Source organism: Oncorhynchus kisutch, linkage group LG5, assembly GCF_002021735.2.
Source record: "Oncorhynchus kisutch isolate 150728-3 linkage group LG5, Okis_V2, whole genome shotgun sequence".
Lineage (NCBI taxonomy): Eukaryota > Metazoa > Chordata > Actinopteri > Salmoniformes > Salmonidae > Oncorhynchus > Oncorhynchus kisutch.
Window position 1 is genome coordinate 68,164,689 of NC_034178.2, and position 71,047 is coordinate 68,235,735.

A 71,047-nucleotide genomic window follows, 5' to 3' on the forward strand; every position below is an offset into this window, starting at 1 on the left:
CATGCTTATCTAAAATGGTGAGGAAGTTGCTTTTAAAGAATGACCAGGCATCCTCAACTGACGGGATGAGGTCAATGTCCTTCCAGGATACCCGGGCCAGGTCGATTAGAAAGGCCTGCTCACAGAAGTGTTTTAGGGAGCGTTTGACAGTGATGAGAGGTGGTCGTTTGACTGCGGCTCCGTAGCGGATACAGGCAATGAGGCAGTGATCGCTGAGATCCTGGTTGAAGACAGCGGAGGTGTATTTGGAGGGCCAGTTGGTCAGGATGACGTCTATGAGGGTGCCCTTGTTTACAGAGTTAGGGTTGTACCTGATGGGTTCCTTGATGATTTGTGTGAGATTGAGGGCATCTAGCTTAGATTGTAGGACTGGCGGGGTGTTAAGCATATCCCAGTTTAGGTCACCTAACAGAACAAACTCTGAAGCTAGATGGGGGGCGATCAATTCACAAATGGTGTCCAGGGCACAGCTGGGAGCTGAGGGGGGTCGGTAGCAGGCGGCAACCGTGAGAGACTTATTTCTGGAGAGAGTAATTTTCAAAATTAGTAGTTCGAACTGTTTGGGTATGGACCTGGAAAGTATGACATTACTTTGTAGGCTATCTCTGCAGTAAACTGCAACTCCTCCCCCTTTGGCAGTTCTATCTTGACGGAAGATGTTATAGTTGGGTATGGAAATCTCTGAATTTTTGGTGGCCTTCCTGAGCCAGGATTCAGACACAGCAAGGACATCCGGGTTAGCAGAGTGTGCTAAAGCAGTGAGTAAGACAAACTTAGGGAGGAGGCTTCTGATGTTGACATGCATGAAACCAAGGCTTTTTCGATCACAGAAGTCAACAAATGAGGGTGCCTGAGGACATGCAGGGCCTGGGTTTACCTCCACATCACCCGCGGAACAGAGAAGGAGTAGTATGAGGGTGCGGCTAAAGGCTATCAAAACTGGTCGCCTAGAGCGTTGGGGACAGAGAATAAGAGGAGCAGGTTTCTGGGCATGGTAGAATATATTCAGGGCATAATGCGCAGACAGGGGTATGGTGGGGTGCGGGTACAGCGGAGGTAAGCCCAGGCACTGGGTGATGATGAGAGAGGTTGTATCTCTGGACATGCTGGTAGTAATGGGTGAGGTCACCGCATGTGTGTGAGGTGGGACAAAGGAGTTATCAGGGGCATGAAGAGTGGAACTAGGGGCTCCATTGTGAACTAAAACAATGATAACTAACCTGAACAACAGTATACAAGGCATATTGACATTTGAGAGAAACATACAGCGAGGCATGCAGTAATCACAGGTGTTGAATTGGGAAAGCTAGCTAAAACAGTAGGTGAGACAACAGCTAATCAGCTAGCACAACAACAGCAGGTAAAATGGCGTAGACTAGGCAACGGGGCCAACAGATAAAACAAACAAGCAGAATGGAGTACCGTGATTAATGGACAGTCCAGCGTGCATCAGCTATGTAGCCAAGAGATCAGTGTCCAGGGGGCAGCGGTGGATGGGGCAGGGAAGCTGGACTGGCGAGTGTTATCCAGGTTAAAAAAAACTAACAATAACTAAATAGCTTGTAGCTAGTTAGCTGGTTAGCTTCTGGAGGTTCTTGAGTGTGTTCTAAAAATAAAAAAATTATAGCGATTCCGTATCACATTGGGTGAGGCAGGTTTCCGGAAGGTATAAACAAATTAAAAGTCAAAAGAGAGAAAGTAAATATGGGTCCGGTGAGCGTTTGGGACGCGGCGATTCAGGTGGTTAGCAGGCCTGTGCTAACAAGCTAACAGTTTGTAGGCCCGGGCTAGACAAGGTAGCAGTTAGCGGACCGGAGCTGGACAAGCTAGCAGTTAGCAGGCCGAATTAGCAAGCAGGGAGATAGTGAGGGCTAGAGGGTTAGCCTTTGGGGGACGTCGCGATGGGGTGAGTCTGTTTATTCCTCTTCATGCGATGACATCGATAGACCGGTCGTGGGCCCGGGTATTGTAGCTCAGGAGTATGCTACGGTGGTAGCACAGGTGCTACGGCCGGGCTAGCTTCAAGCTAAGTGGGTGGAAACGCTAGCCAGGAGTAATCTGGGGTTGCGGTTTAGCTAGATAGCTAGTTGCTGAAAAATCCAGCTGAAAGATGTTCCGTTTGCGGTGGGAATCCGGGGATGAATCCGGTGATGAAAAATAAATAGGTCCGTTATGCTCTGGTTAGCTGGCTAGCTTCAGTTGAGGGGTCCCGAAGTAAATATAAATACTTTAGGAATTTAGGAAAAAATAGCTACATTGGGTGAGTCGGGTTGCAGGAGAGTATTTGGAAGCTTAGGGTTTAGCAAAATGTTTTCAAAGAGATATGTGGAGAAAATATGTAAAAAAACGAAAAAGAAACGATAAATACAGGGACACGACAGGACGACTTACTGCTACGCCATCTTGGAACGCAATGACAGAGGTCAAACGTTTTCTAAAAAAGTATATACAATTACAGTAGGCCTCAAGCACATCAATGTATATCTGTGACTCACAGAAAGCTACTGTTCTACCAAGACCACTCTTTCTCAGCTGTAAGACAATCTCTGTGCTGTGTCTTTGTTAGCATAGTGGAGGTAACTGAGGTATGAAGGAAATCCAAACCCTTGTTGTTGAACATCAAACACATTCCCTCTCTCTGGCCTTCTACAATGTCCTGAGAAGCTGGTGCATTATCCTTGTCATATACTGCAAACTGAGAAAAGAAGGTGTCACTAGCCTGAGGGACCTTGGCTTGGTCAGGGGGGGGGGGGGGGGGGGGGGGGGGGGGGGTGCTTTATTCCCGTCAAAATATTTCTGAGTCATCTCAGTCATGGCTTATTTTTTGCTTTGTCAAGAGGATGACTTTCAGGACATTCTGACAATGAGATGAACCTCCATCATGTCTGGTTCTCATTCATAAAGTTGACAGTACCACCCCCTTGTGGCAGGAAATTGTCATTACCATAGACGCAGTGCAAATATTCCACATTTTGTTACATTACAGCCTTATTCTAAAATGTATTAAATGAACAAATGTCCTCAATCTACACACAATACCCTATAATGACAAAGCAAAAACAGGTTTTTAGAAATGTTCAAAATAAAAAAACAAACCTTATTCACATAAGTGTTCAGACCCTTTGCTATGAAACTTGAACTTGAGCTCAGGTGCATCCTCTTTCCATTAATCATCCTTTATGTTTCTACAACTTGATTGGAGTCCACCTGTGGTAAATTCAATTGATTGGATATGATTTGGAAAGGCACACACCTGTCTATATATGGACCCACAGTTATCAGTGCACGTCAGAGCAATCACCAAGCCATGACGTTGAAGGAATTGTCCGTAGAGCACAGAGACAGGATTGTGTCGAGGCACAGATCTGGGGAAGGGTTCCAAAACATTTCTGCAGCATTGAAGGTCCCCAAGAACACAGTGGTCTCTATCATTCTTAAATGGAAGAAGTTTGAACCACCAAGAATCTTCCTAGAGCTGGCCGCCCAGCCAAGCTGAGCAATCAGGGGAGAAGGGCCTAGGTCAGGGAGGTTACCAAGAATCAGATGGTCACTCTGACAGAGCTCCAGAGTTCCTCTGTGGAGATGGTTGTCCTTCTGGAAGGTTCTCCCATCTCTGCAGCACTCCACCAATCAGGCCTTTATGGTAGAATTGCCAGACGGAGGTATTGCTTGCCTGAGGTAGAGTACCTCATGATAAGCTGTAGGCCACACTATCTACCAAGAAAGTTTTAATCTATATTTTTCGTAGCTATCTATTTCCCACAACAAACTGATGCTGGCACTAAAGCCACACTCAACGAGCTGTATACAACCATAAGCAAACTTGAAAATGGTTTTCCAGAAGCGCCGCTCCTAGTGGCCGGGGACTTTCATGCATATAAACTTAAATCCGTGTTACCTCATTTCTACCAGCATGTTACATGTGCAACCAGAGGGGGAAAAAAACTCTAGAGCACCTTTACTCTACACACAGAGACGCATACAAAGCTCTCCCTCGTCCTCCATTTGGCAAATCTGACCATAATTCTATCCTCCTGATTCCTGCTTACAAGCAAAAACTAAATAAGGACGTACCAGTGACTCGCTCAATACGGAAGTGGTCAGGAAACGCAGATGTTGCGCTACAGTACTGTTTTGCAAGCACAGACTGGAAAATGTTCTGGGATTCAGGAGTATACCAACTCAGTCACTGGCTTCATCAATAAGTGGATTGGTCAGTCGTCCCCACGTACATATCCCAACCAGAAGCCATGGATTACCGGCAACATCTGCACAGCGCTAAAGGCTAGACCTGCTGCTTTCAGGGAACTGGACAGTAATCCTGACACTTATATGAAATCACGCTATGCCCTCAGACGGGCTATATGCTTTTCATGCTTGCTTCAAGGCAAGCAACACTGAAGCATGCACGAGAGGACTAGCTGTTCTGGACGACTATGATCACTCTCTCCGTAGCCGATATGAGCAAGACCTTTTAAACAGGTCCACATTCACAAGGATTACCAGGACGTGTAGTTAGAGCATGCGTGGAACAACTAGCAATTGTTTTCACTGACATTTTCAACCTCTCCCTGACCGAGTCTGTAATATCTACATGTTTTAAGCAGACCACCATAGTCCCTGTGCCCAAGAAAGCAAAGGTAACCTGCCTAAATGACTACTGCCCCGTAGTCGGTAGCCATGAAGTGCTTTGAAAGGCTGGTCATGGCTCACATCAAAACCATCATCCCGGAAACCCTAGACCATTCCAATTCGCATACCGCCCCAACAGATCCACAGATGATGCAATCTCTATTGCACTCCACAATGCCCTTTCTCACCTGGACAAAAGGAACACCTATGTGAGTGCTGTTCATTGACAACAAGCTCAGTGTTCAACACCATAGTGCCCACAAAGCTCATCACTAATCTAAGGACCCAGGGACTAAACACCTCCCTCTGCAACTGGATCCTGGACTTCCTGACGTGCTGCCTCCAGGTGCTAAGGGTATGCAACAACACCTCTGCTTAGTCCCTTCCTGTACTCCCTGTTCACCCACGACTGCGTAGCCAAGCACCACTCCAACACCACAACAGTGGTAGGCCTGATCACCAACAACGATAAGATGGCCTATAGGGAGGTCAGAGACCTGGCAGTGTGGTGCCAGGACAACAACTTCTCCCTCCAACATAATTCAAGACAAAGGAGCTGATCGTGGACTACAGGAAAAGGAGGGCCGAACGCGCCCCCTTCACATCAACACGGCTGTAGTGGAGGCAGTTGTGCGTTTCAAGTGTCCACATCACCAAGACAGTCATGAGGAGGGCACGACAACACCTTTTTTCCCCCCAGGAGACTGAAAAGATTTGGCATGGGTCCCCAGATCCTCAAAAGTTCTACAGCTGGACCATCGAGAGCATCCTGACCGGTTGCATCACCGCCTGGTATGGCAACTGCTCGGCATCCGACCGTAAGACGCTACACAGGGTAGTGCGTGCAGCCCAGCCCAGTACATCACTGGAGTCAAGCTTCCTGCCATCCAGGACCTCTATACCAGTGGTGGAAAAAGTACTCAAAATGTAAAGATACTTGGGAGGATAAAAATTTACGGAAAATTCCTAGAGAAAATTGGTTGTCTGCTTTCCAGCAGACACTGGGAGACACATTCACCTTTCAGCAGGACAATTACCTAAAACACAAGGCCAAATCTACACTGGAGTTGCTTACCAAGAAGACATTGAATGTTCCCGAGTGGCCTAGTTACAGTTTTGACTTAAATTGGCTTGAAAATCTATGGTATGACTTGAAAATGGCTGTCTAGCTATGATCAACAACCAACTTGACAGAACTTCAAGAATTTTAGAAATAATAATGTACAAATATTGTTCAGTCCATGTGGGGGACTCTGGGATTTGAGGGTTTTTGTAACTGCTGTTTCTAGAGCCTTAAATTACAACAGCTGTTGTTTACGAAGCAACTGATGAATAAAATTAGATTCTATTTGATCCTATGGTTCTAAGATAAACTTAGCCTTAAGATACTTTTGAGAAACCGGACCCTGGTCATTACCAGAATAACTAAAACAGTTATGCATTTGTAATCTATCTGTGTAGGCTACTTATTCATGTTTAGTTCTAACCCTTCCCATTGTATCTTTAGCTTTGGCTCCTAACCTTTTATCTTTCTCTTGACCAGGAAATCGGTGATGTGGAGAACTGGGCTCGTAGCATTGAGATGGATATGAGAACCATCGCCACAGCTCTGGAGTACGTACACAAGGGGCAGCTCACATCAGCCTCTTCATAGACACTCTGAACCTAAACCCAGAACTGATGGATTGCTGCTAGCGTTGGTAGATGAACACTCTCACTGTGAAAGAGGGGGTGGATTCACAGCGGATACCACAATTCTGGACCCAAAATCCCGATAAGCCATCTATCTCAAAGGACGATACGTGGGTTCAGACATGACTACGGCTTTAAGGCTCTTTCCAGTGTTCATGAGTGACACATTGTGTTACAGTAGGTATGTCTATGGACAAATAAACCTTATTGATCAGAGCATTTATGTCCCATCGGCAATGTTGTTTTGTTAACAGCTCTTGTATTGTTATAGGTCTATACCACATATAATAACCTTGTGGTGGAAATATCTTCCTGTCCACCTACTATGTGTAATAATGGGCCATAACCTCACATCTGGTCCATGTGAATGTAGCAACACTCCTAATAATAAGGATTTAGCCGTTCACACAAACATTATTTTGCCAGTGAGTTGATCAGTGTGGGAGAACGAGGCAAAGCATATCTAACAAATCAATTTTTTAACGATCTTCTCCTGCGAAGATGAATAGGTCAGATTGTGGTGCTAGTCTCTCTAAATTTATTACATTTCCCTATTCCCATGGAGGATGAACAGGACAGCTAGCTGACACGGAACTCAAACCGGCTGTGTGCATGCGCCATTGTGCATAAATGTATTTTGTCCCCCCACGCCAAACGTGATCACGACACGCAGGGTTAAAATATCAAAACAAACTCTGAACCAATTATATTAATTTGGGGACAGGTCAAAAAGCATTAAACATTTATGGCAATTTAGCTAGCTAGCTTGCACTTGCTAGCTAATTTGTCCTATTTAGCTAGCTTGCTGTTGCTAGCTAATTTATCCTGGGTTTCTAATCATTGAGTTGTTATTTTACCTGAAATGCACAAGGTCCTCAACTCCACTAATTAAGCCACACATTAAATGGTCAACTGAATCGTTTCTAGTCATCTCTCCTTCTTCCAGACTTTTTCTTCTCTTGACTTTATATTGCGATTGGCAACTTTCATAAATTAGGTGCATTACCGCCACTGGCCTCGTTCGTCTTTCAGTCACCCACGTGGGTATAACCAATGAGATGGCACGTGGGTACCTGCTTCTATAAACCAATGAGGAGATGGAAGAAGCAGGCCTTGCAGTTCGATCTGCATCAGAAATATAACTGACTTCTATTTTAGCCCTTGGCAACAGACGTGTGGGTGAAATAATTGAATAATATAAATATCAAAATGTATTTTGCGACACTGGAACAAAAGAGGCCTGTTTGTGTAAAAGTAGCGTGGGTAAATTGGATTTATTGGCTTGTAATTACAAGAGCAAGTCTCCTGTTTTAGAAAGAGACTGACTAGTTACTGCCTTCTCCCTGTCTGACTAAAACTACCTACCCTGGTTGTTTCAGAATTCCTGAATGAATATTCATCACTGAGTAAGATGGAAGAGGCAGGACTTGAGGAGCCCTGCACACTATTAACCCAATATTAAATGGATTGTGGCAGCAGGGCAGATCATGCAATAGTCATGTACTCCTTACTCTGCTTATCTTAATCGGCATGCGATCATAATCGAAGTAAGCATATGCCGATTTAAACATCTGGTTTTCTACGCCATCTTTCAAATGATTACGACATGTAAAGAAACTTAATTAGATTTCCAGCGGTGTGTTTGACCTGCACATGTGCCTGAACCAGCAGCACACATTTCCTTTGAATACACAAGTATCCATCTTAGAAATATAGTTTTCTCATACAAACTTTATAGGTCTGAACTCCGTCTCTAATAGGCTCCTCAAAAAATAACAGGGTTGTTGTGCGAGAGCATTTTATTTTGATTGGCGATTTTTCTGCATTCATCAAAGTCCCATCAGGTAGCCTGATTTCAGATGTGTCCATGTTAACAGGATTTTTTGGGGGAGGGGGAATCGTCTTCTTGTAAAAGCATGTAAACATTTTGAAATCAAATGATTATATTAATTGGACTATGTGCACAGAACCGTATTCATTCATGTCAGTCTGGGTTAGCAAGGCTAGCTACCTCTACCCTGTGTAATAAATGTGACGGTAACATCTCAACAGTCTCTTGCTCCTTGAAAACCTTTTGGATCATGTATGTTCCTCTTCAGTTAATAATTCTCATCTACTGTATGTCTTGTAGCCTGATGTTGTCTGTTTATGCTATCGTGCCAACTCATTGTTATGTCTTAACACATTGACGGCAATGGAGTTGGTAAACCCACAAACAGATCTGGGGGACTAGGCCATATGTCTTGTCCACAAGAGGAAAAATACTTGTCTGTTAACTTTTATGTTTTATTGTGATGCTTCTCTTTTCTTGAATGAAGACATCAAGTGGCGGACAAACTCTGACATTTGTATTATTGTTGGGTTGTGGAATCCAGCTAATCCAGCTACAGAACAACGTAAAGCAACGATAGAAAGATACCAGCTAATCCAGCTACAGAACAACGTAAAGCAACGATAGAAAGATACCAGTTAATCCAGCTACAGAACAACGTAAAGCAACGATAGAAAGATACCAGTTAATCCAGCTACAGAACAACGTAAAGCAACGATAGAAAGATACCAGCTAATCCAGCTACAGAACAACGTAAAGCAACGATAGAAAGATACCAGTTAATCCAGCTACAGAACAACGTAATGTTGCGTCACAAGGCATTGGAGCTCAATCACATTCTTGTTTGGTAACCACTCTCTTTCATAAATTCTGACATGACGTTTGTGTTGTTGCAATGGACAAATTGATCTAAAATACAACAAGAATCTCAACTTTAGGTGATGAGCCCAACTAACTTTTACCAGAATTTTGTCACACAACACAATGCCACAGATGTCTCAAGTTTCAGGGAGCATGCAATTGGCATGCTGACTGCAGGAATGTCCACCAGAGCTGTTTCCAGATAATCTAATGTTAATTTCTAAACCCTAAGCCGCCTCAAATGCTGTACGTTCAACCGGCCTCACAACCACAGACCACGTATATGGCGTCGCGTGTACAAGCGGTTTGCTGATGTCAATGTTGTGAACAGAGTGGTGGGGTTATGGTATGGGCAGGCGTAAGCTACGGACAACGAACACAATTGCATTTTATCGATGACAATTTGAATGCAGAGATATCCTGAGGCCCATTGTCGTGCCATTCATCTGCCACCATCAGCTCATGTTTCAGCCTGATAATGCACAGCCCCATGCCGCAAGGATCTGTACCAAATTCCTGGAAGCTGAACATATCCCAGTTCTTCCATGGCCTGCATACTCACCAGACATGTCAACCATTGAGCATGTGTGGGATGCTCTGGATCGACGTGTACGACAGCGTGTTCTAGTTTCCGCCAATATCCAGCAACTTCGCACAGCCATTGAAGAGGAGTGGGACGACATTCCACAAGCCACAATCAACAGCTAAATGTAGGTCACACCAGATACTGACTGGTTTTCTGATCCACGCCCCTTCTTTTTTTTTAAGGTATCTGCAGATGCATATCTGTATTCCTAGTCATGTGAAATCCATAGGTTAGGGCCTAATTTATTTATTTCAATTGACTGATTTCCTTGTATGAACTCCAAGTAAAATCTTTGAAATTGCTGGATGTGCGTTTTATATTTTAGTTCAGGATATATAATGGTGTGTAAAGACAGTATATGAATAGAAAAGGTGTGTACAGCACTAGTTATATAGGATGAGCCATGACTAGAATACAGTAAATGCATATGAAGTTGGTAAAACATTATGAAAGTGACCCGTGTTCAATGACTATGTACATGGGGCAGCAGTCTGGTGCAGGGTAGAGTACGGGGTTGTAGCCGATTTAGAACAGTGACTTAAGGCTAGTAGTGACTATTTAACAGTCTGATGGCCTGGAGTTAGAAGCAGTCTCTCATTCACAGCCTTGATGCACCTGTACTGTCTCCGCTTTCTAGATGGTAGCGGGGTGAACAGGCCGTGGCTCGGATGGCTGAGGTCCTTGATGATCTTCTAGATGGTAGCGGGGTGAACAGGCCGTGGCTCGGGTGGCGGAGGTCCTTGATGATCTTCTAGATGGTAGCGGGGTGAACAGGCCGTGGCTCGGGTGGCTGAGGTCCTTGATGATCTTCTAGATGGTAGCGGGGTGAACAGGCCGTGGCTCGGATGGCTGAGGTCCTTGATGATCTTCTTGGCCTTCCTGTGACACCGGGTGTTGTAGATGTCCTGGAGAACAGGCAGTGTTCCCTCTGGGATGCGTTGGGCTGACCGGGCCCTCGGTGATGCGTTGGGCTGACCGGGCCCTCGGGGATGCGTTGGGCTGACCGGGCCCTCGGGGATGCGTTGGGCTGACCGGGCCCTCGGGGATGCGTTGGGCTGACCGGGCCCTCGGTGATGCGTTGGGCTGACCGGGCCCTCGGTGATGCGTTGGGCTGACCGGGCCCTCGGTGATGCTTTGGGCTGACCGCACCCCCCTCTGGAGAGCAATGCGGTTGTGGACGGTTCTGTTGCCGTACCAGGCGGTGATACAGCCTGACAGGATGCTCTCAATTGTGCTATGTTACATACTGACAGCTACATAATGAAAGTCTAGTGGTAGATGTACATTTTCCATGGATTGGTCTTGACATCAACTAATCATTTTTTTTGTTTTTAAATCACATAAATGTATGTCCAGAATTTAGTGGTCCCTGAATGTATTACAGTTACTGGGCCCATTCCTCCTCCCCACCTACCTTTATTCCCAACACACACACAGTCCATGTACACACACATACACACACACACACACACACACACACAGTCCATGTACACACACCTACACACAGTCCATGTACACACACATACACACACACAGTCCATGTACACACACATACACACACACACACAGTCCATGTACACACACACACACACACAGTCCATGTACACACACACACACACACTGTCCATGTACACACACATACACAGTCCATGTACACACACATACACACGGTCCATATACACACACACAGTCCATGTACACACACACACAGTCCATGTACACACACATACACACAGTCCATGTTTACACACAGTTTGCAGATTGTCTTATAGGATAAACTACAGGGATAAAGCTCTTTCTCTGCCAGTAACACAGAGTGACACAACACAGGCTCCAGGGACCAAACTGTTACTGTCAGAGACGGAGAGAGAGAAGAGGAGGTAGACCTGAGCCGACAGTAAACCACTGATAACAGGTAGGTTGGCATTTTCATTTCAGGGATAAGGTAGGTTGGCAGTTTATTTCTAACATAATCATCAGATAATTAAAACTGAATTACATTGAATGCATTTTTGAAGTGATTCATGTAAATTGCTAATCAATCTTTCAAACTTTAAAGTAATTGTTAGATATGTACAAGGTGACATAGCTGGTTCTGGTGCATGACGTGTCCATTGTAATATATGATTATTTATTATTGAGTTATTTACATAAATGTTAAGCTCTAAATGGACCCAGGCTTTCTAAGTGTTTGCACTGATTTGCAAATGTTATTATCCAGAGGGGAAGTGAGTAAATAAGGACAGTTTCATATGCTCAGCTTTGTCATGTGGCTCGGCGATATGGCCTAAAAGTTCTTATCTCCATTTGTTGTTGTTGTTGTTATGCCATCTCTAAATAAGCTTTGTTTGTACAATTAAACAATCAGCAATAATCTAATGAATTCAGGGTTTGTAAAATGTATACATAGGCTAAATATAAGCCTTCCACAACCATAAGACCTACTAACAATTACAAATAGTTTTAAACTTTTTTTTTGTTTTTTTGCAATAATCACAGATCTGACTTTCAAGACTGTTTATGAAAATAACCTATTTGTTACAAACACAGCCAGAACCATGCATAATGCACATACGCTAATAATGACTAACTTCTTAAAGCAGGCGTTTATATAGAAAAGGTCTCCTAAACAATCATCTCAAGCACAAGCCCACGTGCTAGTGAGTAGCCAGCTCATCTTTATTTCCCGACTTGGATCTATCTGCTAGCTAACAAGGGAGAATAGTTGAATTGTTATGAACACACCCTTCTGTCTGTCTCCAACTAAAATGCTGCTAGCAGTACGTGGTACCTCAATGCCGCGAGCAACAAACTTAGCATTACTTTTCCAGAATCAATGTTCATTGATACTCTCGTTTTAGTAGTGTCTGCTCTGCTCTCAATCTGAGGAGTTGAGATATAAAAAGGGTATCGGTAGAAAGATTGACAGTACAATAATGTCTCACTGTGTCTTGTTGTCCATATGACCGATTTCTGTTGGACCAAACCTCAAATGCAAATAGCGAGTTGAAACCATTTGTCAGAGAGGAAGATGTCATCTCTCATCGGGGAGGGGCTTGGTGTGAGTGGCATGGGGCGGGGCCTGGTGTGTGTGGCTTGGTGTGAGTAGCAGGGGTAGGGGCTTGGTGTGAGTAGCAGGGGTAGGGGCTTGGTGTGAGTAGCAGGGGTAGGGGGTTGGTGTGAGTAGCAGGGGTAGGGGGTTGGTGTGAGTAGCAGGGGTAGGGGGTTGGTGTGAGTAGCAGGGGTAGGGGGTTGGTGTGAGTAGCAGGGGTAGGGGCTTGGTGTGAGTAGCAGGGGTAGGGGCTTGGTGTGAGTAGCAGGGGTAGGGGCTTGGTGTGAGTAGCAGGGGTAGGGGCTTGGTGTGAGTAGCAGGGGTAGGGGCTTGGTGTGAGTAGCAGGGGTAGGGGCTTGGTGTGAGTAGCAGGGGTAGGGGCTTGGTGTGAGTAGCAGGGGTAGGGGCTTGGTGTGAGTAGCAGGGGTAGGGGCTTGGTGTGAGTAGCAGGGGTAGGGGCTTGGTGTGTGTGGCATTGGGAGGGGCTTGGTGTGTGTGGCAGGGGGCGGGGCCTGGTGTGTGTGGCTTGGTGTGAGTAGCAGGGGTAGGGGCTTGGTGTGAGTAGCAGGGGTAGGGGCTTGGTGTGAGTAGCAGGGGTAGGGGCTTGGTGTGAGTGGCAGGGGTAGGGGCTTGGTGTGAGTGGCAGGGGTAGGGGCTTGGTGTGAGTGGCAGGGGTAGGGGCTTGGTGTGAGTAGCAGGGGTAGGGGCTTGGGGGGGGAGGAGGTGAAGGTGCTCACAGGAGATGAGACCAAAAAGACCATGCAATTACATTACTGATAAATACTTTGAGGGAAGAAATGTACCTGCTAATATTGTGATATGGGGCGGCAGGGTAGCCTAGTGGTTAGAGCATTGGACTAGTAACCGAAAGGTTGCAAGTTCAAATCCCCGAGCTGACAAGGTACAAATCTGTCGTTCTGCCCCTGAACAGGCAGTTAACGCACAGTAGGCCGTCATTGAAAATAAGAATTTGTTCTTTGTATCTCACTGTCCCCTCGCCATCACACTAGTTACTGTCCCCTCGCCATCACACTAGTTACTGTCCCCTCGCCATCAGAGATGTGATGATTGAAATCGGTCTGCCTATGTGATGTACATTTAATGAGTGATTTTATGTCTAACATACTGTAGTTACAGGTGTCCCAGGCAATATCCCCTCCTACAGGTGTTCTTATTGGTGTGTTTGTGTGACTGTCTGTACCCCCGAAATCCTCCTTGGTCCGCCGTGCACCTTGCTTACATACAGTATGTCCCTTTCTTCCGTGTGATCCCAGGATGTCCCAATCTATTCCACCCAAGGCTTAATAAGTCTGCCGGGAGGCTAATAGGTTTTGAGAGGCTTAAATAGCTTGAAGAGAGGCAATGGGTTTTTGCTACAAAACAATCAAAACCCTGCCTTAAACCCCTATCCTCGTTCCAGTGCCTCTTTGTTTCATAAGATCTATAAGAGCCTTATCCCAAGACTACTCGTGTGCTCTGAAGAAAACAACTGCCCATATTATGCATATCATTCTTTAAATACCTCACTGGAAAGCCCAAAAACACGTGTTTTAAGATGTCAGATTCAACTGATCCTTGTCAAAATAGGCCATCTGGTAAAGTGTATTCCAGATTCCACTGAGTTGTTATTTTGGGGGCTTTCACTGGATGTTTGGGTTTTAGTCCATTTTCTTTGAAGGATAAAATTATGAAAATGTTCCAATGATTTACAATGATTTGTAAAGTCTTCTGTTGTCATGATGAAAAATAAAACTTTAGCCAAGTGTCAGTTCACTGATAACATTTGAGATAATGTCTGAGTTCCCCAGGTTTGTTTGCCTTTTTTTGGATTCTCCATGATGTTCTCCCGTTTGTGTCCCAAATTGCACCCTATTCCCTTTATAGTGCACTAGTTTTAACCAGAGTCATATGGCCCCTGGTCAACAGTAGCGCACTATATAGGGTGCCATTTGGGACACAAACAAGGTCCGGGGGAGGGTCGCCGCAACGTCATGGAGAATCCAAAAAAGGCAAACAAACATGTATCTGGCAATAACCACTTTAGTGAATATTTACATAAATAAGCACAGAGATATAGGAGCTGATCGGCATACAATGTTACAAGAGGACATGTAGACTACAGTGACAGGATTGACTGAACGACTTGCTCAGGTAGCGTTGACAACATTTTGTAATGTGTGTTATTTTCTAACACTTCCTGCAGGGATTAATTTTTCTACACCTCCATAAAATCCTCTCCCAGACCTCATCATGGATATTGATTCTGTGTACCAGTATTTAGGGTAAGATTTAATCATTCCATTTAACTCCTAGGATGTTCTTTTGGAAATAAGCCTATGTAAACCCGCATGAAAACACCCACTCACTTTTCAATCAATGTCATAAGAATGTCAAAGTATCTGTATGAAATTCTATCAATGTCATATTTCAACATAACTGATGGTGAACATCCATTTATTTTATTATTTTGCATTTGCAAAAAAACAGCCTTCTACGTACAGTTTTCTGTCTAATTTCAACCTAGATTTCAAGCACAAACCAACGATTCAGGGACTTCAAGGTTTGGTTGGCTTCAAGTGGATTTCATCTTTGTTGACAACTCAATCAAATACCAACCAAACATAGATGTTGATTGGATGTTAATGTAAGGTCTTTGCCCGGTGTGATGCTAAAGAAAAACATGACATCGGGCAAAATTTTTTATCAACATCATATTTCACCCTACAACCTCTCACTGTGCTCTCCTCTTCCCCAGTAGGGATAATCTATGGCTGTATGGCATTTCTACCTTCGTGGTTCTGTGGACGCTAGGCTGGCTGTACAGAGACAGTCTGGAGATAGAGGATATCAAGGAGAAGTATGTGTTTGTGACGGGCTGTGACTCTGGCTTCGGGAACTTGCTCTGTAAGAGGCTAGACCGACGGGGGTTCAGGGTGATAGCTGGGTGTCTCACAGACAAAGGGGCTGATGATCTGAACAGGGCGACTGGGCCGTACCTGAAGACGGTTCTCCTAGACGTGACGAGCACCTCCAGTATACAGAAAGCTATGGAGTACACCAAGCAGGAGGTTGGAGATAACGGTGAGAAACCATCTGGAGTGGGGTTTATGTTACTCACTGCTAGGGCCAGGAGTTTTTTCCAACTATATTCCTGACTAGTAACTCTGTTTCCTAGCTGTAACCTATCCTGGTCTGGTCAGAGAGGCCTGTTTCCTAGCTGTAACCTATCCAGGTCTGGTCAGAGAGGCCTGTTTCCTAGCTGTAACCTATCCAGGTCTGGTCAGAGAGGCCTGTTTCCTAGCTGTAACCTATCCAGGTCTGGTCAGAGAGGCCTGTTTCCTAGCTGTAACCTATCCTGGTCTGGTCAGAGAGGCCTGTTTCCTAGCTGTAACCTATCCTGGTCTGGTCAGAGAGGCCTGTTTCCTAGCTGTAACCTATCCTGGTCTGGTCAGAGAGGCCTGTTTCCTAGCTGTAACCTATCCTGGTCTGGTCAGAGAGGCCTGTTTCCTAGCTGTAACCTATCCTGGTCTGGTCAGAGAGGCCTGTTTCCTAGCTGTAACCTATCCTGGTCTGGTCAGAGAGGCCCTAGCTGTAACCTATCCTGGTCTGGTCAGAGAGGCCCTAGCTGTAACCTATCCTGGTCTGGTCAGAGAGGCCTGTTTCCTAGCTGTAACCTATCCAGGTCTGGTCAGAGAGGCCCTAGCTGTAACCTATCCAGGTCTGGTCAGAGAGGCCTGTTTCCTAGCTGTAACCTATCCTGGTCTGGTCAGAGAGGCCTGTTTCCTAGCTGTAACCTATCCTGGTCTGGTCAGAGAGGCCCTAGCTGTAACCTATCCAGGTCTGGTCAGAGAGGCCTGTTTCCTAGCTGTAACCTATCCTGGTCTGGTCAGAGAGGCCTGTTTCCTAGCTGTAACCTATCCTGGTCTGGTCAGAGAGGCCTGTTTCCTAGCTGTAACCTATCCTGGTCTGGTCAGAGAGGCCTGTTTCCTAGCTGTAACCTATCCTGGTCTGGTCAGAGAGGCCCTAGCTGTAACCTATCCTGGTCTGGTCAGAGAGGCCTGTTTCCTAGCTGTAACCTATCCAGGTCTGGTCAGAGAGGCCCTAGCTGTAACCTATCCAGGTCTGGTCAGAGAGGCCTGTTTCCTAGCTGTAACCTATCCTGGTCTGGTCAGAGAGGCCTGTTTCCTAGCTGTAACCTATCCTGGTCTGGTCAGAGAGGCCCTAGCTGTAACCTATCCAGGTCTGGTCAGAGAGGCCTGTTTCCTAGCTGTAACCTATCCTGGTCTGGTCAGAGAGGCCTGTTTCCTAGCTGTAACCTATCCTGGTCTGGTCAGAGAGGCCTGTTTCCTAGCTGTAACCTATCCTGGTCTGGTCAGAGAGGCCTGTTTCCTAGCTGTAACCTATCCTGGTCTGGTCAGAGAGGCCTGTTTCCTAGCTGTAACCTATCCTGGTCTGGTCAGAGAGGCCTGTTTCCTAGCTGTAACCATGACTCAAACAGCAGTTGTGTCAAATAAAACAGATGCATGTGACTTGAAATACACAGTGAATCCAAAGCTGAAAACATTTCTGACTAAATAATAACGATATCTTCATATTTCTCTCTCTCGTCCTCCCCCTCTCCCAGGACTGTGGGGTATCGTGAACAACGCGGGGCGGTCCCTGCCCATGGGTCCCACAGAGTGGATGAGGATGGAGGACTATACCAGTACCCTGAAGGTCAACATGACGGGGGTGATAGAGATGACCCTCACCTTCCTGCCCCTCATCAAACAGGCCCATGGGAGGATTGTCAACGTGGCCTCAGTGCTGGGTAGGGTGGCGGCTAACGGTGGGGGATACTGCATCTCTAAGTTCGCTGTGGAGTCCTTCTCAGACTGCCTCAGGTAGGCTACTATAGTTTGTTTGGATCTTTGTAAGCCCACAATGCAGGCTAATTATTCCAGGTACTATCACAACAACATATAGTAGTCATCACGAAGCTCAATTCAACCAAACCCGTATTGTGGTATATACCTGTCATAGATTCTTATAGTCTGCTTTAATCTACTGTATTTCACTGGCCTACAATATTCAATAATACAAAATTATACAATGTTAAAGAGCAACATAGTGTTTTTAGAGAATGTATGCCAACCAAGCATTGATGTCTACATTTTCCAAAGGAGGGATATCCACTACTTTGGGATCAAGGTGTGCATCATTGAACCAGGTTTCTTTAAGACAGCGGTTACCAGTCTGGATCCCATTGAGAGAGAGCTGCATCGCCTGTGGAACCAGCTCACACCTGAAGTAAAGGCCAGCTACGGAGACAAATACCTGGATAAGTGTAAGCAGCAGTAGAAGTGGTAGTGGTGGTAGTAGCAGCAGCAGTAGTAGTAGTAGTGGTGGTAGTAGTAGTAGCAGTAGTGGTGGTGGTAGTAGTAGTAGCAGTAGTAGTAGTGGTGGTAGTAGTAGTAGCAGCAGCAGTAGTAGTAGTAGCAGCAGCAGTAGTAGTAGCAGTAGTAGTAGTAGCAGTAGAAGTGGTAGTGGTGGTAGTAGCAGCAGTAGAAGTGGTAGTGGTGGTAGTAGCAGCAGTAGAAGTGGCGGTAGTAGTAGTAGAAGTGGTAGTGGTGGTAGTAGCAGCAGTAGAAGTGGCGGTAGTAGTAGTAGTAGTAGTGGTGCTAGTAGCAGCAGTAGAAGTGGTAGTAGCAGCAGTAGAAGTGGTGGTAGTAGCAGTAGAAGTGGTGGTAGTAGAAGTGGTAGTGGTGGTAGTAGCAGCAGTAGAAGTGGTGGTAGTAGTAGTAGTGGTGCTAGTAGCAGCAGTAGAAGTGGTAGTAGCAGCAGTAGAAGTGGTGGTAGTAGCAGTAGAAGTGGTGGTGGTAGTAGCAGCAGTAGAAGTGGTGGTAGTAGTAGTAGAAGTGGTAGTGGTGGTAGTAGCAGCAGTAGAAGTGGTAGTAGCAGCAGTAGAAGTGGTGGTAGTAGTAGTAGAAGTGGTAGTGGTGGTAGTAGCAGCAGTAGAAGTGGTGGTAGTAGCAGTAGAAGTGGTAGTGGTGGTAGTAGCAGTAGTAGTGGTGGTAGTAGCAGTAGAAGTGGTGGTAGTAGCAGTAGAAGTGGTAGTGGTGGTAGTAGCAGTGGTAGTGGTGGTAGTAGCAGTGGTAGTGGTGGTAGTAGCAGTGGTAGTGGTGGTAGTAGCAGTAGAAGTGGTGGTAGTAGCAGTAGAAGTGGTAGTGGTGGTAGTAGCAGTAGTGGTGGTAGTAGCAGTAGAAGTGGTGGTAGTAGCAGCAGTAGAAGTGGTGGTAGCAGTAGAAGTGATAGTGGTGGTAGTAGAAGTGGTAGTAGCAGTAGAAGTGGTGGTAGTAGCAGTAGAAGTGGTAGTGGTGGTAGTAGCAGTAGAAGTGGTTGTGGTGGTGGTAGTAGCAGTAGAAGTGGTGGTGGTGGTAGTAGCAGTAGAAGTGGTATTGGTGGTAGTAGCAGTAGAAGTGGTAGAAGTGGTAGTGGTGGTAGTAGCAGTAGAAGTGGTAGTGGTGGTAGTAGCAGTAGAAGTGGTAGTAGTAGTAGCAGTAGAAGGTCATCTGTCGGATGAGACGTTGGAATAAACCACGGTCCTGTCCTTCACACACAGGGTTAAAACCAGGGGTTGGAACCGGTTCAGGGAACAGAACCCCATTTTGGGGGGAGGAACCAAATCAGAACTGGGGACGAAAGTTCTCTATACTGTTATGGAACAGAACAATTATTTAAAAGCATGGGAACCAGTTAATGTTCTTTGATAATAATAAAAAAAAATTGGGGGGGGGGTTATATTTGAAAGTAATGTCAAGCTAAATGTAAAAAAAAATGTTTAAAGATTTCAGGAGGTTTAAAAAAAAAAGAACAGAAAATAACAATAGAAACGGGTCCAGAACTTTATTTTACTGGTCGGAACAGTGGAATGGCATGAACAAAAATTATAGTTCTGTTCAGAACGAAACGATTGGAAAATAATTTGTTCTCTAGTCTTGTTTAAGTGTCAATGGAATTTTCTGCGAAATCTCATTAGTAGAAAATCCCATCGACATTTGTTTCAAGACTATACGTAGTATTACCATCCTGGCTATCATGCTACATCCAGCTTATCATCCAATTGGTTTCTGGCTTCAACTCCTCTTCACTTTTCTTTTCTCCTCTGCTCTCCTCTCTCCTCTGTAGTCCTCCCATTGGCCATACAAATTCCTAACAGTTTTAACAATATCCTCTTCCTCCCCCAACCGATCCAGACATCCAGATACAAAGGTTGATCATGAATGCATCTTGTGACTCTGACCTGAGTAAAGTGACTAACTGCATGGAGCATGCCTTGATGTCTTCCTACCCCCGAACCCGCTACAGTGCCGGCTGGGACGCCAAGTTTGGATGGATCCCTCTCTCTTACATGCCATCCTGTGTCATCGATATTGGGCTGAAACTGGTGATGCCACGTCCTGCTAAGAGTGTGTAGAGTTGCATTTAAAATAGTTAATACGATACAATACATAATGCAATACAATCCTATACTAAACAATAAAAAAAACAGTATATTGTTTTGAGTTTAAACATACAGAATGTAGAGTAGTCTACACAATTTTACCTGAAACTTAATTCAATGCATTTCTTTCCAGGCCTACTGTCTGTGTTTTGAAGCTAGATTATATCCTAGAGTTATGAAAGAAAACAACATGGAATATTTGAATAGTTATCTTTGGGAACCTACTGTGCCTTTTTTTTGTCACCATTATTTATGTTGCTTAATTTCAAGCAATATTTAAAGTTTTACAGGCAAAAGCTTTATTACCTAGAACAAGCAGTTTGAACAAGGCTGAAAGAACTGATGTCTATTATATGAACACAAATAATAAAATGAGACCAATTCATGATTTTTAAAGCTCATCGTCTCATTGTCAGCCTGTTAGGATTTCTCCCTACTGTGAGTAGGTCAAAGTATTTCAAAACACAGCCTATAGGAACCATATCGGGGCGGCAGGGTAGCCTAGTGGTTAGAGCGTTGGACTAGTAACCGGAAGGTTGCAAGTTCAAACCCCCGAGCTGACAAGGTACAAATCTGTCGTTCTGCCCCTGAACAGGCAGTTAACCCACTGTTCCTAGGCCGTCATTGAAAATAAGAATTAGTTCTTAACTGACTTGCCTAGTTAAATAAAGGTAAAAAAATATATATAATAATATTGGTCTGTTGATTTCACCAAACAGTTCATCGTACAGTATGTCTGCTCTGCTCTGTAGCCTCTGCTTAAATCGGTTCATTATAAACAAAGTGACATGTTGGTTAATGGTTACATGATGCAGATACTTGAGTATTTGAATACATTATATATTTGGCATCAAACCTTGTGTTTGTCATCTGCCAGAATATGCCATGTCTTCAAGCTTGATTGTACAGTACTTTCCCATTGGTCGCTGTGCTGACTGAACTGGAGTGTGTACCTCGTACATTTTTCAATCACCCACATGGGAGCAGTATGTCCTACAAACCAATTAGTAGATGGGAGAGGCAGGACTTGCAGCTCAACAAGCATCTAAAATAGAACCACAGTTAATGGATATACTTACAAGATACCCGTCGCTCCGCCCTAACAATGGGAGTCGTATCTGCATGCTGTCCACACTGTCTAGCTGCCTATCATTTCTCTGGATTGGTGCATACATCTCCTTATTGTATTCATCATTTGAATATTCGGTGAGGGTTGGGGCGGCAGGGTAGGTTAGAGCGTTGGACTAGTAACTGTAAGGTTGCAAGTTCAAAACCCCCGAAATGACAAGGTACAAATCTGTTGTTCTGCCCCTGAACAGGCAGTTAACCCACTATTCCTAGGCCGTCATTGAAAATAAGAATTAGTTCTTAACTGACTTGCCTAGTTAAATAAAGGTCAAATAAAAAAAATTACAATTTAAACGACAACTGCCTGTCTTCAATGGAGAGAGAGACTAGAAGTCTTATATTAGTAAACTTTTTTATTTAACCTTTATTTAACCAAACTCGTAACAACTTAAACATTACGAAACTTCTATTGGCTTAAAACAACCTCCAGTAGCAAATATATATATTTTTGAATGACCAAATTTGACACACATTGACCTCCATACAAAAAGTCCTTGCCTTAGTGGGCGAAACAACGAAATAACGCCACCTGCTGGATGGAGACATATTTCCCGCCGAATTGCGCCACTCTTCCTCAGTGACAGAACAAGTTGTACTTTAGCGTCTGTCAATACGAACCACGTTGAAGCTCGCTAGCAGTTTGGATGAAATGAGTGAATAACATGTACGTGTAAATTAGTAATGGGAAGTTCGGCTCTTTTTAATAACTCAGATCTGTTCGACTCCTTCAGTAAAAATAACGAATATTCTGATTGACTAATTTCGTTCATTTGAGTCAGTAATGTCAAAAGCATGCAGACTTGTATGTTTTTGGTTCTACAAAGCTGCGTCCATAATTTATTATTGCAACATGCGATCAATTACCAGTTCTAAACATGTATTTTTCTTCTCTATGATATTATTGCTGTCTGCAGTGCAACTTGATCTATTGTACGGATGTTTTTGTCGGAGCAGGTCTCTGGAGCCATGAGCCAGAGAGCGTATTAAATCCTGCTGTATAGTCACTGCGGTCAGCAGGTCAGACGAACGACAAAATGAACGAGTCACTCAGGAAAAAAATTATTCATCACTCTCGATTTAGTAAAATGAGTCGTTCAAAAATACAAAATCTTTCGCGAACAGCACAGCACGCAACGCGGTTTGGTCCACAGGTGCAGAGCGCTTGATTTCCCCGTTTTGACTACCTGTTTAAGAGCGTAGTCAAAACTACAAATGTCTGAGTATTCTATGCAAAACAAATAACACATTTAGCTCTATCAGTTACATTATCTACATGACCTAATAATCCTCAGTTTACAATTGGCTCATTCATCCCCCTCCTCTCCCCTGTAACTATTCCCCAGGTCGTTGCTGTAAATGACAACGTGTTCTCAGTCAACTTACCTGGTAAAATAACGAATAAATAAAAAACAAAACAAATGATCAGCATTTGCCGATGTAACGTTACTGTTGGCGGATAATGTGTTCACTTTACAAGCTACCGGTAGAAACGTTGTACAGTTGGCTTAACAGTGGTAAGTAGACCTAATGCACTTTTTCTACAATCAACGTAGGCCTACCTAGCGAAGTTAGCTAACGTTTTCTCCCTTTCAACATTGATTTTAGTAGCATTTAAGAATTGCTGCAGACATACATGATAGGCTACATTGACTGATGGACCACGTCTAATTTGCTTGATAGTTAGCTAGCTAATAATAGATCACGTTAACAAGATAACTTTCAGGGTATAAACTAGATGGCTATATCCAGATATTGTTTGATTTGCTTTCCATATACTGTAGTGGTGATGACCGTAGTCCAACTGACAACTTTACCAGGAGGACTTACCAATGTCAAGCTCTTTCTGAAAGCCTAATATCCGATGAAGCAAGATGAATTACACATATTGTTTGCTTAGCGTTACATGCCAAATGGAAAAAATGATCAGTTGAAGTTTACATATCATGAAAAGCATGCAGTTATTTGCTGTATAACTCAGATGATAGAGCTAAATGAGGAATAATCTGAAATATCTAGTTCTGACTATGTTCTTCAATGTGATAATATTAAAACCAAATAGTTCTAAACATTTATTTAACAATCCTTTGAAAAGGGCACTGTAGTTGTTGTCAATGGTTTTAGCGGGAGCTGGGGGTTTCCTTGCTCCCCAGCAGCCAAGTTGACCTGCTATAAATACACACTCCGTCGTCATCGGCGCAGTTTTCCTCTTGTGCGCTTTCTTGTTTCGAACGTGAAAAGATTGAGAGATTGCTCCCTAGATACCTGTAGTCGGTTGACCAAAACGGACTTATCAGACTAAGGGTAAATAGTGGAGAAAGTAACGGGAATACTATCGAAAAGGTATCCGAAGGAAGTTATTTATCCTTAAATGCCTTTATTTTTGTAACGTTAGTGTAACCATGCACTGTTTGAAAATATTACGTGTGACCAACACAGCAGCTGTTGAAACTTTGAAAGACACGACTAAAATAGTTTTTAAAAAGGTTTGTTATAACGGTTTATTACCGTGTTGTCGTCGTAATGTTAAAGTTCAACCGGCACAATATTTCAACACAAGCTCAACAGATCAGCACCGCATCGGAACAACCTCTGACATGGACCACGTGCTTTCCAAACTGTGAGTTTGTGTTTTTTATTGTTCCAGTTCAGACAGTTAATTTGTTATGTATTGATTGGCAGATATTAATTTACTGTTTGTTTACGTGAATCACATTTAGGCCTATGTTATTGTATATTCAAAACAATGCTGGTCTCCATTCTCCTCAATCATCCATTACTCTTTATAAATAGCCAATCAAGTTGTGTATGTCTGTGTTGTTTAAAGCTGACAATTTCCCTCTTCACTGTATGTATATGTAGGAGCAGTGGGAAGGGTCTCTTCTCGGAGGTAGAAGATATGCTCTTCTACATCATCACAGAGGGTCAGAAACAAGTCCCCGTCTCACACTTTATCTCTGTGAGTAAGTACACACATCCGTTAACCTATACAGAAAAGAAGAGTAGGTTGTAAATTAAATACCTTACTCTGTCACAACCCTCCTTGACAACAAACTCTCTCTTGATGTAGACATACAGCCACAAACACCAAAGCACATTCTTGTTCTCTCGCCCCCTCTGTCTCGCTCCCTCCCTCCCACACACACAAAAACACTGAAGAACAGACATTTATTTGCAAATAAAGATACAAAATCTGTCATAAGAGATGATCTATGAGACTTGATGTAATTCTGCTCTCACTCAAACTTCGTCTTTCCACCATTTGAGCTATACTTACTCCAGGTATGCTGAGTGCAAGGGTTATTGGAGACTTGGGGCCACCAAACTGCCACCGTGGCAGTGCCAACTCTCTTTACTTTGAGGAAGTAGGGTAATTATGTGCTAGAGAGGACGTAGGGTCCTTATGAGGAATGGAAGTAGGGTAATTATGAGGAAGGGAGGAAGTAGGGTAATTAAGTGCTAGAGAGGAAGTAGGGTCCTTATGTGGAATGGAGGAAATAGGGTAATTAGGAGGAAGTAGGGTAATTATGAGGAAGGGAGGGAATAGGGTAATTATGAGGAAGGGAGGAAGTAGGGTAATTAGGAGGAATATGGTAATTATGAGGAAGGGGGGAGTGGGGTAGTTATGAGGAATATGGTAATTATGAGGAAGGGAGAAGGTAGGGTAATTACGAGGAATATGGTAATTATGAGGACGGGAGGAGGTAGGGTAATTATGAGGACGGGAGGAGATAGGGTAATTATGAGGACGGGAGGAGGTAGGGTAATTATGAGGACGGGAGGAGGTAGGGTAATTATGAGGACGGGAGGAGGTAGGGTAATTATGAGGACGGGAGGAGGTAGGGTAATTATGAGGACGGGAGGAGGTAGGGTAATTATGAGGACGGGAGGAGGTAGGGTAATTATGAGGACGGGAGGAGGTAGGGTAATTATGAGGACGGGAGGAGGTAGGGTAATTATGAGGACGGGAGGAGGTAGGGTAATTATGAGGACGGGAGGAGGTAGGGTTATTATGAGGACGGGAGGAGGTAGGGTAATTATGAGGACGGGAGGGGGTAGGGTAATTATGAGGACGGGAGGAGGTAGGGTAATTATGAGGACGGGAGGAGGTAGGGTAATTATGAGGACGGGAAGAGGTAGGGTAATTATGAGGACGGGAGGAGGTAGGGTAATTATGAGGACGGGAGGAGGTAGGGTAATTATGAGGACGGGAGGATGGTAGGGTAATTATGAGGACGGGAGGAGGTAGGGTAATTATGAGGACGGGAGGAGGTAGGGTAATTATGAGGACGGGAGGAGGTAGGGTAATTATGAGGACGGGAGGAGGTAGGGTAATTATGAGGACGGGAGGAGGTAGGGTAATTATGAGGACGGGAGGAGGTAGGGTAATTATGAGGACGGGAGGAGGTAGGGTAATTATGAGGACGGGAGGAGGTAGGGTAATTATGAGGACGGGAGGAGGTAGGGTAATTATGAGGACGGGAGGAGGTAGGGTAATTATGAGGACGGGAGGAGGTAGGGTAATTATGAGGACGGGAGGAGGTAGGGTAATTATGAGGACGGGAGGAGGTAGGGTAATTATGAGGACGGGAGGAGGTAGGGTAATTCTGAGGAATATGGTAATTATGAGGAAGGAAAAACAAGACAAGTGAGGCGTACATCGAGTACATCCCTTGTGCAAGCTGACATGGTGTTCATTGCAAATGGAATTGCAGTGTTTGACATAGACAGTGCAACTATCAGGAGAAACATATTATTCTTCATAGCATACTTTCCCAATGTAGATGTCAAGACAGGCCAATGTACTGTAGTCCCCTATAGTAGGTTATAGATATTCATATCCATATGAATTTTCTGAATAGATAACAAATAGCTGTTAAAAAAATTATACATCCCGCTGATTTAACCTAGTTAAATAAAGGTTAAATAAATAAATAAAAACAATTGAGTGAATCGACTCTTGAAACAATAAGGTGTATCGTGGAACATGGCTATTTCATTATGTTATTTAAATTAAATAGTGTCCATGTCTCCAAGCCTGATGAAGGAAGGAATGTGTCTGGTGAAGATCACAACACATCAGTCTAAAGATTTCCCTGCAGAGACCAGAGAGACTAGAAATAGGTTGTAAAGATTACCCTGCAGAGACTAGAAATAGGTTGTAAAGTTTACCCTGCAGAGACCAGAGAGACTAGATTAGGTTGTAAAGTGTACCCTGCAGAGACTAGACAGACTGGAATATATTGTAAAGATTACCCTGCAGAGACTAGACAGACTGGAATATATTGTAAAGATTACCCTGCAGAGACTAGACAGACTAGAATATATTGTAAAGATGACCCTGCAGAGACTAGACAGAATGGAATAGATTGTAAAGATTACCCTGCAGGAACTAGACAGACTAGATTAGGTTGTGAAGACTACCCTGCAGAGACTAGATTAGGTTGTAAAGATTACCCTGCTGAGACTAGACAGACTAGATTAAGTTGTAAAGATTACCCTGCAGAGACTAGACAGACTAGATTAGGTTGTAAAGATTACCCTGCTGAGACTAGACAGACTAGATTAGGTTGTAAAGATTACCCTGCAGAGACCAGACAGACTAGATTAGGTTGTAAAGATTACCCTGCTGAGACTAGACAGACTAGATTAAATTGTAAAGATTACCCTGCAGAGACCAGACAGACTGGATTAGGTTGTAAACACTACCCGGCAGAGACTAGATTAGGTTGTAAAGTTACCCGGCAGAGACTAGATTAATTTGTAAAGATTACCCTGCAGAGATTAGGTTGTAAAGATTACCCTGCAGAGACTAGATTAGGTTGTAAAGATTACCCGGCAGAGACTCAATTAGGTTGTAAAGTTACCCGGCAGAAACTAGATTAGGTTGTAAAGTTACCCGGGAGAGACTAGATTAGGTTGTAAAGTTACCCAGGAGAGACTAGATTAGGTTGTAAAGATTACCCTGCAGAGATTAGATTAGGTTGTAAAGTTACCCGGCAGAGACTAAATTAGGTTGTAAAGTTACCCGTCAGAAACTAGATTAGGTTGTAAAGTTACACGGCAGAGACTAGTTGTAAAGATTACCCTGCAGAGACAAGACAGACTAGATTAGGTTGTAAAGATTACCGTGCAGAGACTAGACAGACTAGATTAGGTTGTAAAGATTACTCTGCAGAGACAAGACAGACTAGATTAGGTTGTAAAGATTACCGTGCAGAGACTAGACAGACTAGATTAGGTTGTAAAGATTACCCTGCAGAGACTAGACAGACTAGATTAGGTTGTAAAGATTACCCTGCAGAGACTAGAATAGGTTGTAAAGATTACCCTGCAGAGACTAGACAGACTAGATTAGGTTGTAAAGATTACTCTGCAGAGACTAGACAGACTAGATTAGGTTGTAAAGATTACTCTGCAGAGACTAGACAGACTAGATTAGGTTGTATCATCATTCAACTATAACATGGGGGTTTTGTATTTCAACATGTGATGAAATTATCCCCCTAAAAACAAACTTGTTAAATGAAAGAATCAATTGTAGAAGATGTCAATGATAGTCAAAGCTCTGATCTGATCTGTGTTTTATATTGCACCAGCACTACTGCACTGTTTCAATCAAAACCCTTGCAACAAGTGACTCAAAGCGTACCCAAACCAGCTTCAGTCCAGCTTGGACAAAAAATGGATATCAGTTACTCAACATGCAACAAGTGACTCAAAGCGTACCCAAACCAGCTTCAGTCCAGCTTGGACAAAAAATGGATATCAGTTACTCAACTTGCAACAAGTGACTCAAAGCTTACCCAAAACCAGCTTCAGTCCAGCTTGGACAAAGAAGGGTATCAGTTACTCAACATGCAACAAGTGACTCAAAGCGTACCCAAACCAGCTTCAGTCCAGCTTGGACAAAGAAGGGTATCAGTTACTCAACATGCAACAAGTGACTCAAAGCGTACCCAAACCAGCTTCAGTCCAGCTTGGACAAAGAAGGGTATCAGTTACTCAACTTGCAACAAGTGACTCAAAGCGTACCCAAACCAGCTTCAGTCCAGCTTGGACAAAAAATGGATATCAGTTACTCAACTTGCAACAAGATTTGTGTATGTCAGTGGGCCTCAAGATGAGTTAAAGTTAGTTCATATAAATTTAGTTCACATCCAAGTTCCTCACAACAGTATTAATAACTGTGTGAGATGTGGACTCGACATGACCAGGCAGAATGATATACAGAACACTGTAAATTACACTGCAGTATAGCTTTGCAGTATGGCTTCGCTGACAACATCATTCCTTTCTCCCCAACCAAATCTTTGTGTTGTTAATTTATTCATCTATTTTATCGTCTTTTGTTTACTTGAACCGCTTCATTGTATTGTTTTTTTTACTGTAACATGTCTTGTGACTTTATATGCACTTTAAATAAAGTTTGATTTGATTTGATTAGGCCCTCAAGAGGACTGGTCTTATTGTATCCGACCCGCGACTGAAGGACTGTATGGATAAACTGCAACACTCCGTATCGGAATCCTGTCATGACGTCATGATGGACCGGGAACTCTTCCACAAGTGAGTCGCCCAGCTTGTCTCCTTGTTGGATTTAGACGTTCCCACATTGCTCCATACCCCTCCCTCTTGTCCCTAACCCCTCGATGTTTGCAGATCTGAAGGGTCTGGATAGGTACAAGCAGTGCATTGTTGGAGCTTCCACCATATTGCTTACAGCTGGTCTGCATAAACCGAGGGTAGGTCCAAGGGTGGGGGGGATTTGGGACCTGCTTCTAGAGCCACCTCTACCTGTCTCCACCTCTCTCCACCCCCTTCTACCTCTATCCACCCCCTTCTACCCCTCTCAATCCCCTTCTACCCCTCTATATACCTCTCTCTACCCCTCTCGCCCCCTTCTACCTCTCTTTACCCCTCTCTACCCCTCTCTAGCCCTCAACCCCTCTACACCCCTCTCTACAGTTCTACCCCTGTCCACGTCTCCTTACCTCTCTCTACCTCTCTACCCCTCCACCTCACTCTACCCCTCTCTACCCCTCTCCACCTCTCTAGCCCTCTGTGCCTCTGTCACACAGTCATCACATTTCCATCTCCTCTTACTGCCAGGTGCCATGGTAGAGTGAGTCTATTAATACCCTGACCCCTTCAGCATTCCACATTATTAACCCAAAGTTTGTTGTAGGCTTACTCACTCACTCACTCACTCACTCACTCACTCTGAATTGAATTAAGTGCTTTATTGGAATGGAAAACATATGTTAACATTGCCAAAACAAGTGAAGTAGATAATAAACAAAAGTTTTTTTTAAATTAACAGTAAACATCACAGAAGAATAAAGACATTTGAAATGTCATATTATGTCTATATACAGTGTTGTAACGATGTGCAAATAGTTGGGAAGGGAAAACAGAAAGTGAAAATAAGCATAAATATGGGTTGTATTTACAGTGGTGTTTGTTCTTCACTGGTTTCCCTTTTCTTGTGGCAACAGGTCACAAATCTTGCTGCTGTGATGTCACACTGTGGTATTTCACCCAGTAGATATGGGAGTTTATCAAAATTTGGTTTCTTTTCGAATTCTTTGTGGGTCTGTGTAATCTGAGGGAAATATGTGTCTCTAATATGGTCATAAATTGGACAGGAGGTTAGGAAGTGCAGCTCAGTTTCCACCTCATTTTGTGGGCAGTGAGCACATAGCCTGTCTTCTCTTGAGAGCCAGGTCTGCCTACGGCGGCATTTCTCAATAGCAAGGCTATGATCACTGAGTCTGTACATAGTCTAAGTTTTCCTTATGTTTGGGTCAGTCACAGTGGTCAGGTATTATGCCACTGTGTACTCAAATAGCATTCTAGTTTCCTCTTTTTTTGTTAATTACTTGACACATTGGAAATAATTATCTTTTTGTTTTCTCATGATTTGATTGGGTCTAATTGTGTTGCTGTCCTGGGGCTCGGTGGGGTCTGTTTGTCTTTGTGAACAGAGCCCCAGGACCAGCTTGCTTAGGGGACTCTTCTCCAGGTTCATCTCTCTGTAGGTGATGGCTTTGTTATGGAAGGTTTGCAAATTGCTTCCTTTTAGGTGGTTGTAGACTTGAACGGCTCTTCGCATGTATTATTTGGTGTTTTACGTTGTACTCACTTGCTCACTCACTCAAACACACATGGCTCCTCTCTCTGGCATTTACTCTTCAAGTCATTTTAAGAGTTAGCTAGAGGCAAAAGTATATGTGCTCTCAGTCCACTGAGGGCTGAGGGGCCGTGGGCTGAGGGGCCGTGGGCTGAGGGGCCGTGGGCTGAGGGGCCGTGGGCTGAGGGACCGTGGGCTGAGGGACCGTGGGCTGAGGGACCGTGGGCTGAGGGACCGTGGGCTGAGGGACCGTGGGCTGAGGGACCGTGGGCTGAGGGACCGTGGGCTGAGGGACCGTGGGCTGAGGGACCGTGGGCTGAGGGACCGTGGGCTGAGGGACCGTGGGCTGAGGGACCGTGGGCTGAGGGACCGTGGGCTGAGGGACCGTGGGCTGAGGGACCGTGGGCTGAGGGACCGTGGGCTGAGGGACCGTGGGCTGAGGGACCGTGGGCTGAGGGACCGTGGGCTGAGGGACCGTGGGCTGAGGGACCGTGGGCTGAGGGACCGTGGGCTGAGGGACCGTGGGCTGAGGGACCGTGGGCTGAGGGACCGTGGGCTGAGGGACCGTGGGCTGAGGGACCGTGGGCTGAGGGACCGTGGGCTGAGGGACCGTGGGCTGAGGGACCGTGGGCTGAGGGACCGTGGGCTGAGGGACCGTGGGCTGAGGGACCGTGGGCTGAGGGACCGTGGGCTGAGGGACCGTGGGCTGAGGGACCGTGGGCTGAGGGACCGTGGGCTGAGGGACCGTGGGCTGAGGGACCGTGGGCTGAGGGACCGTGGGCTGAGGGACCGTGGGCTGAGGGACCGTGGGCTGAGGGACCGTGGGCTGAGGGACCGTGGGCTGAGGGACCGTGGGCTGAGGGACCGTGGGCTGAGGGACCGTGGGCTGAGGGACCGTGGGCTGAGGGACCGTGGGCTGAGGGACCGTGGGCTGAGGGACCGTGGGCTGAGGGACCGTGGGCTGAGGGACCGTGGGCTGAGGGACCGTGGGCTGAGGGACCGTGGGCTGAGGGACCGTGGGCTGAGGGTGGATACGGGTAGTCTTGTGTGGGCTAAAGAGCAGAGTTTGACTCAGATTTATAGGTGCCAGCTGCCTTGGTCCTTGGGCCTACACACACACACACACACACACACACACAAAGTACATTTTGATTGGAATTAAATGTAACCCTTAATCAGTTGACCTGTGACAGCTTTGTGTATCAGCTATGGCAATGCATGTCCTTTCATTACAATTCAGTTAAAGAGTGAATGATTGACATCTAGAGTGGACTTTGACAGTCCAGGCATCTTGATCTCGTGGGGAAAACCAGTGTTCCTTATATCTGCCAGTTAGTCGACACTCTTAGAAAAAAAGGTTTCCAAAAAGGTTCTTTGTCTGTCCCCATAGGAGAAAGCTTTTCGGTTCCATGTAGAACCCGTTTTGGTTCCAGGTAGAACCATTTTTGGTTCCAGGTAGAACCCTCAGTGGAAAGGGTTATACATGGAACTCAAAAGGGTTCTACCTAGAACCAAAAAGCATTCTTCAAAGGGTTATGCTATGGGGACAACCAAATAACCCTTTTAGTTCTAGATAGCGCCTTTTTTCTTAGTGTACACATACAGTGGCAAGAAGAAGGATGTGAACCCTTTGGAATTACCTGGATTTCTGCATAAATTGGTCATAACATTTGATCTGATCTTCATCTAAATCACAACAATAGACAAAAACCGTGTGCTTAAACTAATAACACACAAATTATTGTATTTTTCTTGTCCGTGTTGAATACAGAATTTAAACATTCACAGTGTAGGTTGAGAAAAGTATGTGAACCCCTAAGCTTTTGGAGAAGTCATTAGCCAATTGGAGTCAGGAGTCAACTAACCTGGAGTCCAATCAATGAGATGAGATTGGAGATGTTGGTTAGAGCTGCCCTGCCCTATAAAAAACACTCACAAAATGTGCTATTTGCTGCAGAGTTTGCTATTCACAAGAAGCATTGGCTGATGTGAACCTCCAACTAAAGAGATCTCAAAAGACCTTGACTTGCATAAAGCTGGAAAGGGTTACAAAATCATCTCTAAAAGCCTTGATGTTCATCAGTCCACTGTAAGACAAATTGTCTATAATTGGAGAAAGTTCAGCACTGTTGCTACTCTCCCTAGGAGTGGCCGTCCTGCAAAGATGACTGCAAGAGCACAGCGCAGAATGCTCAATGAGGTTAAGAAGAATCCTAGAGTGTCAGCTAAAGACTTACAGAAATCTCTGGAACATGCTAACATCTCTGTTGACGGGTCTACTTGTGTAAAACACAAAACAAGAATGGGGTTCATGGGAGGACACCACGGAAGAAGCCACTGTTGTCCCTTTCATAGCGCTACTGGCAAAATATTATGTGGACAGATTAAACTAAAGTTGAGTTGTTTGGAAGGAACATACAACACTATGTGTGGAGACAAAAAGGCACAGCACACCAACATCAAAACCTCATCCCAACTGTGAAGCAGGGTGCAGGGAGCATCATGGTTTGGGGCTGCTTTGCTGCCTCAGGGCCTGGACAGCTTGCTATCATCGACAGAGAAATGAATTCTCAGGAGAATGAAGGGCTATCTGTCCGCCAATTGAAGCTCAACAGAAGTTGGGTGATGCAACAGGACAACGACCCAAAACACAGAAGTAAATCAACAACAGAATGGCTTCAACAGAAGAAAATACACCTTCTGGAGTGGCCCAGTCAGAGTCCTGACCTTCTGGAGTGGCCCAGTCAGAGTCCTGACCTTCTGGAGTGGCCCAGTCAGAGTCCTGACCTTCTGGAGTGGCCCAGTCAGAGTCCTGACCTTCTGGAGTGGCCCAGTCAGAGTCCTGACCTCAACCCGATTTGAGATGCTGTGGCATGACCTCAAGAGAGCAGTTCACACCAGACATCCCAAGAATATTGCTGAACTGAAACAGTTTTGTAAAGAGGAAAGCCCCCAAATTCCTCCTGACTGTTGTACAGGTCTGATCCGCATCTACAGAAAATGTTTGTTTGAAGCTATTGCTGCCAAAGGAGGGTCAACCAGTTGTTAAATCCAAGGATTCACATACTTTTCCCACCCTGCACTGTGAATGTCTACACGGTGTGTTCAATAAAGACATGAAAAACATATAATTTCTGTGTGTTATTAGTTTTAAGCAGACTGTGTTTGTCTATTGTTGTGACTTAGATGAAGATCACATCAAATTTTATGACCAATTTATGCAGAAATCCAGGTAATTCCAAAGGGTTCACATACTTTTTCTTGCCCCTAATCATATGTGTTTGTTTTTAAGTGCAACATAGGTTGGGGTAGGAAATAATATAGGGAGCATCGAGCGGCAGGTAGCCTAGCAGTTAGAGCGTTGGGCTAGAAACGAAAAGGTTGCTGGTTCAAATACCCGAGCTGACAATCTGTCAAGGTGCCCTTGAGCAAAGCACTTAACCCTTATTTGCTCTTGGGGCGCAGTGCTATGGCTGACCCTGTAAAACAACACATTTCACTGCACCTATCCGGTGTATGTGACAGTAAAACATATTTAAAAAATGTGTCAGGCTGTTAATAGGATACATAAGGAGTATCATTAGCCATGTGTGTCACAAAGAATGGAGTTTATATTCTCACATAGCTCCGCTGAACCCTAATTTCCACAACAATTCAAACCACTTATCAGCACCAAGTCTAGTAGGCAAACAACAACAGAGGAGAAGGTCAGACGTCATAATACAGTCATGAGCAGCAGTCCATCCACTGTGTCACCACTTCAAAGCAAACATCTGGGAAAAGTTCAAAGTTCATCTCATTCACAGAACTAGTTTTCTAGAATGCTCTAGAACTTGTTCAATGACCGGGTTTCTGTATTGATGATCTAATATTGTATTGTTTGTTGTACCAACCCTCAGGTGTGTAGGTGGGAACATAGTGCTTCTGATCCAGGCCTTCAGAAAGAAGTTCATCATCCCTGAGTTTGAATCCTTCGTTTCAAAAATAGATCAAATCTACGACACCGTTCAGAAAAACCACAACGGACATGTAAGGAGATTTGTTTCCACTTTTCATATGTGTCACTCTTCTCCATCTGTCTCTTACTAGCTCTCTTTTTTGTCGTCTGTCCTCTTACTCTGTCTTTTACTCTGATATGCTTTCCGTTAACATGTGTCTGTTGTAGAGGTTGACTAATTATGATTTTTCAACGCCTATACCAATACCAATTATTGGAGGACCAAAACAAGCCGATACCGATTTAATTTTTGTATTTTTATTTTATTTTTGTATTTTTTTTACAAGTATTTATTTGTAATAATGACAATTACAACAATACTGAATGAACACTTTTATTTTAACTTTATATAATACATCGATAAAATCAATTTAGCCTCGAATAAATAATGAAACATGTTCAATTTGGTTTAAATAATGCAAAAACAAAGTGTTGGAGAAGAAAGTAAAAGCGCAATATGTGCTATGTAAGAAAGCTAACGTTTAAGTTCCTTGCTCAGAACATGAGAACATATGAAAGCTGGTGGTTCCTTTTAACATGAGCCTTCAATATTCCCAGTTAAGAAGTTTTAGGTTGTAGTTATTATAGGAATTATAGGACTATTTATCTCTTTATCTCCTTTGACTATTGGATGTTCTTATAGGCACTTTAGTATTGCCAGTGTAACAGTATAGCTTCCGTCCCTCTCCTCACCCCTACGTGGGCTCGAACCAGGAACACATCGACAACAGCCACCCTCGAAGCATCGTTACCCATCGCTCCACAACAGCTGCGGCCCTTGCAGAGCAAGGGGAACAACTACTTCAAGGTCTCAGAGCGAGTAACGTCACCGATTGAAACGCTATTAGTGCGCACCCCGCTAACTAGCTAGCCATTTCACATCGGTTACACCATCCGAATCTTGGGAGTTGATAGGCTTGAAGTCATAAACAGCTGCTGGCAAATGCAAAAAAGTGCTGTTTGAATGAATGCTTACGAGCCTGCTGCTGCCTACCATCGCTCAGTCAGACTGCTCTATCAAATCATAGACTTAATTCTAACATAATAACACAGAAATACGAGCCTTAGGTCATTAATATGGTAGAATCCGGAAACTATAATTTTGAAAATAAAACGTTTATTCGTTCAGTGAAATACGGAACTGTTCCGTATTTTATCTAACGGGTGGCATCCATCAGTCTAAATATTCCTGTTACATTGCACAACCTTCAATGTTATGTCATAATTACGTAATATTCTGGCAAATTAGTTTGCAACGAGCCAGGCGGCCCAAACTGTTGCATATACCCTGACTCTGCGTGCAATGAACACAAGAGAAGTGACACAATTTCACCTGGTTAATATTGCCTGCTAACCTGGATTTCTTTAACTCAATATGCAAGTTTAAAAATATATACTTCTGTGTTTTGATTTTAAGAAAGGCATTGATGTTTATGGTTAGGTACATTCGTGCAACGATTGTGCTTTTTTCGCAAATGTGCTTTTGTTAAATCATCCCCCGTTTGGTGAAGTTGGTCTTCACACAGTTGGCAACGAGCCAGGCGGCCCAAACTGCTGCATATACCCTGACTCTGTTGCACAGAACGCAAGAGAAGTGACACAATTACCCTAGTTAAAATAAATTCATGTTAGAAGGCAATATTAACTAAATATGCAGGTCTAAAAATATATACTTGTGTATTGATTTTAAGAAAGGCATTGATGTTTATGGTTAGGTACACATTGGAGCAACGACAGTGCTTTTTACGCGAATACGCTTGTTCAATAACCTTGTTCAATAACCGTTTGGCGAAGTAGGCTATGATTCAATGATAAATTAACAGGCATCGCATCGATTACTGTATATGCAACACAGGACAAACTAGCTAAACTAGTAATATCATCAACCATGTGTAGTTAACTAGTGATTACGTTAAGATTGATTGTTTTTTATAAGATATGTTAAATGCTAGCTAGTACCTTACCTTGGCTCCTTGCTGCACTCACATAACAGGTTGTCAGCCTGCCACGCAGTCTCCTCGTGGAGTGCAATGTAATTGGCCACGATCGGTGTCCAAAATGCTGATTACCGATTGTTATGAAAACAACTTGAAATCGGCCCTAATTTATCGGCCAATCCTGATTAATTGGTCGACCTCTAGTCTGTTGTTCTATGGCATGTACTCAAACAAAACATTTGAAGTGTGGAGTATTATCTACATGTGATATGGTTCTGATGGTCTGTACTTCCTGGTTACAGGTAGCAGTCTACATTCCTCACCTGGCCAAGTTCAGTCCTGATCTCTGGGGTGTGTCCCTGTGTACAGTGGATGGACAGAGGTAGGTACAACCTCCCTGTGTACAGTGGATGAACAGAGGTAAGTACAACCTCCCTGTGTACAGTGGATGAACAGAGGTAGGTACAACCTCCCTGTGTACAGTGGACGGACAGAGGTAGGTACAACCTCCCTGTGTACAGTGGACGGGCAGAGGTGGGTACAACCTCCCTGTGTGTCTATATATCTGGATGATTGATAACTGAATGTGAAATAGTGACTCGTACTACTGACACCTTTTCATCTGGTCCTCTCTCTTTCTTCATCTGGTCCTCTCTCTTTCTTCATCTGGTCCTCTCTCTCTCTCTCTCTCTCTGTCTCTTTCTTTCTTCCTCTGTTTCTCTGGTCCTGTTTCTCTGGTCCTCTCTGTCTTTCTTCCTTTATTTCCTCTTTACTAAAGGCCTTTTCCCTCTGTCTCTCCCTCCTCTCCCCCCAGACACTCAGTAGGGGACACTAAGCAGCCCTTCTGTCTCCAGTCGTGTGTGAAGCCACTGGAGTATGCTGTGGCCATCCACGAGGCTGGGACAGAGAAGGTACACCGCTATGTGGGGATGGAGCCCAGCGGACTCAAATTCAACAAGCTCTACCTGGATGAGGAAGGTGGGTAAGGAAACCCTTGCTCCTGTTGCTGTACATTACTGTCTTGCGGGTGTTTTGTTAGTTTGCTGGACAAATATGATTTGATTTCAGTACCAGTTAAGACCACGTGAGTTCAGGTTGATAGGATCTTCTACTTTCCACCAAGTCGAAGTGATGTCAGCTCTCGAAGAAAGACTTAGTCTCCAAATAGTAAAGCATCATTCTACTTCTGTGACCTTACTGTATTCTCTCTTAACTCTGATAATAACTTGTGTTTTGTGTGCCTAGACAAACCCCACAACCCCATGGTGAATGCTGGAGCCATTGTGATTAGCTCTCTTATCAAGGTAACTAGACAGACAGTCTACAGACCACCCTATACATGGTGTGAGTGTATCCTGTAACTAGACAGACAGTCTACAGACCACCCTATACATGGTGTGAGTGTATCCTGTAACTAGACACAGTCTACAGACCACCCTATACATGGTGTGAGTGTATCCTGTCTGACTTTAAATATTCCCTTAAAACATCCACTCTCAATGATGCATCAGTGATATTTGTCACTGTCATTATTTGCTGAATCCACTCAGTGTTTGACAAGCAAATCAGCACAACAAACCAAGATCCAGGGCATCTGTCAATCTTTGACCCGAAGCTGACGTAGGTTTGGCTTTGTCCCGTTGAAACATGCAGCTCTAAACACACACACACGCACGGCCTATCTGGCACGTAGGGTAGATAGTAGTTACATGTAGTGTAGTGAGTAGGGTAGTCGTTAGGGTAGTGAGTAGGATAGTCAGTAGGGTAGTCGGTAGTGTAGTCGGTAGTATAGTCAGTAGGGTAGGCGGTAGTGTAGTGAGTAGGGTAGTCGGTAGGGTAGTCAGTAGGGTAGGGTAGTCGGTAGGGTAGTCGGTAGGGTAGTGAGTAGGGTAGTCGGTAGTGTAGTGAGTAGGGTAGTCAGTAGGGTAGTGAGTAGGGTAGTCAGTAGGGTAGTCGGTAGTGTAGTATAGTCAGTAGGGTAGGCGGTAGTGTAGTCGGTAGGGTAGTCAGTAGGGTAGGGTAGTCGGTAGGGTAGTCGGTAGGGTAGTGAGTAGGGTAGTCGGTAGTGTAGTGAGTAGGGTAGTCAGTAGGGTAGTCGGTAGGGTAGTCTGTAGTGTTGACCCTGGTTCTGCCAGCTTTACTGCTCTCCTGTCACCCTCACAGCGCGCTGGGGGAGGGACCCTGGGACCATCAGTTTAACCAATTAACAGAGCACTTTGGAGAGGTGGTCCGTGTGTGTTATCTCGGAGAGAGAAAGGTACATAGACAGAGCAGGCGAGTTTAACTGATATATAGTTAGATATTTCGGCGATAAAGACAGCGGGGCCCCAGGCAAAGGGGGCTCCAGGTGGAAGTTAGCCTGAAGGAATAACAGGAGGGTTTAAGTTTGGATTTCGGCCTATCTGTTCAGAATGAATCTTTAATTTAATAGATCTACTTCAATAAAACTATTACTGTGTAATGCATCTTTGTGACGCAAACAATCTTATTTATACCCCAATACTGGACATTTGGGGTCACTTGGGCCATCACGGCTATGCTCTATAATTTATAAAAAAAATGTATTCCGAACCAAATCCACCTTTAACCTCTCAATGCTGGGTCAGTGATACACTTGTTTCAGACCAGGTGCTGTTGCTTTGGAACAGGTGATATTGCAGATTTACTACAGAGATTACCTGTACTATCCTGAGACTTCATATAACCAGTGTCTTTATTAGGACACCGTCTACTGTGATAACTGCTTGTTTTTGTCACCTTGTTCAGGAGTAGACATTAGGACCTCAAGATGTGTGATCATTCATACTGTTAAAGTGTGTTGAGCCTACTGAGTCCTGAAGCCCTGTAGAACATCGCCACCCTGTGGCTGACTACTGAAAAGGTTTTCATGTGGTGGCCTGTCGTTTACACGGCTGTTCTGTCTGTCTTTCTGTATGTCACCAGCCCGGTTCAAATAAGGCAGAGAAGTTTGACTATGTAAGTAGATAGACTTAATGTGTGTCATCATTCAGTATCATTCAAACGTAGTTCAATACAATGCACACATGATACGTTACATTACAATGCATTACTATACGATATCTCTCATCCTCTCTCCTCAGATGATGGAGTTCATTAAGAAGATGGCCGGTCAAGAGTACGTGGGGTTCAGCAATGCCACGTGAGTTTTAGTTCATGTCTTCATTTTCCGAAAGCAGAGTTATTCTCTCTGTTATATTATTGATGTTGTTGTTGTTGTTGTTGACTCTCTTTGTTTCACTGTGTCTCAGGTTCCAGTCGGAAAAAGAAACAGGCGACAGAAATTTTGCAATTGGGTACTACCTCAAAGAGAAGAAGGTCAGTGGGGGACAGTGGCGATGGGAACATTTTAATTACAGTAGTTCTGGGACACACCTCCTGATAACTTTCCAGTTACTACTCAGGTCAGGAGGTTTGTGCACCAGAAATACAATGATCCCTCACTGTGTGATGGTTATGTGATATTAATGTTTGAGATATTCTGTACCTGTATGAAATATTGATCATAGGAACTGATTTCCATCTGCAGTGTTTTCCCACTGGGGCAGAAATGATTGACGCGCTGGACTTCTATTTCCAGGTAAACTACACTTCCTCGGATAAACCTTATCACACTGTGACAGTGTATGTGGTTTTGCTATTTCTGGTAATGCGTCATTATGCTGACTTGTGACTGGACGGTATAACATAAAGCACCTGCAGTGCATATGAGTCACAGACACTGGAGCGGTTTCCCAGACATAAATTAGGCTTAGTCCTCGACCGAAAAAACGTTATTTCAATGAAGATTCTCCATAGACTTCTTAGTTCAGTTCTCGGCTTAATATGTGTCTGGGAAACACGGAGCCTACATGTTTCTCTCTATATAGTAAATACATTATTTCCTTTCAGCTGTGTTCCATAGAGGTGACTTGTGAGTCTGGAAGTGTCATGGCGGCAACGCTGGCCCACGGGGGGATCTGCCCAATCACCGGCGAGCGCGTCCTGAGTGCCGAGGCTGTAAGGAACACCCTGAGTCTAATGCACTCTTGCGGCATGTACGACTTCTCTGGACAGATGGCCTTCCATGTAAGTCATACTGTAGTCATACTGTAGTCATATAGTAGTCATACAGTAGTCATATAGTACTCATACAGTAGTCATATAGTACTCATACAGTAGTCATATAGTACTCATACTGTAGTCATACAGTAGTCATACAGTAGTCATACAGTAGTTATACAGTAGTCATAGTACTCATACTGTAGTCATATAGTAGTCATATAGTAGTCATATAGTAGTTATATAGTACTCATACTGTAGTCATATAGTATTTATACAGTAGTTATATAGTAGTCATACAGTAGTCATATTGTACTCATACTGTAGTCATGCAGTAGTCATATAGTAGTTATATAGTAGTCATATAGTAGTTATACAGTAGTCAAAGTAGTTTTAAAATAGTTGTATAGAAGTCATGAAGTAGTTATACAGTAGTTGTATAGTAGTCATATAGTAGTCATACTGTAGTCATACAGTAGTCATATAGTAGTTATAAAGTAGTCATATAGTAGTCAAAGTAGTTTTAAAGTAGTTATACAGTAGTCATAAAGTAGTTATATAGTAGTCATATAGTAGTTATACAGTAGTCATATAGTAGTTATATAGTAGTCATAAAGTAGTTATGTAGTAGTTAAAGTAGTTATACAGTAGTCAAAGTAGTCAAAGTAGTTATATAGTAGTCATGAAGTAGTCATAAAGTAGTCATAAAGTAGTCATATAGTAGTCATAAAGTAGTTATATAGTAGTCATAAAGTAGTTATATAGTAGTCATATAGTAGTTATATAGTAGTCAAAGTAGTTTTAAAATAGTTATACAGTAGTCATGAAGTAGTAATATAGTAGTCATAAAGTAGTCAAAGTAGTTATATAGTAGTCATAAAGTAGTTATATAGTAGTCATAAAGTAGTTATATAGTAGTCATAAAGTAGTTATATAGTAGTCATATAGTAGTTATATAGTAGTCATAAAGTAGTTATATAGTAGTCATAAAGTAGTTATATAGTAGTCAAAGTAGTTATATAGTAGTCATAAAGTAGTTATATAGTAGTCAAAGTAGTCATATAGTAGTCATATAGTAGTCATATAGTAGTTATATAGTAGTCATAAAGTAGTCATATAGTAGTCATATAGTAGTTATAAAGTAGTTATATAGTACTCATATATTATTTATACAGTAGTTATATAGTAGTCATACAGTAGTCATATTGTACTCATACTGTAGTCATATAGTAGTTATATAGTAGTTATACAGTAGTCAAAGTAGTTTTAAAATAGTTGTATAGAAGTCATGAAGTAGTTATACAGTAGTTGTATAGTAGTCATACTGTAGTCATATAGTAGTTATAAAGTAGTCATAGTAGTCAAAGTAGTTTTAAAGTAGTTATACAGTAGTCATAAAGTAGTTATATAGTAGTCATAAAGTAGTTATATAGTAGTCATAAAGTAGTTATATAGTAGTCATATAGTAGTCCTATAGTAGTCATATAGTAGTTATAAAGTAGTCATAGTAGTCAAAGTAGTTTTAAAGTAGTTATACAGTAGTCATAAAATAGTTATATAGTAGTCATAAAGTAGTTATATAGTAGTCATATAGTAGTCATATAGTAGTCATATAGTAGTTATACAGTAGTCATATAGTAGTTATACAGTAGTCATAAAGTAGTCATATAGTAGTTATACAGTAGTCATAAAGTAGTCAAAGTAGTCAAAGTAGTTATATAGTAGTCATAAAGTAGTTATATAGTAGTCATAAAGTAGTTATATAGTAGTCATAAAGTAGTTATATAGTAGTTATATAGTAGTCATATAGTAGTTATATAGTAGTTATATAGTAGTCATATAGTAGTTATATAGTAGTTATATAGTAGTCAAAGTAGTTTTAAAATAGTTATACAGTAGTCATAAAGTAGTCATATAGTAGTTATACAGTAGTCATAAAGTAGTCAAAGTAGTCAAAGTAGTTATATAGTAGTCATAAAGTAGTTATATAGTAGTCATAAAGTAGTTATATAGTAGTCATAAAGTAGTTATATAGTAGTTATATAGTAGTCATATAGTAGTTATATAGTAGTTATATAGTAGTCATATAGTAGTTATATAGTAGTTATATAGTAGTCAAAGTAGTTTTAAAATAGTTATACAGTAGTCATAAAGTAGTTATATAGTAGTCATGAAGTAGTAATATAGTAGTCATAAAGTAGTCAAAGTAGTTATATAGTAGTCATAAAGTAGTTATATAGTAGTCATATAGTAGTTATATAGTAGTCATAAAGTAGTTATATAGTAGTCATATAGTAGTCAAAGTCATTTTAGAATAGTCATACAGTAGTCATAAAGTAGTTATATAGTAGTCATAAAGTAGTTATATAGTAGTCATAAAGTAGTTATATAGTAGTCATATAGTAGTCATATAGTAGTCATATAGTAGTTATACAGTAGTCATAAAGAAGTTATACAGTAGTCATAAAGTAGTCAAAGTAGTTATATAGTAGTCAAAGTAGTCATATAGTAGTTATATAGTAGTCATAAAGTAGTTATATACTAGTCATATAGTAGTTATACAGTAGTCATATAGTAGTTATACAGTAGTCATGAAGTAGTTGTATAGTAGTCATAAAGTAGTTATATAGTAGTCATAAAGTAGATGTATAGTAGTCAAAGTAGTTTTAAAATAGTTATGTAGTAGTCATGAAGTAGTTATAAAGTAGTTATTTCTCCCCACTGTAGTAGTTAAACAGTAGTCATATAGTAGTTAAACAGTAGTCATATAGTAGTTATATAGTAGTTATACAGTAGTTTTATAGTAGTTATACAGTCGTCATATAGGTTTTTATTTAACCAGGTTGGCCTGTTGAGAAGAAGTTCTCATTAACAACTGCGACCTGGCCAAGATAAAGCAGTGAGACACAAACAACAACACAGAGTTACACATGGAATAAACAAACGTACATTCAATAAGACAATAGAAAAGTCTATATACAGTTTGTGCAAATAAGGTAAGTTTAGGGACGTAAAGGCAATAAATAGGCCATAGTTTTGAAATAATTACAATTTAGCAATTAAACACTGGAGTGATAGATGTGCAGAAGATGAATGTGCAAGTAGAGATACTGAGGTGCAAAGGAGCAACAACAACAAAAATTACATGGGGATGAGGTAGTTGGATGGAATATTTACACATAGGCTATGTACAGGTGCAATGATCAAATCAAATGTATTTATATAGCCCTTCGTACATCAGCTGATATCTCAAAGTGCTGTACAGAAACCCAGCCTAAAACCTTAAACAGCAAGCAATGCAGGTGTAGAAGCACGGTGGCTAGGAAAAACTCCCTAGAAAGGCCAAAACCTAGGAAGGAACCTAGAGAGGAATCAGGCTATGAGGGGTGGCCAGTCCTCTTCTGGCTGTGCCGGGTGGAGATTATAACAGATCTGTAAGCTATTCTGACAGCTGATGCTTAAAGCCTAGTGAGGGAGATATGACTCTCCAGCTTCAGTGATTTTTGCAGTTCGTTCCAGTCATTTTCAGCAGAGAACTGGAAGGAAAGGCGGCCAAAGAAGAATTGGCTTTGGGGGTGACCAGTGAAATATACCTGCTGGAGTGCGTGCTATGGGTGGGTGCTGCTATGGTGACCAGTGAGCTGAGATAAGGCGGGGCTTTACCTATACAAGACTTATAGATGAAGTAGTAATATAGTAGTCAGAGTAGTTGTACAGTAGTCATATAGTAGTTAAACAGTAGTCTTATAGTAGTGATATAGTAGGGAAAGGTATACAACTACCTATGTACAGTGCATTTGAAAGTATTCAGACCCATTCACTTTTTCCACTTTTTGTTACGTTACAGCATTACTCTAAAATTGTAGATTTGTTTTCCCTCATCAATCTACGCACAATATCCCATAATGACAAAGAAAAAACAAAAATATCATGTTTACATACAGTGGGACAAAAAAGTATTTAGTCAGCCACCAATTGTGCAAGTTCTCCCACTTAAAAAAGATGAGAGAGGCCTGTAATTTTCATCATAGGTACACTTCAACTATGACAGACAAAATGAGGGGGAAAAATCCAGAAAATCACATTGTAGGATTTTTTATGAATTTATTTGCAAATTATGGTGGAAAATAGTATTTGGTCAATAACAAAAGTTTATCTCAATACTTTGTTATATACCCTTTGTTGGCAATGACAGAGGTCAAACATTTTCTGTAAGTCTTCACACACTGTTGCTGGTATTTTGGCCCATTCCTCCATGCAGATCTCCTCTAGAGCAGTGATGTTTTGGGGCTGTTGCTGGGCAACACAGACTTTCAACTCCCTCCAAAGATCTTTTTAAGTGGGAGAACTTGCACCATTGGTGGCTAACTAAATACTTTTTTGCCCCACTGTAAGTATTCAGTAGGGTTGCACAATTTGGGGTATATTCAGAGGTGGAAACTTTCCGTGGGAATTAACGGCGATATATGGGAATTAACGGAAATATAAATAAATATTGATACCATTTAAATGTAGATGTTTTTTTGCATTGGATATATTTACCATATCATATGGAGACAGAAACATAATCATAAGTAGACATAATTGCAAATGATTAAATCCTTCCAATAGACATTTTTAAAAACAATTTAGTTACAAATTTAACTTTAATTAAATGAGTTGACTCTTCACATGGGATGATTTCTCTGAACAACAAAAGCAAGGGAACATTGAATGATCCCCAATGATCCATCGCATCTCTCAAAAACATTTTCATCATACATCTGTAAAATGATAGTCTAGAAACTAAAGCTATGGTTGTCTTCTTCTCAGGCTTCTATGTCTTCTCCCTGGACCTCCTCAATGTCCACTTCTTGAACATCAGACTCTGAGGCCTCATCTTCACTGTCATTTTCCAACCTTGTTGAGGATGGCCACCAATTTTTCAATCCTTGCATTAGTCAGCCTGTTGCGTGCTTTGGTGTGTGTGTTTCCAAACAAGGACCAGTTGCGCTCTGAGGCGGCTGATGTTGGTGGGATTTGGAGGATGATGGAGGCAACAGGGTAAAGAGCCTCAGATCCACAAAGTCCCTTCCACCAGGTGGATGATGAGATATGTTGGCACGACTGCCATATTGCATCTCCATCCCAAAGCCCTTGCTTGGAAGTGTACTTCACCAGACTGCCAAGAATCTTGCCCTCATCCAGGCCAAGGTGGCGAGACATGGTAGTGATGACGCCATAGTCCTTGTTGATCTCTGCACCAGACAGGATTGCTCTTGCCAGCATACTTGGGGTCTAACATGTATGCTGCTGTGTGTATGGTCTTCAGGCTTCTTGATGTATTTCAGAACTGCAGTTTCCACGGCTTGGAGCAACAGTGAAGTGAGCAGGGCAGTACGAATTTCTTCGCTTACATCTGCAAGCAGAGTCTGAACATCAGAAAGGATGGCATTGTCTCCCTCAATCCGTGCTATGGCTATGGCAGTTTCAGGCTGCTTACCACTCTCTCTCAAAATGCATCATCCAGGAGGATCCTCTTGATCGGGCAGTCCATATATCGGCAGACTGTGATATGGCCATTTCTTGGAGAGACTCCTTCTGGAAGGTTCTCCCATCTCCACCGAGGAACTCTGGAGTTCTGTCAGAGTGACCATCGGGTTCTTGGTCACTTTCTTGCTCAGTTTGGCCAGGTGGCCAACCCTAGGACGAGTCTTGGTGGTTCCAAACTTCTTCCATTTAAGAATGATTGAGTCCACTGTGTTCTTGGGGACCTTCAATACTGCAGACATTTTTTGGTACCATTCTCCTGATCTGTGCCTGGACACAATCCTGACTCAGAGCTCTACGGACAATTCCTTCAACCTCATGGCTTGGTTTTTGCTCTGACATGCACTGTCAACTATGGGAACTTATACAGACAGGTGTGTACCTTTCCAAATCATGTCCAATCAATTGAATTTACCACAGTTGGGCTCCAATTAAGGATGATAAATGGAAACAGGATGCACCTGATCTCAAATTCTAGTCTCATAGAAAAAATGTAATCCATTTTAGAATAAGGCTGTAACGTAACTAAATGTGCGAAAAGTGAAGGGATCTGAATACTTCCTGAATACACTGTATCTGTATTAGTCATTTAGTAAACTGTTTTAAAAACCCTGTATTAATAGTCGAGTAAACCTTTTTAAACATCTATTTGCCAAATGAAGGCAACCTTTCTTTTTCTTTAGTGGGATGATTTAACGGACACTTTTCCCATACCCTGTATGGCCCCTGTATGCTTCTCTCCCAGGTGGGCTTGCCTGCTAAGTCTGGGGTGTCAGGAGCAGTTCTGTTGGTGGTTCCTAACGTCATGGGAGTGATGTGTTGGTCTCCTCCGTTAGACAGAGTTGGAAACAGTGTCCGAGGAATACACTTCTGCCAGGTAACCCGTTTTACACACGATGTATGACACAATGACTGAATGACTTGTACAGAGTGAACACTATCATATACAGGAGGGAGAAGTGCTTGTGTACTCCGTATTCATGTGTTTTGCCGAGGTTTTTGAATGTGTTACCAAGTCCTCGTATAGGTACTCTTTAAACACGTATCGTGTTGTCGCTTCCCCATAAACTATCTGCTTTTTTCTGTCTTGGTCTTGCAGGAGCTGGTGTCTTCGTTTAACTTCCACAACTATGACAACCTGAGACACTTGGTCAAGAAACAGGACCCTCGAAGGCAGGACGGGGATGATAGGGTAAAAGGGCTTTTGAGAGTTATGAGCATTTTATGAAAATCTAATCCAATTTTAGCAGATGTTATTACGAGTGTAGCGAAATGCTTGTGCTTCTAGTTCCGACAATGTAGTAATATCTAACAAGTAATCTAACAATTCCACAACAACTACCTAATATACACAAATCTAAGTAAAGGAATAGAAATCTAATATATAAATATACATATTCTTATTCCATCCCTTTACTTAGATTTGTGTGTATTAGGTAGTTGTTGTGGAATTGTTAAGGTAAACATACCAACGATTGAACATATTTGCTAGAACATGAATTGAGGTTGAAGTTTGCTCTTGTTATGATGAGCACTATGACTGACATGGGGGCGGTGTTGTCTACCGGTATCCCGCCCAGTCTAAGGTGTATTTATCGCTGCTATATCTGTAGAACAAGTCTGTGGTGAGCCTGATGTTTGCAGCCTACAGTGGAGATGTGTCAGCCCTCAGAAGGTAAAATACCAAATCAAGGAGTCTACAGAAGGAGGGTTTATGTTTTACTTAGTTTCACCACGAAGTCACATGCTGTAGATGTCACTCTCTCGTCTCGCTACTAATCCTTCACAGGAACTATTGATGTCACTCGCTCTCCTAACTACGAATCCTTCAGTAACTCTTGATGTCACTCTCTCCTAACTACTAAATCTTCACAGTAACTCTTGATGTCACTCTCTCCTCGCTACTAATCCGTCACAGTAACTCTTGATGTCACTCTCTCCTAACTACTAAATCTTCACAGTAACTCTTGATGTCACTCTCTCCTCGCTACTAATCCTTCACAGTAACTCTTGATGTCACTCTCTCCTCGCTACTAATCCTTCACAGTAACTCTTGATGTCACTCTCTCCTCGCTACTAATCCTTCACAGTAACTCTTTGAAATGAGGAATACTATGTAGAATATAGCTTGTCTCCTATCCTCTGAGGTTTGCTCTGTCATTGATGGACATGGAGCTGAAGGACTATGACTCTAGGACCGCGCTACACGTGGCTGCTGGTGAGGGTGAGTTTCTCTCCACTGGCTCTTCAAAATGTTCTTCAATGTGATGTTCTGGTGCCTCCAGGGTAATTCAGACAGCTGATTGAGGACCTTATTACTGATGAATGTGATGTTCTGGTGCCTCCAGGGTAATTCAGACAGCTGATTGAGGACCTTATTACTGATGAATGTGATGTTCTGGTGCCTCTTGGGTAATTCAGACAGCTGATTGAGGACCTTATTACTGATGAATGTGATGTTCTGGTGCCTCTTGGGTAATTCAGACAGCTGATTGAGGACCTTATTACTGATGAATGTGATGTTCTGGGGCCTCTGGGGTAATTCAGACAGCTGATTGAGGACCTTATTACTGATGAATGTGATGTTCTGGTGCCTCTTGGGTAATTCAGACAGCTGATTGAGGACCTTATTACTGATGAATGTGATGTTCTGGTGCCTCTTGGGTAATTCAGACAGCTGATTGAGGACCTTATTACTGATGAATGTGATGTTCTGGTGCCTCTTGGGTAATTCAGACAGCTGATTGGGTAATTCATACAGCTGATTGGGTAATTCAGACAGCTGATTGGGTAATTCAGACAGCTGATTGGGTAATTCAGACAGCTGATTGGGTAATTCAGACAGCTGATTGGGTAATTCAGACAGCTGATTGGGTAATTCAGACAGCTGATTGGGTAATTCAGACAGCTGATTGGGTAATTCAGACAGCTGATTGGGTAATTCAGACAGCTGATTGGGTCATTCAGACAGCTGATTGGGTCATTCAGACAGCTGATTGGGTCATTCAGACAGCTGATTGGGTCATTCAGACAGCTGATTGGGTCATTCAGACAGCTGATTGGGTCATTCAGACAGCTGATTGGGTCATTCAGACAGCTGATTGAGGACCTTATTATTGTATTTATATTGTTTGTGTTTTGTTTTAATTCAGGGCTCCTCTGTATGATTCCCTGATCAAATAAAGGTTCAATCAAATGCCTTATAATGCTTCATAGTGATGTTATAGATACTTATGAGTTGTTATTACAGCTTCTAGCAAGTGTTATAATGTAGTAGAAGTGTATCATCAGGAATTATGTATGTGTGCCTCTTAGCAAGTGTTACCGGGCTAAGAAACCTCTTTTGTGCTTTGTCCTCAGGCCATGTGGATGTGGTACGGTTCTTAACAGACGCCTGCAAAGTGAACCCCTTTGTGAAAGACCGGTACGGTAGTATTTATTCATTCATCCACCTATAGCAATCTATTGACATTTCCTCCAACCTAACAACATCTCTTAGCTACTATATTCCCAGCCTCTCATGTCTTATTTCTCCATCTCATTCGGTCCTTTGCGGCCGTTGTCTTTATTGAGAGGTATTTTTTAGTTTTTTTTGTAACTTCTGACATGCTTCATCTAGTTTCTGTCTCATCTCTACCACCTCCCTCCAGGTGGGGCAACATTCCTCTGGATGATGCCATGCAGTTTGGCCACAGTGCTGTGGTGAAGGTCCTACAGGATTACCAGGTGGCCTGCCAGGAACAGGAGAGACTCCCAGTGGCTGATACCATACCCATAGCCCCCAAACTAGAGACTGTAGAAGGCATGGTGTGATCATGGGCCGTATGTGTCAAGCGTCTCCCATTAGGAGTGCTGATCTAAGATCAATTTTTGCGTAATGAAACCGATTATTATAGACGGGGAGAACAGTGATTCTAGATCAACACCCCACCTTGATAAATGTGCCCAGGACCATCAGGATCTATTAATTAGGCCCCAAACAGAAGAAAACGGATTGAAACATGGAGAGACTTTCTCAAGTTGTCCAATTAAAAAAAAACATGAATTTTCATTTCTGTTGCAAGTAAGTTTGTGTCCCAAGTGGCATTCTATTTCCTATAGACCTTTAGTGCACTACTTTTGGTTAGTATTGTGTGTGTGTAGTGAATAGGGTGCTATTTGGGATGCTGCCCTAGTGTTATTCCTCCCATCAGGACTTTCTCTGGGTACATCCCAATAATGTCTGCTTTCTCCTGAAGTGTTCACTACTTCCCACAAATCTAAAATAGTTTAATTAATTATACCAGTCATTACCTTTAATATTGGTGAAGGGAAGTTAACAAGTGCACACTTTGAGAGGAAGGGGAGATAATTGGGACAGAGTCCCCTATCTTGTATGCAGTATTTACTCCTCTCATTCAGTCAGAGATAAGACTTGTAACAATAATTGTTGGGCAGCATTCCGATTCTAACTATTATGAACTTAGCAGAGTTCATTTTGTCAACAATAACGAAAAATATTCGGCAACAACTTATTTTTCCTGACTAAAACTAAGACTATAAGAAGACGAGAAAATAAACAACTTACAAATAGTTCGTCATTTTAGTTGACGCTAAATATAAGATGAGAAGTTCACCTGAGACTAATGGTCATTCAATTTGACATGACGCTCCTTCTGATCTGTTTTGTCCAATCAGAAGCATGCATGCCTTTGAAGCAATCGTCTCTCTGACAGAATGAACGTCTTTCATGTGCGCAGGCTACTTGAGTTTATTATAGCCCTGCCCGCCTTTCCAGCATACACAGCTCCCGGCGGTCACTTCAATCGTCTCTCTTTTGAACTGATGCGCAGGCAGGGAACTTCTAAATTGTAGCTAACCTCTATTCTGTTAAGAACCAATGTTCAAACTGGCCATTTTTGCTTTGATCACATCCAAAGCTATATTTTGCCATTTGCGCTGATATTCATCTGTGTTGTTACTCTCGCGTTCCGCAAATGCGAGTTGCAGTTACTTTGTACCCGATTGGAAATACTACTGCTGTTTACTGAATATCAGGAGTACAGCCATAATTCTGGCAAAGCTCAGATTCTCCCCTTTTTCAATTGATTCACAGAGTTTACACATGGTGGAAGTTAGGGGTAGCCTAAATATAAATGATTTAATGGAAAATGCCTTGACTAAAATGACGGTGACTAAAACCGGACATAAATTGTCCAGTGTTTAGACTGATAATCTTAAACTAAGAAGGATAAAATGACTCAAATGTGACTAAGATTAAAAGCCATTTTAGTCAAAAGACAAACTAAATCTAACATAGATGCCAAAATGAACACTGCTGGGTACCAGTCTGTTTGTGGCATCAAGGAATAACAAGTTTGGTATGACCGAGATTTCACACGATAGCAGACAGTTCTGGGACCTTTTGCTAATTTATATACGTCACTTTCACAACACACAACTGACCTATTCTATACCTTTCATGAAATGCCCTATTACAGCTTACCAATATCTTTGTCTTTGCTGTGTATTGGTGAACATTAGCACGTTGTTGCTACATTAGCTGAGGTTGCGCTACAAGGGCACAGCAGACGGATACTTCTAAGACCCAGTAATGATGAAGGAGTTCAGAAGTCATGGTGACTGTTGTTTCAGTCATGTGTTTGGCCTCATTTGAGTACCTGGGGCTCTGTTGCAATATCCATCACTCGGAGTGAAGCAATGTATTGGGCATGCATTCTCAGTGGTGTGTGTGTGTGTGTGTGTGTGTGTGTGTGTGTAGCATCCGCGTGTGTGTAGCATCCGCAGCAGAACGAATGGTCAACTCTCAAACTGATAGTTCATGAATGTTTAATGCACTACCATTTCCATAAACACACCGTAAGAGCTGATGGAGAAACAAACCAAAAATGCTCTTACAATACAGTCCACAAACAATACACTTTTACACAACTTTACATTTAGCGTGCTTCATACATCAAATGCATCAATGTGCATGAGAATGTCTACCCCAAATAGTTGATTACGTGCTAATTGCTTGCTAATGTGGAGCAAGATGAACTAATATATTAGCCAGCACAAACAGTGGAGCTAGGCTATAACGTCATATTGCTAGCAGACTTTAGAACATCAGTTACAACACAAATATCCGTTCAAAATAATGAGAAAGATTTGAAATAAGACCGATAGTGAAAAACAGTAAATACCTTGCTCTCTTTCCAGTTAGGTGCTAAGTTTGACGTTGTATACTTGGAACAACCTCCTAAATGTACAGTGAGGTTTGAAAGATCATTAAAAATAAAAACAAGAGTCCAAATATTGAGCAGACATTGTGATCTGGCACTCGTTTTTAGGGGTTCATTTACAGTGTGCTAGAATGGACATTGGGACGTAGCTGGAGTTTGTTCATATTTAGTTACATATTTCTAAAGAGATCATGTCTACAAGTCTGTGCCTTACTTTATATAACTTTATCCTTTTATGTAGTTATTGGAGATCTACGTCCGTGGATGTAACACGTACCAATAAATGTAGTTAACCAATGTGGAACGTTGAGATATGAGGAAAACTGTGACGTACAGCATTCCTCTGATGTGAAATCGAACACATGTGCAAACATTGAATTGGACTTTGTGTAAATACTGTATTGCTTACATGTAAATAAGAAAGTTTATTTCCTAATGCCTGATTCTTTCGTTGAAGATATTCTCCAGCAACACTGTGTGATGTGTTTTAACTTGTTCTTCGTCACTTGAATTCACTGGTGGGATTTTTATGTCATGATTATTTACATGTCTGAGTTATGAAAGAGATGATCTATTTAAACTCTGACCCCCTCTAGTGGCATTTTCTAAACAATGCATAATATTGTATACTACCCTCATAAAGTAAATTTAGCTTTCAAAACTACAAGTCCTACAAACTCATACTTAGTACTGTTAGAAAGTTAAGAAAGGAGTCAGAAACAATGTGACTACTACAGAGCCCGAGATGCAGCAGACCCCAAAAACGCTGAAATTTACCAAAACAAATTCTTGAGTTGGGGGTCCCCCCAATTGTCCCCATGTTGGGAAATAAGAGATTTGAAAGGTATGATATAGAATATGTCACTATTAACTGTTACAAAATTAAAGCCACCATTACCACCATTACCTAATGGTGGCTCTTTAAACATGGAAATTCCCATTGGAACACAGACACTCAAAGGGCATGTGCTACATTCTTACAGGAATTATATACATGTGACCTACCGGCTCGATTCAGTCTTATGTAGAAAAGTTTGAAATTGTGTTTTTACATTGGATAAAAGGAGGGACTCAGAGTTAGAAAATTGTATATCATACACTACAGTTGAAGAACTATGGGAAAGTTATTCTGCTTTAAAAGTTGATAAACTTGTAATCTCACTTTTGAGAAAATGGCCCTTGAATGTTTTTGGTACACCTACTAGGAGAGCTCTTCTTTGTCAACATCCATTCAGCATTGTTCACACCCTCTTAAAAACAGACAGCTCGATACATTCAGCTTGTCAACACATCTTACAAAAACAAGTAGTGCTGAAGTCAATCTCTCTTCCACTTTGAGTCATGAGAGATTGACATGCATATCATTAATGTTAGCTCTCCGTGTACATTTAAGGGCCAGCCGTAAGAGCCAACTGGAATTTTCCTTGTTAAGGCAGATCAGTGCTTTATTATTCATTATGAGATGTAGTTGAGGTTTAGTGAATGGTGTCTCAAATACAATGCTTTAAGTTTTGTAAATATTTAGGGCTAACTTATGTCGGATTTTTATTTATTTTATTTTATTTTACCTTTATTTAACCAGGTAGGCAAGTTGAGAACAAGTTCTCATTTACAATTGCGACCTGGCCAAGATAAAGCAAAGCAGTTCGACAGATAAAACGACACAGAGTTACACATGGAGTAAAAACAAACATACAGTCAATAATGCAGTATAAACAAGTCTATATACAATGTGAGCAAATGAGGTGAGAAGGGAGGTAAAGGCAAAAAAGGCCAAGATGGCAAAGTAAATACAATATAGCAAGTAAAATACTGGAATGGTAGTTTTGCAATGGAAGAATGTGCAAAGTAGAAATAAAAAAAATAATGGGGTGCAAAGGAGCAAAATAAATAAATAAATTAAAATTAAATACAGTTGGGAAAGAGGTAGTTGTTTGGGCTAAATTATAGGTGGGCTATGTACAGGTGCAGTAATCTGTGAGCTGCTCTGACAGTTGGTGCTTAAAGCTAGTGAGGGAGATAAGTGTTTCCAGTTTCAGAGATTTTTGTAGTTCGTTCCAGTCATTGGCAGCAGAGAACTGGAAGGAGAGGCGGCCAAAGAAAGAATTGGTTTTGGGGGTGACTAGAGAGATATACCTGCTGGAGCGTGTGCTACAGGTGGGAGATGCTATGGTGACCAGCGAGCTGAGATAAGGGGGGACTTTACCTAGCAGGGTCTTGTAGATGACATGGAGCCAGTGGGTTTGGCGACGAGTATGAAGCGAGGGCCAGCCAACGAGAGCGTACAGGTCGCAATGGTGGGTAGTATATGGGGCTTTGGTGATAAAACGGATTGCACTGTGATAGACTGCATCCAATTTGTTGAGTAGGGTATTGGAGGCTATTTTGTAAATGACATCGCCAAAGTCGAGGATTGGTAGGATGGTCAGTTTTACAAGGGTATGTTTGGCAGCATGAGTGAAGGATGCTTTGTTGCGAAATAGGAAGCCAATTCTAGATTTAACTTTGGATTGGAGATGTTTGATATGGGTCTGGAAGGAGAGTTTACAATCTAACCAGACACCTAAGTATTTGTAGTTGTCCACGTATTCTAAGTCAGAGCCGTCCAGAGTAGTGATGTTGGACAGGCGGGTAGGTGCAGGCAGCGATCGGTTGAAGAGCATGCATTTAGTTTTACTTGCATTCAAGAGCAATTGGAGGCCACGGAAGGAGAGTTGTATGGCATTGAAGCTTGCCTGGAGGGTTGTTAACACAGTGTCCAGAGAAGGGCCGGAAGTATACAGAATGGTATCGTCTGCGTAGAGGTGGATCAGGGACTCACCAGCAGCAAGAGCGACCTCATTGATGTATACAGAGAAGAGAGTCGGTCCAAGAATTGAACCCTGTGGCACCCCCATAGAGACTGCCAGAGGTCCGGACAGCAGACCCTCCGATTTGACACACTGAACTCTATCAGAGAAGTAGTTGGTGAACCAGGCGAGGCAATCATTTGAGAAACCAAGGCTGTCGAGTCTGCCGATGAGGATATGGTGATTGACAGAGTCGAAAGCCTTGGCCAGATCAATGAATACGGCTGCACAGTAATGTTTCTTATCGATGGCGGTTAAGATATCGTTTAGGACCTTGAGCGTGGCTGAGGTGCACCCATGACCAGCTCTGAAACCAGATTGCATAGCAGAGAAGGTATGGTGAGATTCGAAATGGTCGGTAATCTGTTTGTTGACTTGGCTTTCGAAGACCTTAGAAAGGCACGGTAGGATAGATATAGGTCTGTAGCAGTTTGGGTCAAGAGTGTCCCCCCCTTTGAAGAGGGGGATGACCGCAGCTGCTTTCCAATCTTTGGGAATCTCAGACGACACGAAAGAGAGGTTGAACAGGCTAGTAATAGGGGTGGCAACAATTTCGGCAGATAATTTTAGAAAGAAAGGGTCCAGATTGTCTAGCCCGGCTGATTTGTAGGGGTCCAGATTTTGCAGCTCTTTCAGAACATCAGCTGAATGGATTTGGGAGAAGGAGAAATGGGGAAGGCTTGGGCGAGTTGCTGTTGGGGGTGCAGTGCTGTTGTCCGGGGTAGGAGTAGCCAGGTGGAAAGCATGGCCAGCCGTAGAAAAATGCTTATTGAAATTCTCAATTATGGTGGATTTATCAGTGGTGACAGTGTTTCCTATCTTCAGTGCAGTGGGCAGCTGGGAGGAGGTGTTCTTATTCTCCATGGACTTTACAGTGTCCCAGAACTTTTTTGAGTTAGTGTTGCAGGAAGCAAATTTCTGCTTGAAAAAGCTAGCCTTGGCTTTTCTAACTGCCTGTGTATAATGATTTCTAGCTTCCCTGAACAGCTGCATATCACGGGGGCTGTTCGATGCTAATGCAGAACGCCATAGGATGTTTTTGTGTTGGTTAAGGGCAGTCAGGTCTGGGGAGAACCAAGGGCTATATCTGTTCCTGGTTCTAAATTTCTTGAATGGGGCATGTTTATTTAGGATGGTTAGGAAGGCATTTTTTTTAAATATCCAGGCATCCTCTACTGACGGGATGAGATCAATATCCTTCCAGGATACCCCGGCCAGGTCGATTAGAAAGGCCTGCTCGCAGAAGTGTTTCAGGGAGCGTTTTACAGTGATGAGTGACCCATTACGGATGCAGGCAATGAGGCAGTGATCGCTGAGATCTTGGTTGAAGACAGCAGAGGTGTATTTAGAGGGGAAGTTGGTTAGGATGATATCTATGAGGGTGCCCGTGTTTAAGGTTTTGGGGAGGTACCTGGTAGGTTCATTGATAATTTGTGTGAGATTGAGGGCATCAAGTTTAGATTGTAGGATGGCTGGGGTGTTAAGCATGTTCCAGTTTAGGTCGCCTAGCAGCACGAACTCTGAAGATAGATGGGGGGCAATCAGTTCACATATGGTGTCCAGAGCACAGCTGGGGGCAGAGGGTGGTCTATAGCAGGCGGCAACGGTGAGAGACTTGTTTTTAGAGAGGTGGATTTTTAAAAGTAGAAGTTCAAATTGTTTGGGTACAGACCTGGATAGTAGGACAGAACTCTGCAGGCTATCTTTGCAGTAGATTGCAACACCGCCCCCTTTGGCAGTTCTATCTTGTCTGAAAATGTTGTAGTTTGGAATTAAAATGTCTGAGTTTTTGGTGGTCTTCCTAAGCCAGGATTCAGACACAGCTAGAACATCCGGGTTGGCAGAGTGTGCTAAAGCAGTGAATAGAACAAACTTAGGGAGGAGGCTTCTAATGTTAACATGCATGAAACCAAGGCTATTACGGTTACAGAAGTCGTCAAAAGAGAGCGCCTGGGGAATAGGAGTGGAGCTAGGCACTGCAGGGCCTGGATTCACCTCTACATCGCCAGAGGAACATAGGAGGAGTAGAATAAGGGTACGGCTAAAAGCTATGAGAATTGGTCGTCTAGAACGTCTGGAACATAGAGTAAAAGGAGGTTTCTGGGGGCGATAAAATAGCATCAAGGTATAATGTACAGACAAATGTATGGTAGGATGTGAATACAGTGGAGGTAAACCTAGGTATTGAGTGATGAAGAGAGAGATATTGTCTCTAGAAACATCGTTGAAACCAGGAGATGTCATTGCATGTGTGGGTGGTGGAACTAATAGGTTGGATAAGGTATAGTGAGCAGGACTAGAGGCTCTACAGTGAAATAAGCCAATAAACACTAACCAGAACAGAAATGGACAAGACATATTGACATTAAGGAGAGGCATGCTTAGTCGAGTGATCAAAAGGGTCCGGTGAGTGGAGAGGTTGGTTGGTGATTTAGACAGCTAGCCAGGGCATCGGTAGCAAGCTAGCATAGGATGGAGGTCTGTTGTTAGCTACCTCTTGCGTTCCGTCAGTAGATTAGTGGGGTTCCGTGTGGTAGAGGGGATTAATCCAAATCACACAACAACAACAAAAATAAAAACAATAGATATAGTTATAGAGGCCCAAGAAGAAAACATAATAATAAAAAATATATATATATAAAAAAAAATTGTCCGATTGTCTATTCAGATAGCAGCCGGTAAGACAGCTAACGGTTAGCAGGCCGCAGATGGGCGTTCAGGTAACGTCGCGACGGAGGAGCCAGCCGAATAACTCCTTCGGGTAGATAACGTCGGCAGTCCAGTTGTGAAGGCCCGGTGGGGCTCCGCGAAAGCAGTAAAACGGGTCCGGATAGGTGACTGCAGCCCAGGTGTGATTGATGGAACTCAGGAGTGATTGACGGAGCTTGCTAGCTCCGGAATAATTGATGTTTGCTCCGGAATCGACGAAGGCCGATAGTCACACGGATAGCAGCTAGCTAGCTGTGAGATCCGGGTATGAATGTCCAGAGAGCAGTCGAAATCCAGGGACATGGAGAGAAATTGGTCCGGTATGTTCCGTTCCGAGCCGCGCTGCGCCGTACAGAACTGGCGATAGATTTTCGAGCTAAAGGATAGCTGATGACCACAAACCGTGGTTAGCTGAATACTAACGATTTGCCAGTAAAGGAGCTAACTAGCTTCTGAACTAGCTTCTGGATTAGCTTCTGGCTAGTTTCAGGCTAGCTTCTTGGAGTTTCTGGCTAGCTTCTTGGAGGATTACAGATCTGAGGTAAATAATACTTTTTTATAAATATACATCGGTGAGGCGGGTTGCAGGAGAGTGTTTTGAAGATGAGTTGATGGAAAATAAAAATAAAATGTATGTGAAAAAGTTGTAAATATATATATATATATACAGGACACGACAAGACGAGGACAAAAGACGTCTGAACTGCTATGCCACCTTGGAGTAAAATCTATATAGAATGACAATAGAATGTTCATGATGTCACTGTGACAACTGTCGATAGACATAGTATAAACCAGCTTTAGTCTTGAAATCTTTGGTTGTTTAGCACATGACCTCACATGGGAATCTTAAAGAGATGGGTGGGGCTAAGGCTTAAAATACTTGCACGCAGCTCGGACACCCATGCATACCCCACAAGACATGCCACCAGAGGTCTCTTCACAAGGGAAGGGAGGCACACAGTACTATGTAGAGCCATGACTAAATCGAACTCAGATTCCACTTCAAGTAACTGATGCAAGCAGTACTATCATGTAGTATGTAACATGTAGTAACCAAAAAAGTGGTAAACAAATCCAAATATATATTTTTTTTTTTGCACACTCTTGACATTCTCTCAACCAGCTTCACCTGGAATGCTTTTCCAACAGTCTTGAAGGAGTTCCCACATATGCTGAGCACTTGTTTGGCTGCTTTTCCTTCTGCAGTCCGACTCATCCCAAACCATTATTACTACATGATTCCATATGTGTTATTTCATATTTTTGATGTCTTCACTATTATTCTACAATGTAGAAAATAGTAAAAAATTAAGACAAACCCTTGAATGAGTAGGTGTTCTAAAACTTTTAACCGGGAGTGTATATATAAATATATGGATGAGCAATGACAGAGCGACATAGGCAAGATGCAATAGATTATATAAAATACAGTATATACAGAAGAGATGAGTAATGCAAAATTACATTACATAGATATCTTGTCGCTCTCCCACTTTAAACTCTAGGGGGCAGATTCTCAGACACAAATTAAGCCTGGTCCTGAACTTGCTCGATGGAGAATTTCCATTGAAATGGCTTTAAAATTCAGGACTAGGCTATGTCTGTGTCCGGGAAACCTTTCCACAACAGAGGTGTTACAGCAATGCTGTGTTGGGAAGACTGTTCACCAGGCACCCAGAGAGAGACCCACCATCACAGACCATGGTGGTCTTGACCTTACCTCCCCACCAGCTACCACGGGAGCAGGTATGGTGCTCCAGTCCAGCATGGCCAGGTACAGTCTACCCTTTCATGAGGACAGGCTACCTCCAGCTAGGAAGGACATGATTAACATCGATTGTAAGAGCCACACACCCAAAACATTGAAGAGCTGATGTCAAAATGAAAGCATTCAGTAAGATACAGTAGGTATTCAGAAGATGAACTACTGCTCGGTTACCACTGGGCGGCATATGCTCCCTCCGTTTCAATGGACACCTCTGCCAAAAAGTCCATTATTTACCAGTTCACTTACTGTTACATTTGCTTTGATCACTAGCTGTGCGTCCCCGTCCAGTGATGTTGCAGGGGTCGTCCTGGGGCAGGATCTGGCCCCGGAGTGAGAAAGAGAACCCAGCTGGACGTTAGCATTAAACAAAGGGAAAGAATAGGACTAAATCCAATCAAACTTAATTTAAAGTGCATTTAAAATGTTGCTTCTACATCTGCGTTGCTTGTGGTTTTAGGCTGGGTTTCTTTCACTTTTTGTGACATCTGCTGGTGTAAAAAGGGCTTTCTAAATACGATTGATTGAGTTCATTTAGTCTTATTCTTTAATTTTTATTTTTTGGTTGAGATGGAGGTGTGAATCCAACATATCAATGATTTATTTGTAGACAAACTGGAATTAAAGACAGATTAAGCCAGTGGTACAGATGGAACTATCCAATCAGAAGATACATCTCCTTCAATTGTTGATATCTGGTTGCGTTGACAACCAAACACAATTCAATATAAAAATATATACAATAAATAACTATTAGATCTGTTCATATTTTCACAAATGCTGTAAAAAATCTGTGCAGAATCTCAAACTACATCAAATCAAATCAAATTTACATTGATCAATTGCACCATGTACTTTTTAAGTAATCTCAATGTCAAACCAGGTCATTTGGTTCTGCTATTAGATGAAGCACAGTGACTCATTTGTTGTAGTAATCAACAAAATATCTGACATTGTGTTCCCATTTGAACCTTGCTGTGCTTTTAAATGGTTGAAAGCCCAGTGACAGACATTTGGGTGACAACTAAACAAAAAAATATGATATTGTTTTTCCATTGGAATTTGGTTGTGCTTTTAGATGGTTGAAAGCATGGGGATAACACATTGTAAATACAACTAACTTTTGGCTGTATTTTTGAGTGGGTGGATATAGGTTGAAATCTCATTGATCAACGGCTCAACCAAATATTATCCAAGTTGAAATGACATGGTGTGCCCAGTGGGTAGCGTCCTGTCCAATGGCTGTACTTGCACATCAAGCTGCCTCACTCTACAGAAACATGAGATAGGTTCCTGCACCTATGAGCTGTCATTGGCTCACACAAGCCAGGGCTACTTAATTACAAAACAAGAGAGAGCTAACTGTACCTTAGCATGACCCTCTTACCTAGCTGTCATCTATGACATCATTCCCTCACACACAATTACCTCACTGTTTACTATAAATGGTTGACGTATTATTTGCAGTAGTTCTATGAGTAACTAAATGACAAGGCTGATATTCCCAGCAGCTCCACAAGGAATAACAGTATTAGATTCCAAAAATCTCCTCCAGATATGCACATCTATGCTGACTCACATTTTTATTTTATTTATTATTTTATTTATTTATTTTATTCCTTTTGGGAAATGGGTCTTGTAGGTATTTACCACTATCTTCATGTAAAATAAAATACGAATAGCCTTCCAATCCCCATGTCATTGCCTGCCAGGAGTTGGGCCTGGCAACTTCACCACCCACGACTCTCACCTCAGCTCCATCTTCCAGGTGTCTGGGCTGGGGCTCCTCCTCTGCAAGCACAAGACAGACACAACAGACAAAAGGTAAGGCCTCTAGGACATCGCTAATGTGGTGAGTGAGTGATACACTATACAGTACCCTTTAAATGTCCTACCCTCTTGAGAATTTGATCACATGACATTTATTTATTTATTAAATAATTATTATTTATTATTTATTTATTATTCATTATTAGTTAAAGGTAGAATTTCCACCAGAAACACCTGAGGGGTGTGTGGTATATTTAAGGCTAGGGCTGAATTCAAGGTTTTACTGCTAACCTACAAAGCATGACATGGTCTTGCTCCTACCTATCTTTCCGATTTGGGCCTGCTGTACATACAGTACCTACTCGTACGCTACGGTCACAAGACGCAGGCCTCCTAATTGTCCCTAGAATTTCTAAGCAAACAGCTGGAGGCAGGGCTTTCTCCTACAGAGCTCAATTTTTATGGAATGGTCTGCCTACCCATGTGAGAGACGCAGACGCAGACTCGGTCTCAACCTTTAGTCTTTATTGAAGACTCATCTCTTCAGTAGGTCCTATGATTTAGTGTAGTCTGGCCCAGGAGTGTGAAGGTGAACGGAAAGGCACTGGAGCAAGGAACTGCCCTTGCTGTCTCTGCCTGGCCAGTTCCCCTCTCTCCACTGGTATTCTCTGCCTCCAACCGTATTACAGGGGCTGAGTCACTGGCTTAATGGTGCTCTTCCATGCCGTCCCTAGGAGGGGTGCATCACTTGAGTGGGTGGAGTCACTGGCGTGATCTTCCTGTCTGGGTTGGCGTCCCCCCCTTGGCTTGTGCCGTGGCGGAGATCTTTGTGGGCTATACTCGGCCTTGTCTCAGGATTGGTGGTTGAAGATATCCCTCTAGTGGTGTGGGGGCTGTGCTTTGGCAAAGTGGGTGGGGTTATATCCTGCCTGTTTGGCCCAATCTGGGGGTATCATCGGATGGGGCCACAGTGTCTCCTGACCCCTCCTGTCTCAGCCTCCAGTATTTATGCTGCAGTAGTTTATGTGTCGGGGGGCTAGGGTCAGCCTGTTATATCTGGAGTATTTCTCCTGTCTTATCCGGTGTCCTGTGTGAATTTAAGTATGCTCTGTCTAATTCTTTCTTTCTTTCTCTCTCTCTGAGGACCTGAGCCCTAGGACCATGCCTCAGGACTACCTGACATGATGACTCCTTGCTGTCCCCAGTCCACCTGGTCGTGCTGCTGCTCCAGTTTCAACGGTTCTGCCTGCGCCTATGCAACCATGACCTGCTGTTTTCACCTCTCTAGAGACAGCAGGAGCGGTAGAGAAACTCTCAATGATCTAGCTATGAAAAGCCAACTGACATTTACTCCTGAGGTGCTGACTTGTTACACCCTCGAAAACAACTGTGATTATTATTATTTGACTCTGCTGGTCATTTATGAACATTTGAACATGTTGGCCGTGTTCTGTTATAATCTCCACCCGGCACAGCCAGAAGAGGACTGGCCACCCCTCATAGCCTGGTTCCACTCTAGGTTTCTTCCTAGGTTTTGGCCTTTCTAGGGAGTTTTTCATAGCCACCGTGCTTCTACACCTGCATTGCTTGCTGTTTGGGCTTTTAGGCTGGGTTTCTGTACAGCAATTTGAGATATCAGTTGATGTAAGAAGGGCTATATAAATACATTTGATTTGATATGAATAAATTTGATTTGATATATCACAAACCCCAGAGGTGCCTTATTGCTATTATAAACTGGATATCAACATAAGTTCCTCGGCGTACCCATCACGGACAAACTGAAATGGTCCACCCGCACAAACAGTGTGGTGAAGAAGGCGCAACAGCACCTTTTCAACCTCAGGAGGCTGAAGAAATTTGGCTTGTTACCTAAAACACTCAGAAACTTTACAGATTAACAATCGAGAGCATCCTGTCTGGCTGTTTTAACGCCTGGTACGGCAACTGCTCCGCCCATAACTGTAAGGCTCTCCAGAGGGTAGTGAGGTCTCTCAATGATGTGAATCACACTCCTGCAGCTCTCTCAATGATGTGAATCACCCTGCAGCTCTTTCTTGTTTCAGCATGACAATGCCCCTGTGCACAAAGTGAGGTCCATACAGAAATGGTTTGTCGAGATCGGTGTGGAAGAACTTTACTGGCCTTTAGAGAGCCCTGACCTCAACCCCATCGAACAACTTTGGGATGAATTTGAACGTCGTCTGCGAGCCAGGCCTTATCGCCTGACATTAGTGCCCGACCTCACAAATGCTCTTGTGGCAGAATGGAAGCAAGTCCACACAGCAATGTTCCAACACCTAGTGGAAAGCCTTCCAAGAAGAGTGGAGGCTGTTATAGCAGCAAAGGGGGAACCAACTCCATATTAATGCCCATGATTTTGGAATGAGATGTTTGACGAGAAGGTGTCCACATACTTTTGGCCATGTAGTGCATGTTATCAGTCTGGACTGTATTTCATTTACTCAATGATATGGGTGTACAGTACAGTAAAACAAAATAGACATGAGAAAGGTTTAACTCTAAAGTTTAAGTTCAATGAACTTTTACAGCAGCATGTGGATGAGGTTGAGCAGGGTTGGTGGTGGTTCCGGAACAGTCCCTTGGGTACTGTCTGTCTGCTCGAAGGTCATGCTCCTTTTCCACCCATGATCTGCAGAGGAAAGGTAATCAATTAGAACTGGGACTCAGATATTTTGGCTCTAAAAATTTATAAAAATGGGACATTCAATTGAACATCAAGAACCCAAAGCTCAGTGATTACATACTGTCTCTGTCTTTGCTTATCACTAAAGGGAGTGTTCCAATCTAAGCCCCACACTATTACAAATCTACATCAAAATCATTCAATAGCTCAAGTGGTAGGAATTGCCCATATTCATCTCTATGTCAAAAAAGGAATTCCTGTCCCTAGACAAACTTACTCCATTCATCCAGCTGATGTAGGCAGACATGCGGGTGAAGATTGTCGGCTTGCGGTTGGTGTTGCACCCGAAACCAGACACAAAGCTGGTCACTTCATGGACTTGGCACTGACCGTTGACCTGGGCAGTTCAGGGGGCCTCCAGAGTCTGCCTAGAATGATAGGAGAGACCTTCATTAGGACTGTAACTATTAGGACATTGACCAGGGCAAGCTACTTACAACACATGACTTGTTTTTCTATTCTATATCTCTAAGCAATTACATTTATTTATTTATTGAGACTCCCAATCACAGCCAGATGTGATGCAGTCTGGATTCGACCCAGGGACTGTAGTGACGCACGCCTCTTGCCAAATCTCAGTGTCACGACTTCCCCCGAAGCCGGTTCCTCTCCTTGTCACCGGCTTTCTAGCCACCGCCGATCCACTTTTCATTTGTCTTGTCTTGTTTTCCGACACACCAGGTTTCAATTCCCTCAGTAATAGACGTGTTTGTAACCCTCTGTTCCCCCCCATGTCTGTGTGTGGCATTGTTTGTTGTTTCGTGTATGTGCACGCTAGACTGGTTTGCGCTGGGTTATGTCAACCCATAGTGTTTAGTGTTCTTAGTGCCGTGTGTTTTGTTTCCCCTGAAATAAAAGGCTCCTTTGTCTACCCAACTTCTGCTCTCCTGCGCCTGACTCCCGTACAGCCAGTTACACATACCTAACACTCAGACTGGCCAATAAAAATAAAAGATTAAGAAAAAGAAGAGAGACACTGGACAGAGAAACTCTGCCTAGAAGGCCAGCATCCCAGAGTCGCCTCCTCACTGTTGATGTTAAGACTGGACAGAGAAACTCTGCCTAGAAGGCCAGCATCCCAGAGTCGCCTCCTCACTGTTGATGTTAAGACTGGACAGAGGAACTCTGACTAGAAGGCCAGCATCCCAGAGTCGCCTCCTCACTGTTGATGTTAAGACTGGACAGAGGAACTCTGCCTAGAAGGCCAGCATCCCAGAGTCGCCTCCTCACTGTTGATGTTAAGACTGGACAGAGGAACTCTGCCTAGAAGGCCAGCATCCCAGAGTCGCCTCCTCACTGTTGATGTTAAGACTGGACAGAGGAACTCTGCCTAGAAGGCCAGCATCCCAGAGTCGCCTCCTCACTGTTGATGTTAAGACTGGACAGAGAAACTCTGCCTAGAAGGCCAGCATCCCAGAGTCGCCTCCTCACTGTTGATGTTAAGACTGGACAGAGGAACTCTGACTAGAAGGCCAGCATCCCAGAGTCGCCTCCTCACTGTTGATGTTAAGACTGGACAGAGGAACTCTGCCTAGAAGGCCAGCATCCCAGAGTCGCCTCCTCACTGTTGATGTTAAGACTGGACAGAGGAACTCTGCCTAGAAGGCCAGCATCCCAGAGTCGCCTCCTCACTGTTGATGTTAAGACTGGACAGAGGAACTCTGCCTAGAAGGCCAGCATCCCAGAGTCGCCTCCTCACTGTTGATGTTAAGACTGGACAGAGGAACTCTGCCTAGAAGGCCAGCATCCCAGAGTCGCCTCCTCACTGTTGATGTTAAGACTGGACAGAGGAACTCTGCCTAGAAGGCCAGCATCCCAGAGTCGCCTCCTCACTGTTGATGTTAAGACTGGACAGAGGAACTCTGCCTAGAAGGCCAGCATCCCAGAGTCGCCTCCTCACTGTTGATGTTAAGACTGGACAGAGGAACTCTGACTAGAAGGCCAGCATCCCAGAGTCGCCTCCTCACTGTTGATGTTAAGACTGGACAGAGGAACTCTGCCTAGAAGGCCAGCATCCCAGAGTCGCCTCCTCACTGTTGATGTTAAGACTGGACAGAGGAACTCTGACTAGAAGGCCAGCATCCCAGAGTCGCCTCCTCACTGTTGATGTTAAGACTGGACAGAGGAACTCTGCCTAGAAGGCCAGCATCCCAGAGTCGCCTCCTCACTGTTGATGTTAAGACTGGACAGAGGAACTCTGCCTAGAAGGCCAGCATCCCAGAGTCGCCTCCTCACTGTTGATGTTAAGACTGGACAGAGGAACTCTGCCTAGAAGGCCAGCATCCCAGAGTCGCCTCTTCACTGTTGATGTTAAGACTGGACAGAGGAACTCTGCCTAGAAGGCCAGCATCCCAGAGTCGCCTCTTCACTTTTGATGTTAAGACTGGACAGAGGAACTCTGCCTAGAAGGCCAGCATCCCAGAGTCGCCTCTTCACTGTTGACGTTGAGACTGGTGTTTTGCGGGTACTATTTAATGAAGCTGCCAGTTGAGGACTTGTGAGGCATCTGTTTCTCAAACTAGACACTCTAATGTACTTGTCCTCTTGCTCATTTGTGCACCGGGGCCTCCCACTCCTCTTTCTATTCTGGTTAGATACAGTTTGCTCTGTTCTGTGAAGGGAGTAGTACACAGCGTTGTACGAGATCTTCAGTTTCTTGGCAATTTCTCGCATGGAATAGCCTTCCTTTCTCAGAACAAGAATAGGCTGATGGGTTTCAGAAGAAAGGTGTCTGTTTCTGGCCATTTTGAGACTGTAATCAAACCCACAAATGCTGCTCCATATACTCAACTAGTCTAAAGGCCAGTTTTATTGCTTCTTTAATCAGTACAACAGTTTTCAGCTTTGCTACCATAATTGCAAAAGGGTTTTCTAATGATCAATTAGCGTTTTAAAATGATAAACTTGGATTAGCTAACTCAATGTGCCATTGGAATACAGGAGTGATGGTTGCTGATAATGGGCCTCTGTACACCTATGTAGATATTCCATTAAAAAACAGCCATTTCCAACTACAACAGTCATTTACAACATTAACAATGTCTACACCATATTTCTGATCAATTTGATGTTATTTTAATGGACAAAAAATGTGTTTCTTTCAAAAACAAGGACATTTTTAAGTGACACCTAACATTTGAACGGAAGTGGATCTATTATTATTTTATTATCAGTAATAGACACCTATCAATTTTATGAAGTTGGCTTTAGCTAGCCCAGATAGGTTCCCGATCTCCAAAACTCTTGCTACCAAGAAGCCATTTTAGTCTATCAATGAAGTTAGACTAGCTAGCTTGTCTAACTATCTTAGCTGGCATGCCTGCTGGCAAGGTTGGTAGACTTTAGAAAACCAAGCAATTACTAAATGTACTGAATAAGACTCACATTCCTGTCAATCTTTTACCCAGATTTTAGCAGAGAGAGGTGTTACCTTTATTTCTTACTGTTTTAGGTACTTTCTTAAAACTGCATTGTTGGTTAAGGGGTGTGTCAGTAAGCATTTCACTGTAAGGTCTACCTGCACCTGTTGTATTCGGCGCATGTGACAAATACAATTTGATTTGTTTTGAGAAGCGTATTTAGTTTCTTTAAAATAATAACCGCCATTCAGGAGGGTACAGACAGCTCAAAAGGTAGCCTATGTTTAGATATGCAGAAAAATAAACATCTATATTTTATTTACATAGAATTAAGCATAATGATTGTGGCTTTAGATTGCAGGAAAAACTGCTCCAGGTGTTTGAAAAATGTTAAGTTCTCCAACTTCAGGATGGGGGAGATAGCCCCCCTCTGGACCATCCCCCAGCCATCCTCACATACTGTACCGCCTCAGATTTATTGGGGTGCATGACACCCTCTTCAAGTGACAGCTTGGTGGAACCAGACTGATCGCTAGGCTGTCACAGGAGAGTTAGCATCACACCCTGATCTGTTTCACCTGTCCTTGTAATTGTCTTCACCCCCCTCCAGGTGTCGCCCATCTTCCCCATTATCCCCTGTGTATTTATACCTGTGTTCTCTGTTTGTCCGTTGTCAGTTCGTCTTGTTTGTCAAGTTAACCAGTGTTTTTGTTCTCAGCTCCTGCTTTTTCCAGTCTCTCCTTTTTCTCGCCCTCCTGGTTTTGACCCTTGCCTGTCCTGCCCCTGAGCCTGCCTGCCTGACCACTCTGCCTGCCTGACCACTCTGCCTGCCTGACGACCTGTACCTTTGCCCCACCTCTGAATTGTTGACCTCTACCTGCCTTGACCCTGAGCCTGCCTGCCATCCTGTACCTTTCCCCCACCTCTGAATTATTGACCACTGCCTGCCTTGACCTGTCTATTGCCTGCCCCTGTTGGAATATTAAACCATTGTCAATTCGACGTGTCTGCTTCTGGGTCTTACCTTGATTCCTGATACTTAGCCCGGTGGAACCAGCCTGATCGCTACATTCACCATTCTGTACACAGAATGGTGAATGCAGCAATCAGGCTGTTTCCACTAGGCTACGAGACACTAGGAGAAGGCTAATGTTTACCGCTCATTAAAGCTATTCATGCGCGTAGACCGCTGATTGGCCAGCTCAGCCAATAAGCCAACCTGACATCATGGTCTGTGTGGAAATAACTAACATTTTTGAAACCGTCTGTTTGAGATGCAAGTTTGAGGTGAGGTTACAGTCCTATACGATACAAGTATAGGACTAGTCAACAACATTATTTGGGTATGAGTTATCAGAATATTAACTTTTAAAAGTGTGATTTTCACTGGACAGTTACTTTAAAGACTGGGGACATGGCGTCTCACCGAAAATCCCAGTGAGTGAGTGAGTGAGAGAGTGAGAGAGAGAGAGACTCAGCATGTTTTCAGTCTGTTAGTGTCAGTCCGTACTGATGGAATATTCCTGTCTCTGTGTTATACCTTGAGGACTTGGAAGGACCCCCCCCACCTGACCTATCTAGGAATGCAAATTTCTGGTAACTTTTTCCAAAATACCATAGTTTCCCAGAAATCCAAGTTGGAAGATTCCTGGAATCTTGAAAGAATTAGCAAGGATGGAATTATCCACCAGGGAGTCATTCATCAGGGATTCCTGTCTGGTCTGGACCGACTGTGATGTAGGTGTTTGTACAACACCAGGGAACAGGTAGCCATCTGTGTTCTGTCCAAGGTCTAGGCCTTAAACTCACCTCACGTACCTGTGTGAAGTTAGCTGACCCACCTGTATTACATCCAGGAGCATTTCCTTATCTTTTGTCATTATTGGAAAATATGACTGTTTAAAGCAGGTGTTGGAGATCATAGAACATATTTTTTAAAAGTGTTTAAATAAAAAAAACACTGCTATTCGATGCTTCTCTATAGTTTGACAATGTTTCCAACCTTAGGGCTTCACTTGGTCTCCTATGGGTTGAAACAGTGTCGTTAAACTACATGAGAGCATAGATAGCAGTGTGCGGTCTCTTCATGGAAAACATATATTTTGCTTATGTTATGTCATTAATATCTACAGCAGTTCCATTACACCCTATTTTGCCAATCAGAAAGAAGGGTTCATCCACTAAGTTTCATGTTTAAGTGCAGTTTGGAGTCGGTTTCCATTGGAAGCAGGGTTGGGGTCAATTCTATTTCAATTCCAATCCATTTAGAAAGTAAACCAATTCCACATCGTCCTAATTGAAAAACATGGAAGAGAATTGCAATTGTAATTATAAGTTCATTGTAGTTCCTGAATTGATCGGAATTTAAATGGAATTGACCCCAAACCTGCGTGGTAGTACATACATATATTTGTCTGCTCTCCAAGTAAAAAGACAGATATTGTAACCCCTCACTGGGCTAAAAGACAACAAATAAGTGATATTAGCTCTGACTGTTTGTATTGCAACCATGCCTCTTGGCAGACCTAGCGGGACATAACGATTTGCTTGAAGTGTAACGTCCGTCGTCCTCGTCTGAGGAGGAGAGATCGGACCAATATGCTGCGTGGTACGTGTCCATGTTCATTTATTCAACAGAACACTAAACATAAATAACAACGGAGAATGAAACGAAACAGTTCTGAAAGGTGACATACACTAAACAGAAAACATTCACCCCACCTGCCTCTGATTGAGAACCATACCAGGCCAAAACACATAAACACAACCTAGAAAAACGAACATAGACTGCCCACCCCAACTCATGCCCTGACCATACTAACACAAAGACAAAATAAAGGAACTAAGGTCAGAACGTGACATGAAGAGATACTTCAGGATTTTGGCATTGAGGCTAGTCATTGTGTTAACACTAGTTAGCATTGGCTGGTGATTGTATTCTCTCTAGTTTTCCTTCATACTGGACAAAGACACATAAACAGGGTATTCACAAGTTAATTTGAAACTGGTGAAGTAGATGAAGGGCATCATTGTCAAAGTCTCAAAATATCCCTTTAAGAGCAAATGAATGCATTTAATTCCCAGCTCATGCTGAGATCTTCTTTGCTTGCTGCTGGTCTCTTCAGTCAATGTGTCTCTTAAACAGTTACTGTATATGATAGAACAGTAGAATAATGGTTTCATGAAATAAGAAGTAAATGAATGTAATATGTATATGTGAACTATAGACCAACAGTCAACACTGAGGTAAATAATTAACAATTGAACTTCCACAGTGTATCTATAAGTAGCTGTTAAGTCCACATGAGTCATGAGCGACAAAGTCAAACTCACTGTGAGAACGTTGAGTTCAAGTTGATCTCTTCAAGCATTCCATGTTCTTTGTTCTGTGTTCCGAGTTCCACAGTGAACTCTTCGACATTGGCTCTCATTCAGGGGATTAGCTTAGTCTCAACCCAAAGTTTATTTATTGAAAGAACATTCAAACTCTTTTCAACATCCATTCACCAGGTCTTCTCAGGCCAAGCCTCAATCCCGATAGCTACAATAATACACTGTTGGAACACAGGGATAATAGGCACGTCCTCAACACAGCAGTCCATTTATACATATCGTTAATTAGGACTAGAAGTCATTAAAAATGACTGCATGTATTTTGGATTATAAACTTATCTGCAGTTTCTTTTTTTTTTTAAGATACCCATTCCAAACAGTAATCGAGCCCACTCTGTCACAACAGGAAAC

At 42.9% G+C, this 71,047-nt stretch overlaps 4 protein-coding genes and 1 long non-coding RNA gene across 11 annotated transcripts in view; 3 read left to right on the forward strand and 2 right to left on the reverse strand.

The window, feature by feature from the left end:
- The window catches only part of LOC109891452 (biogenesis of lysosomal organelles complex-1, subunit 1), a 14,352-nt gene extending 5,979 nt beyond the window's left edge, over positions 1-8,373 (forward strand). The window contains exon 4 of the mRNA XM_020484008.2: positions 6,176-8,373. Coding sequence (XP_020339597.1) covers positions 6,176-6,286 — 111 coding nt within the window. The 3' untranslated portion in view covers positions 6,287-8,373. The remainder of the gene's footprint in view (positions 1-6,175) is intronic.
- A 2,944-nt stretch (positions 8,374-11,317) lies between these two features.
- LOC109890309 (retinol dehydrogenase 7) lies at positions 11,318-20,533 on the forward strand. 2 transcript variants are annotated; one of them, XM_020482288.2, is made up of 6 exons: positions 11,318-11,517; positions 14,858-14,936; positions 15,410-15,735; positions 17,279-17,537; positions 17,817-17,980; positions 19,890-20,533. In XM_020482288.2, the coding sequence occupies exons 2-6, from the start codon at positions 14,905-14,907 to the stop codon at positions 20,108-20,110; spliced, it is 1,002 nt and encodes a 333-aa protein (XP_020337877.2). In that variant the 5' UTR covers positions 11,318-11,517; positions 14,858-14,904; the 3' UTR covers positions 20,111-20,533. The 2 variants fall into 2 exon arrangements, with proteins under 2 accessions (XP_020337877.2, XP_020337878.2); XM_020482289.2 differs by having other exon boundaries at positions 11,319-11,517; positions 15,413-15,735.
- Positions 12,637-13,656, reverse strand: LOC109891663 (extensin-like). The gene is made up of 2 exons (XM_031823921.1): positions 13,643-13,656; positions 12,637-13,231 (listed from the first exon to the last, which is right to left on the reverse strand). Exons 1-2 carry the CDS (start codon positions 13,654-13,656, stop codon positions 12,637-12,639), a joined length of 609 nt encoding a protein of 202 aa, XP_031679781.1.
- Positions 20,534-23,304: 2,771 nt separating the features above from the next.
- On the forward strand, positions 23,305-49,968 carry LOC109891451 (glutaminase kidney isoform, mitochondrial-like). 6 transcript variants are annotated; one of them, XR_002255534.2, is made up of 18 exons: positions 23,305-23,882; positions 24,125-24,221; positions 28,710-28,831; positions 34,295-34,424; positions 36,632-36,711; positions 37,144-37,307; positions 37,575-37,633; positions 39,273-39,305; positions 39,431-39,489; positions 39,599-39,665; positions 39,877-39,927; positions 40,239-40,415; positions 46,663-46,794; positions 47,017-47,109; positions 47,531-47,592; positions 48,045-48,141; positions 49,278-49,341; positions 49,568-49,968. XR_002255534.2 is itself a non-coding variant. In XM_020484005.2 (18 exons), exons 1-18 carry the CDS (start codon positions 23,665-23,667, stop codon positions 49,728-49,730), a joined length of 1,848 nt encoding a protein of 615 aa, XP_020339594.1. In that variant the 5' UTR covers positions 23,448-23,664; the 3' UTR covers positions 49,731-49,968. The 6 variants fall into 6 exon arrangements, 5 of the variants coding, with proteins under 5 accessions (XP_020339594.1, XP_031681579.1, XP_031681580.1 ...); XM_020484005.2 differs by having other exon boundaries at positions 23,448-23,882; positions 48,065-48,141; XM_031825720.1 differs by lacking the exon at positions 23,305-23,882 and adding an exon at positions 28,925-29,007 and having other exon boundaries at positions 24,125-24,225; positions 37,144-37,311; positions 48,065-48,141.
- Positions 49,969-63,748: 13,780 nt separating this feature from the next.
- Positions 63,749-68,391, reverse strand: LOC109890308 (uncharacterized). Its single transcript, XR_004210110.1, has 3 exons — positions 68,328-68,391; positions 64,162-64,312; positions 63,749-63,890 (listed from the first exon to the last, which is right to left on the reverse strand). It is a non-coding gene; the product is annotated as an uncharacterized LOC109890308 (long non-coding RNA).
- Between the last annotated feature and the right edge of the window lie 2,656 nt (positions 68,392-71,047).

Coding starts and splice junctions, on each gene's coding strand:
- LOC109890309 (XM_020482288.2), top strand. CDS start 14,905: ATGGATATTGATTCTGTGTACCAGTATTTAGG. Junction 15,736..17,278: donor GCAGGAGGTTGGAGATAACG/GTGAGAAACCAT, acceptor CCCCTCTCCCAG/GACTGTGGGGTATCGTGAAC. Junction 17,981..19,889: donor AGACAAATACCTGGATAAGT/GTAAGCAGCAGT, acceptor CAACCGATCCAG/ACATCCAGATACAAAGGTTG.
- LOC109891451 (XM_020484005.2), top strand. CDS start 23,665: ATGCACTGTTTGAAAATATTACGTGTGACCAACACAGCAGCTGTTGAA. Junction 37,308..37,574: donor GCTCTACCTGGATGAGGAAG/GTGGGTAAGGAA, acceptor TTGTGTGCCTAG/ACAAACCCCACAACCCCATG. Junction 49,342..49,567: donor AACCCCTTTGTGAAAGACCG/GTACGGTAGTAT, acceptor ACCTCCCTCCAG/GTGGGGCAACATTCCTCTGG.